Below are 72089 nucleotides of genomic sequence, written 5' to 3'. Positions count from 1 at the left end.
ATGGTGATGCATAGCAACGAGAGGGGAGAGTGTTGTCCACGTACCCTGGTAGACCGAAAGCGGAAGCGTTAGCACAACGCGGTTGATGTAGTCGTACGTCTTCACGATCCGACCGATCCAAGTACCGAACATACGGCACCTCCGAGTTCAGCACACGTTCAGCTTGATGACGTCCCTCGAACTCCGATCCAGCCGAGCTTTGAGGGAGAGTTCCGTCAGCACGACGGCGTGGTGATGATGATGATGTTCTACCGACGCAGGGCTTCGCCTAAGCACCGCTATGATATTATCGAGGTGGATTATAGTGGAGGGGGCACCGCACACGGCTAAGAGATCAATAGATCAATTGTTGTGTTTGGGGTGCCCCCCTGCCCCCATATATAAAGGAGCAAGGGGGGAGGCGACCGGCCTAGGAGGAGGGCGCGCCAAGGGGGGAGTCCTACTCCCACCGGGAGTAGGACTCCTCCTTTCCTTGTTGGAGTAGGAGAAGGGAAGGGAGAAGGAGAAGGAAGGAAGGGGGAGCCCCCTCCCTAGTCCAATTCGGACTAGTCCATGGGGAGGGGTGCGGCCACCCTTTCGGGCCTTTCTCTCCTTTCCCGTATGGCCGGCCCAATATGAATTCCCGTAACTCTCCCGTACTCCGAAAATACCCAAATCACTCGGAAACCTTTCCGATGTCCGAATATAGTCGTCCAATATATCGATCTTTACATCTCGACCATTTCGAGACTCCTCGTCATGTCCCTGATCTCATCCGGGACTCCTAACTCCTTCGGTGCATCAAAACACATAAACTCATAATATAACCGTCATCTAACTTTAAGCGTGCGGACCCTACGGGTTCGAGAACTATGTAGACATGACCGAGACACGTCTCCAGTCAATAACCAATAGCGGAACCTGGATGCTCATATTGGCTCCCACATATTCTACGAAGATCTTTATCGGTCAAACCGCATAACAACATACGTTGTTCCCTTTGTCATCGGTATGTTACTTGCCCGAGATTCGATCGTCGGTATCTCAATACCTAGTTCAATCTCGTTACCGGCAAGTCTCTTTACTCATTCTGTAATACATCATCCCGCAACTAACTCATTAGTTACAATGCTTGCAAGGCTTATAGTGATGTGCATTACCGAGTGGGCCCAGAGATACCTCTCCGACAATCGGAGTGAAAAATCCTAATCTCGAAATACGCCAACCCAACAAGTACCTTCGGAGAAACCTGTAGAGCACCTTTATAATCACCCAGTTACGTTGTGATCTTTGGTAGCACACAAAGTGTTCCTCCGGTAAACGGGAGTTACATAATCTCATAGTCATAGGAACATGTATAAGTCATGAAGAAAGCATTAGCAACATACTAAACGATCGTGTTCTAAGCTAACAGAATGGGTCAAGTCAATCACATCATTCTCCTAATGATGTGATCCTGTTAATCAAATGAAAACTCATGTCAATGGCTAGGAAACATAACCATCTTTGATCAATGAGCTAGTCAAGTAGAGGCATACTAGTGACACTCTTTGTCTATGTATTCACACATGTATCATGTTTCCAGTTAATACAATTCTAGCATGAATAATAAACATTTATCATGATATAAGGAAATAAATAATAACTTTATTATTGCCTCTAGGGCATATTTCCTTCAGGTATTGCCCCCGTTCCTCCTCTCTTTTTGTCTAGATTTCAGATCTAGTGTCTTAGGGGCAATAGTGGTTGCATCTCTCGATTTTTGGCTAAATCTAGGCTTGAGTAGGTTGGAGAAGGCGACTAGACTGTTTGGATTGATTATTGGTAGGAGTATTTTTGAATTTGGCAGTCCGGTAGTGCCGGATTTGACCATGGCAGTAGGGAACCGCCGTTTCCCCGTCTTGAGCGGTACTGCCGCTTATGGATCGCGGTACTACCGCTGTTTGCCCAATTCCATCCTCTTCCTGCCATTTTTTGATCTCTTTTGTTGTGTTTGGTGGCTTATGCTCGTTCTTTCTGGTTGTTTCATGTGTCCGTGTGTTTGGTTCCAGGTGATGGTCCTTCTGAGCAGCATGCGCGCCGTGTCAACCCCGGACGTGCAACTTCCAAGCGCTACCGCACCTCTGAGACAACGGCGGCCTCATCCAGTGTTCCGCCTCCTCCTCAAATGAAGAAGATGAGTGCGTCCAAGCCCAAGCCAAGGACCAAGTCTGTGACAGAGATGTCTACCAAGGAATTCTGGGAGAAGCGTCGGCGCAACCCCTATGAGGTCGATCTAGAACCCACCTTGGTCAACTGCCCGTTCTGGAACCATTTTCAGTATGCCATCTACTTTGATGTGATCAAATCCAAGAAGAATCTTTTTGTTGTTGTTCGCTCCATCGACGTTGACTTTATGGAGAAGGATCCTGTCTACTTTGGGGAGGCTCTTCAGATGTGCACTCAGTTGAACATTCTCAGGATCATGCGGTTCAACAAGGACTTTGATGCTAATTTGGTGGCTCAGTTTTATGCCACCGTCCATCTTGGCACAGATGAGGACAGGACTCTGACTTGGATGACAAATGGCAGGCTGCTCTCTGTCAAGTGGAAGGCCTTCATGGAGCTTCTTCAAGTTGAGGATCAAGGTCTTGAGAACCTAGTTGGCTTACGTCCTCACCGCAATGCAACTTCCACTCACAAGCAATCTCTCTGGCCATACTGTACCTTGAAGATTCACCCAGTGACTCAGAAGGAGACCTATGAGCTGCCTGCATTTCTAGACATTCTCCATCGCATCTTCAGGGAGACTCTCTTCCCTTGCATTGGCAACTTGGATATGGTACACTCTTTCCTTGTGGATATGCTTCTTTTCTGTCAGCATGAGAAGGAAGAAAACACTGGAGAATCCTTGGATATCTCTCATGTCATGTGGTCTGAGTTGGTTTCCGCCATCTCTGAGTGCAAATGCCCTATCTATGGACTGTTTATCATGTTGCTCATTGAGAAGGCCTGGGAGCGTGTTTATCCTAAGGTATTGTTGCAGACTAGGGATCTAGTTTCTCATGAGATCAAGCGTCTGAGGAAGAAGGAGAACTGGGGCACCGCAGCTCCGAGTTCTGGCATTCCGTCTGGAGCTGCTGACATGGAGACCGAGGCTGATGCTGATGATGACGATGACTATGAGCCTTCTGGAGCAGAGCCCTCTTGGGCAAAGAAGCTCAAGCGCAAGATGAAGAAGCTCTTCTGCATGGAGTCTCATGGTTAGTACATGACTCATGTGGCTGAGAAGCAGGGCAGGGGTCGTCACAAGGAGCTCATGCGTCAGTTGGGTGCGATCGTTGCCAGCGGTTCTGAGGGCCAGATCACTGAGCAGGAGGAGTGGATTCAGCAGCACTGTCCGTGGACCGATTCAGACACCGAGAAGTTTCCGACTGACGATGGCAGTGCAGACGATCCCGCGTGGATGTGATGATAGAGCCCCTCAGTTTGCTATCACCTGGAGTCTTAGCAGCGCTCTTTGCCTTTTTGGTGTCTCGATGCCAAAGGGGGAGAGAGCTTAGGGATTTGTTGTTGTCGAGTTGCGAGCGTGTGTTTGTGTGGCGTTTCTTGTGTTTGTGTGGCGTGTTTGCCTTGCCTGTCTTTCTCGCAAACTCTTTTCTCGTGTTGAACCTTGTTTGGTTTGTGCTCGTGAGACTTTTCTTTCATATGGTGTAAGACATATGCACTCTATCGCATCTTATTAAGCTTATGTTATCTTGTGTTATTTATATTATGCTCATATTTAATATCTTGCTTAGTGTTAGCCTTATTGTTGCAAGATATGCATTGTCTATGAAATATAGGGGGAGTGTTGATCCTAGTATGTGTGCCGTGCAGTCCAAAGCACCTATCTAGATAGCACACATCTAGGGGGAGCCCGTCTATATTTTAGAGATGTGGGGTTTGCTTATGTCCTATATTTTTCCCATTTGTGCAAATCCCGTATTGTCATCAATCCATCAAAAAGGGGGAGATTGTAAGGGCATATTTATCCCTAAAGTGTTTTGGTGATTGATGACAATGCTTTTGCGGACTAATCATGTGCGTTAAATATTTCAGAGATTCATCCTTTGGCACGAGACGATTCTCTCCCCTCAGAGTTTGAAGCGAAGACGGTGTAGCCCTTTCGATTCAATTTTGGTGGACTTGTGTCATAGGAGTCACCGTACTATCAAGAGGGGGTCCGCATTGGTTAGGCTTGGGTGGAATCAACACGTACACATTCCCTTTGCACCCTCTGAGCCTTTCCGCTTCGTTGAGGGCTCCCTTGCTGCCTCCTCCCTGAGGTCTGGTCCCAGCGGTAGTACCGCGGACCACAGCGTAGTACCGCCCGAGTGCTACAAGCGGCAGTACCGCTCCACAGCGGTAGTACCGCTTGGAGCCCTCAGCTGTAGCACCGATGCGGCTCCGTGCTCCTACCGCCTCGACTCGAGGGCTCTCTTCTCGTGTCGGGTTTTGCGGCACTAGTTGCGGCAGTAGAAGCGGTAGTACCGCCCTTACCACCACGGTAGTACCGCTCTGGGTCCAAGTCCTGCTCTGCTTCTCGCTCTCTTCTTACTGCGCGGCAGTACCGCGAGGTGGGACGGTAGTACCGCTGGCCACAGCTGCAGTACCGCCCACCCCAGCGGTAGTACCGCCCTGTGCGGGGCTGAGCGGGGGTAACGGTTGGATTGTCACTCCCCTTATAAAAGGGAGTGTTCTTCTCCAAGTTGACTTACCTCTTTTCCCCCAAGCTCCATTGTTGCTCCAAAGCTCATTTTCGCCCGATCTCTCTCCCTACCCAATCAAACTTGTTGATTTTGTAGGGATTGATTGAGAAGGCCCAGATCTACACTTCCACCAAGAGAAATTTGATTCCCCCCACTCATCCCTTGTGGATCTTGTTACTCTTGGGTGTTTGAGCACCCTAGACGGTTGAGGTCACCTCGGAGCCATATTCCATTGTGGTGAAGCTCCGTGGTTTCGTTGGGATCCTCCAATTCGGTTGTGGGGAGAGCCCCAACCTTATTTGTAAAAGTCCGGTCGCCGCCTTCAAGGGCACCGATAGTGGAATCACGGCATCTCACATTGTGTGAGGGCGTGAGAAGAATACGGTGGCCCTAGTGGCTTCTTGGGGAGCATTGTGCCTCCACACCGCTCCAACGGAGACGTACTTTCCCTCGAAAGGAAGGAACTTCGGTAACACTTCCTCGTCTTCACCGGCTCCACTCTTGGTTATCTTGTGCCTTTACTTGTGCAAGCTTATTTATATTATATCCATTGCTTGTTTGTGTGTTTATTGTTGCATCATATAGGTTGCTCACCTAGTTGCATATCTAGACAACCTACTTTGATGCAAAGTTTAATTTGGTAAAGAAAAGCTAAAAATTGTTAGTTGCCTATTCAACCCCCCCCCCCTCTCTAGTCAACCTACGGGCGAGGGCTTTCTGTCGATGGGATGGAAGAGAATAGCCAATGAGCCACCAACTGGCGGGCCATGGGGAGTAGGCATGCGTCGCGCATGTCCATTTCGTGTCCGCGCCGACGCAAACGGGACCCAAATTTGTGCCAGAAATGGGTCGTCAGGCGGATAAAGTGACGCGCGTCCGTTTGAGTCGGCGCGTTGGGCCGATTTTTGTTGTCCGCCGCTATCTAAATGGACACGCGCGGACGAAATTGGTTGGCACGTTGGAGTTTGCTCTTACGTGACATCTTAAGGAAAAACTGAAATACTACTGCACTGACACTGTCTTTTCTTTTTTGGCGGGGAAAAAATGCTGCCGATGACGTATTGTTCCAACCGGATCAATCATCAGCTCGTTGATCTGAATGCCTAAAATGACGCATAGAAAAAAAGATCCACTAAGAGTAGCAATAGTCAGTTCGTGACCATGCATTGTCATTATGGTTTATGTCAATTTTGGGGAGCTTTAGACCACTTGGGACAAAGCACAACCACCATGCTATAAACTCCACTTACCACATCGCCATCCAAGAGTTAGGCGGCCGCACCAAAGGATTTGTGCAAGACGATTCTAGCTCATCAGAGCGGCCTTGACGAACTGCAGGCAGGCACCGGTGGCCCGTCGATCTTTTTGGTCTGGTCTGGTCTGCTTTGCTAGCTAAACAGGTGGGCTCTTTTCTTAGGAAATACAGCGGGTAAAAAGGCAGCCTTAAGCAGGTGGATTCATCGTCAGAATCCAAATTGATCTGCTACCAAGATACCGTAGGGTTGATGTATTCATTGAGAATCATGTGACGGGTCACCAGAGTCCACAGCTTGTCAGTGAGCATGGGCGCGTTTGCCCCTGTAATGACCAATGCACCAAGCGCATCTACAACGCAGAGACTCAAAACGCGTGCAAACGTCATGGCAGAACACGAACGGTATTTGTCCACAGACGCTTGTCCGTAAACCAGGAGGACTTTGCAGGAGTTCAAATAGGACTCCGATACCTCTAACCTCTGCCTACACAAAATCAGGCAGAGCTCGCGCATTTGAAATGACCCACACTGCCCCCCCTTCCCCCCTCCCCAACACACACACACACACTCTCTCTCTCTCTCTCTCTTTCCTTATCTTCATCTCTCCGCTCCGATTGCCGCCGCCGTCCACCTCAATTCCCCCGTTTTTTGCTTCTGACGTCACATGGACCCATACGAACAGTTGTCCGAGGTGGAGGATCCGGAGATGGTGGTCGTCTGAAAGATCAACTCGGCGACAAGCAAGCCCATCGCCTCAAAGCGAAGGCAAAGGATGGGCTGGCCGGCAAAAAGAAGGGCGGCGGGCAGAGCGAGGATGGGATGCATGGGTCAGGCGCGACCGGGGACGTGGGGCACCCTAGGGAAAGAAGTGAGAGGGGGAGAAGGTGAAGCGAGAAGAGGCGGCGGCAAAGATGACGGAGATGTTAGAGGGCATCTTTATGAAGGAGGAGGCATGTCTCATGAGCTCCAATGAGAAGGGGGAAATAAGACGGAGGGGTTTAACATCTTGGTGGCGGCGATTGAGAAGAAGATTAATCCCGAAGAGAAGAAGAGCAAGCTCGAAGAGAAGAGGGTTGAGCTTGCGACCGCTTTAGAGGATACCAAAATATTGACCATGAGAATGGATGAGTTGAATGATGATGCATCAATGATCATGCGCGTTGTTCGTGTCAAGATGTTAAAGCGTTTGGCTGCCAAGATGAAGACGGCGGAGGAGGCGGATGGTGAGAATGAGCCAGTGGCAGAGTGAGCGAGGAGGCCTACACAACCGGTCTGGCAGGACAAACATGCCTTTTTTGTATGGACCGTCGAACTAAAACTTCTGCGATCCAATGCATGTAAAAACTATAAACGCAAGCCTATTTTTATTGTGATCGGGCCCTATGAACACCATACTTTAATGTACTTATATATTGTTATTCATTTGAAGTGAAATTGGCCGGACCCGAATAGACGTTTAGGAAGTACATTTGGTTGACAGACTCCCGCATTTGTGTCCGCACACTGGTCCAGACCAGTCCAAAAACAAATAACGTGTGTGTTATAAAGAACGTCGTCCGAGATGCCCTAAGAGCACCTTCACCATGGACCCTCAACTTGTACAAACGTTCAAGGCAAGGTATCTGGTTGTAGTTTGCTATCCAATGCACACCCGTATTTATCCACGGACGTGTCCGTGCGTCCGTTTCTCGCAAATCGGGTGCCTATCACGGGAGGTTTTGCGGACGTCCGGGTCGTCGCCACGGACGCGTCCGACACCCTCATCCACCCAAAAACCTTTTTCATGTCCGCGTCCTCTCCCGCAGGACCGCACCTCCGCTCTCCGCGTCGCAATTATGCCGGTCCAGAGCAGATGCGACTGGTCACTGGAGTCGGCACTGAAGCGACGCGTCGATCGAGAGCGCCTGTCCCGCGTCCCAGTCTCCATGCCTATTCAATGCTAAAGAGACGTGATCAAACAGGGCGACGAGACGACTATCTACCGCACTGAAGCCGGATGTCCATCCGTCCATCTGTCGGCATTAAATAGGCGCGGCGGCCGAGAAATCCACTCCGGCTTCAGTGACCGGCCAACCGCATCCGTTATTTTCAAAAATTATTCACAAATTCAAAAAAGTTATGTTTTCGAAAAAAAATATCCACGTTCCAAAAGTATTCCGATTTTCATTTTTTGCTCCTGTTTTATAAAATGTCCAAGAGATTCAAAAATTGTTTTTTTTAAAACAGCCAGTGATTTCAAAACAGTTTGTGTTTTTACATAAAAGATTCATGTTTTAAAATACCTCATGTTTTTCCATTGTTCTCAAAATTTTAAATAATGTTCGCTGCAGTGTCGTGGTCTGCTATGGTAGGGTTCGCTATAGTATATTTTTTTAAAATAACCACATATATTTGATTAAACAAACGGATTACAAATAGTACACATGTAGTCATTACAAGAGACATACATAGTTGTTTTACAATATCGCATCAAAGATTCTGCAAGAATCAAAACTAAAATTTCACTGCAACAGAATCTTGTGCCACACCGAAATTTCGTTATACGTATCTTTGGGCTCGCTGCAGTGCATTTGCTATGGTATGGTTTCTACAGTACCTTTTTTTTAGGAACAGTTTCTACAGTACCTTGGGTTCGTTATAGTGCCGGTTTTGTTTTTCAAAACCGCTGGACAGAGGGAAAAATGGAAACCCGGGTGGATTCGTTGGCACAGTGGGCCGGCCGATTACCGGTCCATGTGTGCGTCAGGGTGCTATTGGAGCTCCCCTGACGTACTACCATGAATAGCGTGGATTTCCTGCCCAAACCATATTTTGTGCCTTAAACATCAGTTAAAGTCCACATTTGGCAACTGGCGCACCCCCTCCCCCCTCCACGTTGGCCCCGCGAATCTTTTTGTTTCCTTTTTTATATTAGTGTAAAATTTGAACGTTCCGACGAATTTTTCCAGCACTTTTTCTCATTTTTCCTTTTTTTGCGGGGTTCTCATTTTTCTTTTACCTTTTTTTGTTTCTGTTTTCTTTTTCTTCCTTTTTATTTTTTTAATCTCGCATTTTTCCCAAATTTACAAACTTCTTTCATTTTTTGTGATAATTTTTTAAAACACATGTTTTCTTTTCAATCATGAACTTTTTTAATACGCAAATTTTTTATTCTGCAAAGTTTTTCAAATTTTTTTGTTAACCATTTTTCAAATTCATATTTTTTGAAATTAAAATATTTTTTCAAAACACGCAAACTTTTTTTTGGAATCTATAAACTTTTTTCAAAGGCATAAACATTTGTAATTTCGTGTTTTTTTCAAAACCTGGGAACTTTTTCAAATCCATGTGTTTTCAAAATCAATGGCCATTTTGAAAATTTATATTGTTTCTCAAAATTGATGAACTTATTTCAAAATTTTGAACTTTTATGAAAATTTGCACTTTTCCAATCCACCACTTTTCCAAAATTTTGAATTGTTCAAACATTTTTTTAAAGTCAACGGCCACCCTGACACCTGTGAAACCAGGCATAGCTTTGGCAGTCCCACCACGCGTGTGCGTGGCTGCCGGTTGGCCTAACTTAAGAGCTCTCCATTTCCTAGATCCTGCCTTAAGCTGGAGAGCTCCTTTTTTTAGAGTAAATGTTGCCGCTTTATTTATTAGGGGTAAACAGGAATTTCAATCTCTAGAATGCAAGAACTGAAAGCCAAACATTGCAAAGCTCATCACCCATCCCAAGCTTACCTAATCTATCAGCGGCATCATTTGCGCTACGACAAACCCACGTTACTCTATAATGTTGGAAGCTCTTTAGAATTCCTTTAATCTTCTCCACGAGCGGCCGTACAGCTGAGAGGTTCTTCACTGGGCTGTTAAGCATGGCCACCACACTGGAGCTATCACTCTCCAGATGTTGCTTATGTGTATTTATCTCCATAACAAGCTGGATGGCCCTCTTGCAAGCCTGGATCTCCACCTTCTCTAGGTCTAAAGACGTATAAAAGAAGTGGCACACTGCTACCCCTGAAGCGCCTCCATGATCACGAAGCACAGTGCCCCCTCCTCCTTTTTCGCTATGCTTTGACACTGTCCCATCGGAGTTTGCTTTGATCCATCCCTCCTCCGGTGCCTCCCACGCCTTCTGAATCTTAGGGTTGCTAGTTTCGACCGCCTTCGCATGTATATCGTCCCACTCCTTCACATATGTAGCAGCAGACTACGATATTTCATGCGGTTCAACTATCTTACATCCATCACGCGCAAGCCAGAGGCAATACACTGCATGTACCATCACTGATCTCTCGTTTCCTGGAGCATCTGTGAACCAGCCAAGGAGCAGCTCGTAAGCTTACTCTATTGCACGGTGGGATCGCCATCGAAATTCCCATCTCTGTGCTGCACCGTCGGCATATTAAGGCAGGATTGTTTTGTGTGGCGTGTGGTCAAGGACACTAGTTATCATAGATTCTAGGAGTGCCCACACTCTGTATGTTTTTGGAAAAAGCTGGAGAGCTCCTAATTAATGTTTTAAGTGCATATTGCTCCCGCAGCAAACATGATGCGGTGGATGTGCAGTGCCCAATAAGCCTTTTGCCTGCGCTCGCTCGTCTCACTACTCGATCGCTAATTTTTTTGTCGTAGCTGCTAGTCTTTGTCCCAGGTAAAAATGCTCGTTTTTTGTTAATTTCAAAAAAGTAACAAATTGAAAAAAAAAGGTTTATGGATTTGACTTTTCAGGGATTTGAAAACAATTCATGCATTTAATAAAGTCTGTGAATTTGGAAAAGGTTCATGAATTTGAATAATGTCCGGAATTTGAAAAAAATGTTCAAAGATTTGAAATGGTTCACAAAGATTCAAATTTTTACGCATTTGAAAAAGGAAATAAAGAAAATAAAAAAGGAAATAGAAATGAGAAGAAAAATGAAAACACGAACATTACATGTCCTAGAAAAGATAAACAAACCGGTAGATAAAAAATAGAGAAAAAAATAAACCAAACGAAGGAACATTCTAGAATGTTCCTAAAACCAAAAAGACCAACCGACGTTTGCCCCGTCACATGGGCCGCTTGTTATCAGTTTAAGGTTGTGTGGCCGAGAAAATGAGAAGGTGATATAAATGGGCCGAAAAGGTGATATAAATGGGCCTGGCTGTCATTTTTATTACCTCTAGTGTTCTTTGTATTGCCATGATTGATGAATATATTGACTGTGACGCCCCCGATTCAATCATACACTAATCATGCACGCAAATGTGTACGATCAAGACCAGGGACTCACGGGAAGATATCACAACACAACTCTACAACATAAATAAGTCATACAAGCATCATAATACAAGCCAGGGGCCTCGAGGGCTCGAATACAAGTGCTCGATCATAGACGAGTCAGCGGAAGCAACAATATCTGAGTACAGACATAAGTTAAACAAGTTTGCCTTAAGAAGGCTAGCACAAAAGTAGCAACGATCGAAAAGGCAAGGCCTCCTGCCTGGGACCTCCTAACTACTCCTCGAAGCCGAACTCCATGTAGAATCATCTTCGGGATCTCTAGCTCCTGGACTCCAGCATCTGGTTGCGACAACCAGGTATAGAAAGGGGAAAAGAGGGAGAAAAGCAACCGTGAGTACTCATCCAAAGTACTCGCAAGCAAGGAGCTACACTACATATGCATGGGTATATGTGTAAAGGGCCATATCGGTGGACTGAACTGCAGAATGCCAGAATAAGAGGGGGATAGCTAATCCTGTCGAAGACTACGCTTCTGGCAGCCTCCATCTTGCAGCATGTAGAAGAGAGTAGATGGTAAGTTCACCAAGTAACATCGCATAGCATAAACCTACCCGGCGATCCCCTCCACGTCGCCCTGTTAGAGAGCGATCACCGGGTTATATCTGGCACTTGGAAGGGTGTGTTTTATTAAGTATCCAGTTCTAGTTGTCATAAGGTCAAGGTACGACTCCGGGTCGTCCTTTTACCGAGGGACACGGCTATTCGAATAGATAAACTTCCCTGCAGGGGTGCACCACATAACCCAACACGCTCGATCCCATTTGGCCGGACACACTTTCCTGGGTCATGCCCGGCCTCGTAAGATCAACACGTCGCAACCCCACCTAGGTACAACAGAGAGGTCAGCACGCCGGTCTAAATCCTATGGCGCAGGGGTCTGGGCCCATCGCCCATTGCACACCTGCACATTGCGAACGCGGCCGGAAGCAGACCTAGCCTAGCAGGCGTTCGAGTCCAATCCGGCGCGCGCCACTCAGTCGCTGATGTCACGAAGGCTTCGGCTGATACCACGACGTCGAGTGCCCATAACTGTTCCCGCGTAGTTGGTTAGTGCGTATAGACCAAATGGCCAGACTCAGATCAAATACCAAGATCTCATTAAGCGTGTTAAGTATCCGCGAACGCCGACCAGGGCCAGGCCCACCTCTCTCCTAGGTGGTCTCAACCTGCCCTGTCGCTCCGCCACAAAGTAACAGTCGGGGGCCATCAGAAACCCAGGCCCACCTCTACCGGGATGGAGCCACCTGTCCTTTCAGTCCCCTCATCAGAATCACTTGCGGGTACTCAACGAGCCGACCCGACTTTAGTCACCACATGTGTCATGTATATAAAGTATATAGTATATACCCGTGATCACCTCCCGAAGTGATCACGACCCAGTAGTATAGCATGGCAGACGGACAAGAGTGTAGGGTCACTGATGGAACACTAGCATCCTATACTAAGCAGTAGGATAGCAGGTAAGGGTAACAACTGTAGCAACAATGACAGGCTATGCATCAGAATAGGATTAACGGAAAGCGGTAACATGCTACACTACTCTAATGCAAGCAGTATAGAGAAGAATAGGCGATATCTGGTGACCAAGGGGGGGCTTGCCTGGTTGCTCTGGCAAGGAGGGGTCGTCAATAGCGTAGTCGGTCGGGGCACCAGCAGCGGCGTCGGTCTCGTAGTCTACCGGAGAGAAGAGGGGGAAGAAACAATGAATACAATGCAAACAGATGCATAACGATGCATGACATGACAAAGCGTGATGCTAGGTGTGCCCAAACGCGGTAGTAGGTGATACCGGCGAAGGGGGAAAACATCCGGGAAAGTATTCCCGGTGTTTCGCGTTTTCGGACAGATGAACCGGAGGGGGAAAGTTGCGAGTTCGATATGTTAGGGATGTGTGGCGGACGAACAGGCTGTGTATCCGGATTCGTCTCGTCATTCTGAGCAACTTTTATGTTCAAAGTTTTTCGATCCGAGTTACGGTTAATTTACTATGATTTTTATAAGTTTAAATGATTTTCTAAATTTCCAGGATTTATTTTAATTCGAAAATAAAAGAGAAATTGCTAAATGTACCCAGCCCTGTGTACACAGTAGTTTACACAGGGGCTGACATGTGGGCCAGGGGGACCCAGTTTACCAGTCAAGGTTTGACTGGTCAACAGGGGGTGGGGCCCCGTGTCATTGACAGATTAGGCTAAATAGGGTTTAATTAAGTTAACTAGTGATTAGGTTATTCTAATTATGATTAATTAAGTTAATTAATTCTTTAATTAATTAGTTAATTAATATTTTTATTATTGTTATTATATTTTTCTAATTTTTTTATAAAAACGTTCTGGGCAGTGGGCCCCCTTTGGCAGTAGCCTAGAGGCCTATGCGGGTTCGGCCCAACGGGTGCGGGCGCACCGGAGCGAGCACTCGCCCGCAGGGCGGGACGAGGCCGCCAGGGCACCGACGGTGGGGCACGCCAGCGCGGCCAGCCGGGGACACGGCGGGCGGAGGCGAGGGGTGTCGCCGGTGCGGCCATTGGCGCGCGGGCGGCGCGGTGGCGCAGCCACGGGAGGAGGAGAGGGCGGAGACGAGGCGCGCCGAGGCACGGGGCCATGGGCCGCCGGCCGGAGCGGGACGCGGTTAGGAGGCCGGAGTGGTGGTGGCGGTAGCGCCGCAACACAGCAGCAGCTGTTGCAGCCCGCGACGGGGCAAGGCCAGGGGCGGCAAGGGGGCGTCGGCGTGGCCGACGCGATGGTGCACGTGCGACAGAGGAGGAGAGGAGGAGTCGGGGCATGGGGTCTCATCCCTGTTGTAGGGGAGTGGCAGTGGGGCGCGGGGAGGAGGTCGTGGACGACGGCGACGACGGAGTGGAGAAGAGGACGACGGGGCGACGGCGATTCGGGGAAGACGGTGAGGGGCTCCGGCGGTGCGGTCCTCGTGCGGCGGGGTCGAGGTAGCTCCGGGCGGGGTCCCGTGACAGCGTGGTCGTGGACGGGCGGCAGGGCGCCGGTGGGGCGACGGGAGGGGCCGGCTCCGTGAGGGGGTTGGCGGCGACGTCGAGGCGGCGATGGGGCGATGGGATCGGGGGGGTTGCCCCGATCCAGATCGGGGAAGGGCGAGAGAGATCGAGAGGGAGTGGGGGGAGTGGGTGCGGGTCACGGGTTAGGGTTTGACCGGGGTGGGGGTTATGGTGGAGTGAGGGGGCGGCCTGGGCCGGTTTGGGCCGGCCTGGCTAGTAGCTGGGCCGACTGGCCCAGTGGGGAGGGGGGTTTTCCTTTTTCCTGTTTTGTTTTGTATTTTCTTTTCTTTTTATTTATTTTCCCTTTACTGTTTTCATTTAAAGTTTCTTTTATTTTAGTTTTATAAAATACCCAGTGAACACCTAAATTAGTATTGCTAATCAGTCCACTGCCACAATTATTTTGGCACACTACTAATTTAGTTTTATTATTATAACTTTATAAAAGGCGTCTAATTAATTGTTTTTACTGTCATTTCTATTACTTTAGTGCATTTAAATATTTTATTAAAAGATAATTTATCCACCAACATTTACTAAGGATTATTTGACACATTAGGAACAATTTAGTTTTGACTTTTGAAAACTTTAATTATTTAACTTCAATTCAATTTTTGAATATGAATCGTTTCGAACTAACGCGAGATTATCAACAGTAATCTGAGGTGACGTGGCATCGTTAACGTGGGGTTACTGCAGCCTAATTATCCGGGCGTCACAATTCTCCTCCACTACAAGAAATCTCGTCCCGAGATTTAAGAGGGAAGTAAGGGGGAAGGGATTGGGTTACGAAAAATCTAACGGATCTTCTCGGTCTTGGTTGCTCTTCTCGAAGAGGTCGATCCATTACTTGAGGTCTTCATTTCTAGTGCTTCAGGCCATCATTATGAAGTTGTCGTCCTTTCTGCGGGAACTCCATCGTACTTACGAAAGAATAGAGGGTGGGTATTCCGAGAAAACGGACCTCTGCAAGGTTGACTATCTGGTCGATAACATCGGGGAAGGTGGCGAAAAGTACTCTTGAATTGAAACTTAAGAAAATATCGAGAGCAAAGCAAGGGGGTATTCATGGGAAGTTTTGAGCGGGCAGGCAATCGTTCGATGCCTGAATCAGGGCGTGAAAGGGGTTCAAAGCAATGGGAATAAGTATTGTGTCTGATATCAGAATTGATGAACTCTCAGACGGTGGCTCGTGAATTACATATGAGGCCACACGCGAGGAATAACTTCGGGAACAGGGGTGTCCAGGAGAGTCAGTTTTCGATCCTGTGGAACTGTGGGTTATGGGCCCACCATGTGGGTTAAAAGTAGGAAGAGGGGTGACGTCTTGCACGATCATGTAAGCAAGGCATGTCAGAGAATAACCAGTCAGTTATGTTGGCAGCATCGTTGGTACCAAGGGCGAGGGACGAAGAGAACCATTTTCCTGCTCGTTGAAACGAGGCGGACCAATAGGCAAAGTTCCCGTCCATCGGTGGTTACCGAAATGTCATCAACAATAGTAACACGGTCTTACTGACAGAGTTGTACATCGAGGTGTTTACATAAGCAGTAATTTATTACTGCTTAGATCATATAGATCACAAGAAAGGTTAAACAAAACAATGGAAAGGAAAATGTGTTTAAATACACATTTCAGGGGTATATCCTTCCCAAGGACAAGCAGAGCATCATATCCATGATAGGATATAATGTAGAAAACCCTTTAGGTAAGGGAGAGAAATTTCATGACATTACCCATGCAACGGTGTTTGGATAATTGATAAAGATAATTTGGCATTGTGCTTCAAATGCCCTTATTGAAGATCGGAGTAGCACAGACATGCTTCGAGATAGCATTGACATGGTCATTAGGTAAGATCAGGCTATGGATACACAAAGGATCCATCAGGAACAACTTATAGAGTAAGTCTTACAATTTCCTCATGGAAGAATAGCTAACCTTGCTAAAAAGGAAAACTTATAACAATAGGTCCTCCGGCCAGGTGTGTTAGGCATGACATCACCTTACCGGGTCATAAATAGACCAATGTTATAACTCTTGGAAATATGTTCCAACCATCATATCTGACCGAGATTCAGATCTGATTGGTGTGAGGATAACTCAGACTCAGGATGCCTGAGAAGAAAGGTGCAACACAAATTGTCGAAACGACATCGAAGATTCTCGGGAGATGAACTATGGAAGCGAGTTCCGAACAAGGGTTCATCATTAAATCAAGGAGAGGTGAGGAGGTGACTGATTGACTCAGCGACAATCCATTGAGATTTCCAAAAGATGTATTTCCACAACTATGTGAACAAGGAGATAACATTGACTAGATCGAATGACTTAATGATGTATGCTCGAGGAAAACATACACAGTTAAACATTGGTTGAAATGTGCACCCGAAATATGGGCTAGGTAGCACGATCAATGTTCGAATGATGATTCATTAAGCCATAGACGTAGAATGAAACTATAGACCAATAACTTCAAAGCAATAGGGTTGCTCGAAGTTTAGAATTTACACATCACAGACCATTTGTCGGTGTTTCGTTTAGAAACAACACGGGGACCAAGAAAGAATGGTGATGGCGAGAAGTATCACTGTACCAAGAATTCTTAAGAGGTGGAGTAATGCTCACGACATTCTTGACATCAAAGATGGTAATACTCCACGGTAGAACATAACATAAGTTGGATAGCAGGGAAATCAAGATACAACACAAAATATGAACAAGTTTGTGTTGGGGGAGGCAAGAATGTTGTCGATGATAACACAATTCATCGAGGGGCAAGGATGGTATTTCTCATACTGAATTTCAACACACAACTTGGAAGAAGTCAAATTGTTGACAATGATCACGACAAATTTGTCGAGAGGTTTTCAAGAAGATGTAATTGATCGACGATGACATCAAGTCAAAGGAATGATGAAAGCGAAAGGTTATTGGAACCACGGTTAGGACACAAACTCGAAATCAAGTTTGCTGTTCAAGGAGAAGTGATATGACGAGGAAGATCGACGCAAGATTAGCTCACTGACGAAATTTGTGCGCTGGGAAGGTCCAGGTAGCACAGTTAAAATTCAGCACGATAATGATGTAGCCAATCAGGCTAGGAATGACGTGATCGGGTACAAACTCATAAGTAAAGAAGATTACTAAGAGTTGTTTAATCGCAGTGCGGCTCGATTCAGTTATCGGTGGTTTTGAGTGTTTAAAAACTCGAAGCCCGTGAAAAATTGGAATCAATGAGAATGTAGCACTTGATGGAGAACTCATAATAAGTTATGCAGTTCCGTGATAATCTCGAGATACCGGGGGTAATACTCGACGACAAACCAAAGTAGAGGTTGGACTGGGGTATTGCTCTGCAGAAGACAAGTGCTTAACTTGTACGAGAAATGGTATTTAAAGGAGAACATGGTCGGAACCACGATTGCAAAAGGCCAGATCCCAGATATAAGATGAACTTATACCAAGGGAATAATTAATTTAAGAGAAGCTTTAATGATAAGAGCTACATCATGTCCATGGGCATGAACGCAAAGTTCAAGGTCGACTCCCACTTCTTCAATGCATAACCTTTCATTCACTTCTCGTGTTTGATGAAGTTGCAGTGTTGAAAATTTTATCTGGCAAAATACCAGAAGAGTATGACTCATGAAATCTTTCGAGTTCACACATATTATGGAAGGCATAGGTTCAACCCATCGGGGCATCATGGAAACATATATCACAAGCTTCAATAGTAAATATCACCAGCTCGAAAGCAGAGCATGGTTGGCCAAATCAAGGAATAGGATTTACCAAAGGCATTATGTATCAGGGAAAGAACTTCCAAAGTGATTGAATACGAAGGACGTTGTCGGATAAAATCCAACAAGGTTCTGATGGCCCATAAAGGATCTGAGGTGAGTATCGGCACACAACCCGAGGAAGAATCAATGCAAAGACCTTGGATTATAGAAACAACTAAGTAACTTAGAGCTCAATTGCAAAGGAATTATGATTTACAAAGTGAAGGATCAGAAACAGACGCTCTGATCAAGGATGGATAAGTTCAATAGACATAGGGGCACAATCGACGACAATTTGATTGGCGAGAACCAACTCACGTTTCAAATGACGTCTAAGCCGGAAGGATGAATTCTGGGATCTGATTGAGGATTGCGAGCATTCGCAACAAATTGAATCAACGGACTCAAAATGATAATGTCAAGAGATGCCAATAAGATTATGAGACTTAAGATTAATCATTATGCAAGTAAGCAAGAATTTCAAGAGAAAAAAAGGCTCCTGAGGATTTTCGGAAGATCGAATGGTATTTTGAACACTTTTGTGAAATACTTGAATCAACTGGGGATGAGGGGATACTCGGTAAGTGCGAGAATTATCCATAGGGGTATTCAGGTGACAAAGAACAGCAAGGCAGTAAGCTCAAAGGATTCTCGGAACAACAGAGAGAATTTCGGGGTATCTTGTAATAACAAGACCAACTGGGAAACATTGTATGAATGGCGAGTATACGTGGTTATCCATAGGAGTTTATCGATGAAAGGGAATTGCAAAAGCGATGAACACAAGTTCTCGGGTTATCAGCGGAGAGTATCTTCAGGGTCTTCACGTGCAGCAGACGATCATCAGTAATAAGGGGCTCTCCGGGTGAAAGTGATAACGAGATCCTAATGTTAGATTTAGCAAAATTCACTTAACCCGAATAGAAGAGAGATCAGAGTCCCAGAGTATAGACAAGGAGTAAAAGATCCTAATACCACCCAATGGCGACGTGGGCCCGTAAGCCACACAGCCATGTTAGTAAAAGTTTTTCAATGACTAGACTCAACTTCGACCAAGGAGTTGGAAAGGGGGATTCCTACAGGTAGTCGGCTCTGATACCAACTTGTGACGCCCCCGATTCAATCGTACACTAATCATGCACGCAAATGTGTACGATCAAGATCAGGGACTCACGGGAAGATATCACAACACAACTCTACAACATAAATAAGTCATACAAGCATCATAATACAAGCCAGGGGCCTCGAGGGCTCGAATACAAGTGCTCGATCATAGACGAGTCAGCGGAAGCAACAATATCTGAGTATAGACATAAGTTAAACAAGTTTGCCTTAAGAAGGCTAGCACAAAAGTAGCAACGATCGAAAAGGCAAGGCCTCCTGCCTGGGACCTCCTAACTACTCCTCGAAGCCAAACTCCATGTAGAATCATCCTCGGGATCTCTAGCTCCTGGACTCCAGCATCTAGTTGCGACAACCAGGTATAGAAAGGGGAAAAGAGGGAGAAAAGCAACCGTGAGTACTCATCCAAAGTACTCGCAAGCAAGGAGCTACACTACATATGCATGGGTATATGTGTAAAGGGCCATATCGGTGGACTGAACTGCAGAATGCCAGAATAAGAGGGGGATAGCTAATCCTGTCGAAGACTACGCTTCTGGCAGCCTCCATCTTGCAGCATGTAGAAGAGAGTAGATGGTAAGTTCACCAAGTAACATTGCATAGCATAAACCTACCCGGCGACCCCCTCCACGTCGCCCTGTTAGAGAGCGATCACCGAGTTATATCTGGCACTTGGAAGGGTGTGTTTTATTAAGTATCCAGTTCTAGTTGTCATAAGGTCAAGGTACGACTCCGGGTCGTCCTTTTACCGAGGGACACGACTATTCGAATAGATAAACTTCCCTGCAGGGGTGCACCACATAACCCAACACGCTCGATCCCATTTGGCCGGACACACTTTCCTGGGTCATGCCCGGCCTCGTAAGATCAACACGTCGCAGCCCCACCTAGGTACAACAGAGAGGTCAGCACGCCGGTCTAAATCCTATGGCGCAGGGGTCTGGGCCCATCGCCCATTGCACACCTGCAGATTGCGAACGCGGCCGGAAGCAGACCTAGCCTAGCAGGCGTTCGAGTCCAATCCGGCGCGCGCCACTCAGTCGCTGATGTCACGAAGGCTTCGGCTGATACCACGACATCGAGTGCCCATAACTGTTCCCGCGTAGTTGGTTAGTGCGTATAGACCAAATGGCCAGACTCAGATCAAATACCAAGATCTCGTTAAGCGTGTTAAGTATCCGCGAACGCCGACCAGGGCCAGGCCCACCTCTCTCCTAGGTGGTCTCAACCTGCCCTGTCGCTCCGCCACAAAGTAACAGTCGGGGGCCATCAGAAACCCAGGCCCACCTCTACCGGGATGGAGCCACCTGTCCTTTCAGTCCCCTCATCAGAATCACTTGCGGGTACTCAACGAGCCGACTCGACTTTAGTCACCACATGTGTCATGTATATAAAGTATATAGTATATACCCGTGATCACCTCCCGAAGTGATCACGACCCAGTAGTATAGCATGGCAGACGGACAAGAGTCTAGGGTCACTGATGGAACACTAGCATCCTATACTAAGCAGTAGGATAGCAGGTAAGGGTAACAACTGTAGCAACAATGACAGGCTATGCATCAGAATAGGATTAACGGAAAGCAGTAACATGCTACACTACTCTAATGCAAGCAGTATAGAGAAGAATAGGTGATATCTGGTGACCAAGGGGGAGCTTGCCTGGTTGCTCTGGCAAGGAGGGGTCGTCAATAGCGTAGTCGGTCGGGGCACCAGCAGCGGCGTCGGTCTCATAGTCTACCGGAGAGAAGAGGGGGAAGAAACAATGAATACAATGCAAACAGATGCATGACATGACAAAGCGTGATGCTAGGTGTGCCCAAACGCGGTAGTAGGTGATACCGGCGAAGGGGGAAAACATCCGGGAAAGTATTCCCGGTGTTTCGCGTTTGCGGACAGATGAACCGGAGGGGGAAAGTTGCGAGTTCGATATGTTAGGGATGTGTGGCGGACGAACGGGTTGTGTATCCGGATTCGTCTCGTCGTTCTGAGCAACTTTCATGTACAAAGTTTTTCGATCCGAGTTACGGTTAATTTACTATGATTTTTATAAGTTTAAATGATTTTCTAAATTTCCAGGATTTATTTTAATTCGAAAATAAAAGAGAAATTGCTAAATGTACCCAGCCCTGTGTACACAGCAGTTTACACAGGGGCTGACATGTGGGCCAGGGGGACCCAGTTGACCAGTCAAGGTTTGACTGGTCAACAGGGGGTGGGGCCCCCGTGTCATTGACAGATTAGGCTAAACAGGGTTTAATTAAGTTAACTAGTAATTAGGTTATTCTAATTATGATTAATTAATTTAATTAATATTTTTATTATTGTTATTATATTTTTCTTATTTTTTTATAAAAACGTTCTGGGCAGTGGGCCCCGTTCGGCAGTGGCCCAGAGGCCTATGCGGGTTCGGCCCAGCGGGTGCGGGCGCACCGGAGCGAGCACTCGCCCGCAGGGCGGGACGAGGCCGCCAGGGCACCGACGGCGGGGCACGCCGGTGCGGCCAGCCGGGGACACGGCGGGCGGAGGCGAGGGGTGGCACCGGTGCGGCCATTGGCACGCGGGCGGCGCGGTGGCGCGGCCACGGGAGGAGGAGAGGGCGGAGACGAGGCGCGCCGAGGCACGGGGCCATGGGGCCCGGCCGGAGCGGGACGCGGGTAGGAGGCCGGAGTGGTGGTGGCGGTAGCGCCGCAGCACAGCAGCAGCTGTTGCAGCCCGCGACGGGGCAAGGCCAGGAGCGGCAAGGGGGCGTCGGCGTGGCCGACGCGGTGGTACACGTGCGACAGAGGAGGAGAGGAGGAGTCGGGGCACGGGGTCTCACCCCCGATGTAGGGGAGTGGCGGTGGGGCGCGGGGAGGAGGTCGTGGACGACGGCGACGACGGAGTGGAGAAGAGGACGACGGGGTGACGGCGATTCGGGGAAGACGGTGAGGGGCTCCGGCGGTGCGGTCCTCGTGCGGCGGGGTCGAGGTAGCTCCGAGCGGGGTCCCGTGACAGCGTGGTCGTGGACGGGCGGCAGGGCGCCGATGGGGCGACGGGAGGGGCCGGCTCCGCGAGGGGGGTGGCGGCGACGTCGAGGCGGCGATGGGGCGATGGGATCGGGGGGGTTGCCCCGATCCAGATCGGGGAAGGGCGAGAGAGATCAAGAGGGAGTGGGGGAGTGGGTGTGGGTCACGGGTTAGGGTTTGACCGGGGTGGGGGTTATGGTGGGGTGAGGGGGCGGCCTGGGCCGGTTTGGGCCGGCCTGGCTAGTAGCTGGGCCGACTGGCCCAGTGGGGAGGGGGTTTTCCTTTTTTCTGTTTTGTTTTGTATTTTCTTTTCTTTTTATTTAGTTTTCCTTTACTGTTTTCATTTAAAGTTTCTTTTATTTTAGTTTTATAAAATACCCAGTGAACACCTAAATTAGTATTGCTAATCAGTCCACTGCCACAATTATTTTGGCACACTACTAATTTAGTTTTATTATTATAACTTTATAAAAGGCGTCTAATTAATTGTTTTTGCTGTCATTTCTATTACTTTAGTGCATTTAAATATTTTATTAAAAGATAATTTATCCACCAACATTTACTAAGGATTATTTGACACATTAGGAACAATTTAGTTTTGACTTTTGAAAACTTTAATTGTTTAACTTAAATTCAATTTTTGAATATGAATCGTTTCGAACTAACGCGAGATTATCAACAGTAATCTGAGGTGACGTGACATCGTTAACGTGGGTTTACTGCAGCCTAATTATCCGGGCGTCACATTGACCCCCCCCCCCCCCCCCCCCCCCCCCGCCCCCTCCCCCGATAAAAGGGGTCGAGCCCAAAGGTCGACGGGGGTGTGCGCCAGCTGGGAGAAATGACTTTTTTTGAGTTGGAGTTGAAAGAAATAACGTTTTTTTAACCTCACAAAGCTTTGTTACGGCGACTCAATGTTTAAAGGGATAAAGCCCTTACAAATGCAAGTGCATCTCTTTCGTTGAAAGACTCGTGAACTTACATACAAAGTGCATAGTGTTTGAGAATTAACTTTACAGTTTTATGGATGTTCACATTATCTGACACGAAAATACGACCCTGTTACCACTGCAAATATTATGCTTAAGAGAATATCACATGTGCATGTAACATATTTATCTTCTTTTTTGGCAAATTATTATTATACTTTTTCAAGAGAACTATATTAGTGAACATATGTGCCACTTGTACATGTTTTTAGATCCAACACAATTCTAAGAGCTAGCCTGCCATCTTTATGTGGCACTAGCCTGATATGCGAACACTCATATCGTCGGTCAATGGTATTATATGTGTCTATGTTTTGTGATTGAAATAATAATAGAGAGTCCAACGAAGCAATTGTCATATGATGTTATGAGTCCTTTAATTATTTTCACATTAATAGATTGGACAATCGAAAATCAGATTTTTATTTCCATTACCTCTTTTAGATATTTCCTCTTAATCTCTCGTCCACGAACTGGCCTAAATATTAGCTGCCTGGAGTATGGTTTAATTCCATGCATTGATATGATATTATGCACAACCAATATGTTGCCTTAGTACAAATGGCCGAACATATTCCTTTGATCGTAAATTAACACCAAATATCTCGTATGCACATATATTCATGTCATTTTCTAAAAGCATAGTACATTCATGTCATTTTTCTAAAAGCATAGTACATTCATGTTAATCTAAAATTATTTGATAGACATAATTGGACCAGTTCCATATTTGCTTCATTTTGCATATATACCCGATGCGTACACATGGGACTGGCAATATTTAAATGCTATTTTGTGAAGCTATCGTGCATCCTCACCATTATATAAAAGAAGAAAGTATGATATAGTTCAGTTATTATTTAAAGGGTGTGCCTGTTTTTTTTTTTGAGGGAAATGCCATCATGGCGGTTTATATTTCATGTGAGAATAAAGATACATCGTTTGTTAAAACATCCACTAAGAAACCCGGGGGCTCCGATTTCCAAACAATTGTTCGAGACACCTCCGAGTTCTTAGCTAGCAGATCCGCCGCCATATTGGCTTCCCGAGGGCAATGGCTAAAAACTATAGAGATAAAATTGCTAGATAAGAAAGTGCATTCTTCATATGTTGCCGCTGCTAGTCCTAATGAATTCCCGCCACTCAGCATGATCTCGATTACCTCCAGACAGTCCGCTTCGACATAGATTTTGTTGCAACCAACTTCATTCGCTAGTAGGAGGCCATCTCGTAGTCCTCTAGCCTCTGCCGTCGCTGCGTCTTCCACAAAGGGTATATCACTGCAGGAAGCAGCGACAAAGAAACCGGCCTCATCACGCAGCACTGCTCCCATACCCCCGTACCAGTCTCCCGATCAAAAGTTGCATCGACATTAAGTTTGATGACGCCCTCAGGTGGCTTGGACCAACCATGTCTTTTAATTTTAGTTTGCTTCAACCTTGCTCGTGAAAAGTTCTGCGCTAAAGTTGATATAGCTTGGGCCGACCTTGCTGCTGACTCATAGATGTTCTCACCGTGTGTGTATTTGCGTCGTTCCCACCATACATACCAGATTGTTGTGGCCACTAGATCATTGCGCTGGACATCGGCCACTAGTGGACATATGGTACTTTTGGATAATAGGAGATCGGCCAGCACCGAACCTCCATCTCTCTCTATTGTGCAGATTTCATTCACCAGCTCCTGTAGTCCAAGAATATGCCAAATTTCCTGCACCCTCGGGCACAGAAACATAGCATGCCTAATGCTTTCACAGTCCGAACTACAAAGGGGACACTGGGAACTTGTAGTCATATGTCTGTTCGCTAAAACACCACGGCAAGGAATAGCTCCAAGCAAAGTCCTCCAAACATGGATTTTGATTTTTGATGGCACACGCAATTTCCAAGTGGTACGCCAGACTGGACTAGTACTTGAGGCTTGTAATGAGTTTGTCGTCCTCAACTTTCGTCCATGCTGGTGCTCCCACTCTTCATGGTAAGCCGATCTTACTGAGAAAATTCCACTTCTATTGAAGTGCCATGATACAAAATCTTCCATCATTCCCAAAGCTAGAGGAATATTCATAATACGTTGCACATCAATTGGCCAAAAAAGATCGTTTAGCAATTGTTCATCCCACACTCTGTTTTCCGAATCAATGAGTTCAGAAACTCTTGTGATCACTATATTTCCCCTTGGTGTAAAAACTTTGCGGGTCGGGCTGCTGGGAATCCAAGGGTCCTCCCAGATATTAATATGTGATCCATCTCCTACTCTCCAAATGTGTCCTCTCTTAAAGGACTGAATTCCACTCCAGAGACTCTGCCAGGTATATGAACTACCCTTCTTCAACGTACAGTTCAGAAGGTCACCATTGGGGAAATACTTTGCTTTCAATACTCTGGCACATAATGATTCCGGTTCACACAAAAGCCTCCAACACTGTTTTGCCAAAAGAGCCAAATTAAAGCAATGCAAGTCCCGGAAGCCCATACCACCCTTCTCCTTCGGGACGCACATCTTCCACCAGGCAAACCAATGCATATGTTTTTTCAAATCCTCATCTCCCCACCAATATTTCAGACATGGTGGTGGTTATACTGTTGCACACTTGTTTTGGAAGTTTGAAAACTGACATTGCGTATGAGGGAATAGCTTGTACTACAGCCTTTAGTAAGACCTCTCTCCCACCAACAGATAGTAGTTTCTCCTTCCACCCTCTAATTCTGCTTAAAACTCTATCTATGAGATGTTGAAAGCAATCTGATCTGTTCACTCCCACAATTGGGGGCAACCCCAAATATTTATCCGTGAGCGCTTCTGCCATTATATTAAGTGAGGTGCACACTTCCACTCTTGTATCAACAGGAGTGCATGGACTGAAAAAAATACTGGATTTGACCTCACTCACCATCTGGCCAGAAGCAGCGCAGTAATCGTCAAGCGCCCTTCGGAGGCTGGTTGAATTGGTGGCATCGGCTCGCATGAGGATTAGCGAGTCATCCGCAAAAATGAGGTGAGAGACCGAGGGGGCATCACGACACACTTTGACTCCCAATAAATTTCCAACCTCCTCCTCGTGCATAATTAGACTTGATAAACCCTCAGCACATAGCAAGAATAAGTACGGTGAAAGAGGATCGCCCTGCCTTAGGCCCCTGGAAGGAACAAAAAAGTCAGTTAACTCGTTATTCACCCGTACCTGGTATTTTACCGATTTAACACACTCCATGATGAGGGCCACCCAATGTTCCATAAATCCCAATTGTAATAGAATCGCCTCCAAGAAAGTCCACTCCACCCGGTCATATGCCTTGTGCATATCGAGTTTCACCGCACAAGTGCCATATTTACCAGTTGTTTTCCTCTTGATCGCATGATATGACTCAAAAGCTACCAGAAAGTTATAAGTGATAAGCCGTCCAGGGACGAAGGCACTTTGATTGGGGGAGATGATCTCAGAAAGAAAAAGTTTCAGTCGGTTTGCAAGGAGTTTTGAAATCACTTTATAGACCACATTACATAGGCTAATCGGACGGAATTGGGTTATAACTTCTGGGTTGTCTATCTTCGGGATGAGCACAATAGTTGTGTTGTTCCACCCATCAGGAATCTTACGAGAATTGACAGCAAGTAACACTTCATCAATCAAGTCCTCTCCAATTATGTGCCAAAACCTCTTGTAAAACACAGCATGAAGGCCGTCAGGGCCAGGGGCCTTGAGGTCGCCGATGTTGAACATAGCGTTCTTAACTTCCTCTCGTGTGTATGGTTTATTCAGCTCCTGGTTCATTGCATCAGACACACGAGGCTTTACCTTGTCAATTACATTCATATCCGGTACCTGCACCTCAGAAGAAAACAGTGACGTAAAGTACGCTGCTGCATGGGACCTTATCTCCCCCTGGTCTTCAATCCATGTGCCATTCTCTCTTTGTAAACGCTTGATAAAGTTTCTCTTACGCCGACCATTTGCTACCCTATGAAAGAAATCAGAGTTTTTGTCACCACGGGTAAGCCAATCAGCTCGTCCTCGCTGCATCCAGTAGAGCTCCTCCTGCTCTAGTAGTTTCTCAATTTGCATGTGTAGTTCATGTTGCCTTATAACCGTGTCATCAGTTAAAGGCCCAGATAGCACTTCATTCAGTTTCTTTTGGAGCTCCCGAAGCTTTGTACGAGGTCCTTTGAGTACCTTCTTGTCCCAACTATGCAGCGCTTGATGTACATCAGCTGTGAGTTCAGCAAAGGGTGCTACCCCCAGAGCTTTGCGCGCCTCCCAGGATGTCTGGATGATAGTCTCGACGTCCTCCTCTGCTAACCAACGTGCCTCAAACCTGCACGGTCCAGGTGCACCTCGCGGCAGCATGCCGATCTGAAAATTGGTATTGATCAGGACCGGCCTATGGTCTGATTTGTTAAACTCTTCATTGGATACTCCAAAACTAGGGAACAAATCAGCCCACTGCATATTACCAACAGCTCGATCTAAGCGTTCCCGAATATGTCCTCGGCGCCAAGAAAATTTATCTCCTATGTAACCCAAATCGTCCAATGCACAGTCGCTTAGAGCATCGCTAAAAGCCTGCATGCATCGCTGCAATCTTGCAATACCTCCCTCCTTCTCATGTGTATGAAGGATTTCATTAAAATCGCCCGCCACCAGCCATGGTAAGTTTAACATTGCATGTAGTTGTCTCAAATAATCCCAGGATAAGTGTTTCCTCTCACCACTTGGTTCACCATAGAACCCTGTAAATCGTCAACCCCCACTACTTGACTCATTTATCCGGATATCAATACAGTTGGGTTGTACTTCCGTTGACGTAACGCCAAGATTGTCAAACCATAGCATTACTAAACCTCCACTTCTACCATCACTCTCCGACACAGCCATTGCATCGAAACCGAGCCTTCTTCTTAGTTTTTCTGCCTTAGCTTTGTTCAGATGGGCTTCAGACATGAAAAGCACATCAGGGCGAACCCGCCCTTGGATCCCCAATAGCGCTCGAACCGCCGCGGGTTTCCGCATCCCGCGGCAATTCCAACACCGAATTTTCATTGTGATCAGTCTGAACGAAACGAACAAGTCGATTGAGCGGACAAATCTTAATCAAGAAACCTACCGTAGTCAAAACGACACGGAGGGACAAAAAACCGATCGCAACTCCTTGCAGAACAATGGTGCTGCGCCGGGATAGAACACCGGCTATGCCGGACACACGCCGGGGTGTGAACTTTGCAATCGTCTGATTCTTTGAAACAGCCGAGTATACAGACCACAGGAACAGCAAACAGGCTAGGGCATGTACGACGGGGGCGCTTACAATCGGCGCCAGGGTTCGATTCCCGTTCGATTTGGTCAAATCCCCCCCGATCCCAGGATTTGGGCTGGCATCGATGCCGAGCCAGTCGCCGAGCGCTTAGCCTATTTTTTTTTTCACGCGACCCTTTTTCTCCGTTCGGATCTGGCAGCGGGCGCTACCTACAGCGCTACAAATCGGCAACCGCTCAACTAACTCAGTTGGTCGTTGTACTAAAAACCAGCTCTACTCAACTAACTTAGATGATTTCGTTTTGCAGCTGGACAAATAATTTTTTTCTTTCCTCTTCACGCACAACAATAATCTAGAATAAACTATAGAGCTTGTCAATCTATTATAAATCTACATGAAACCTGAATACTTACAATAAAAATTGAATTGATACAAAACAAATGTGTAAAAATGAAATGCTTGTGGTTGCCAAGCTGGCCCAACAGGGACAAAGATCCCAATCTTAAAACCTGAAAGCACGGTGAGATAAAGTTAGAAAAATATATGCCAAGTTACTTCAACCGTTCTTTCAGTCATACACGGTTAAATCGGCCTAACTAAATCATGCATGCAGTGCTGACTAAATCATGCATGCAGTAAAGCTATCTCGTTATATATAGTCCTAATTGCAGGTTCCAGTTCCACGCCCATCCCAAAAATTTCTGCTCATACACAAGCACAATCCTACTCAAATCTGGTACAAGTTTTTGTTCATACACATCACATCTTTCAATGGATATCGGCCATGCCAACATCGGAGACATACACTTACAATGGACCGAAGAGGATAATCTATGCCTGGTAAGTCATTTGTTTAATTATTAGTAGTTACTATATCATGAAAAGCTTGGCCTAACAACATTTTCTGAATTGAGTAGGTAAATGCTTGGTTAAATGTTCCCACTGATTTTGTTATTGGCAATGAAAACACTGCACGGGATTTTTGGAATCAAGTCGCTGAAGAATATAACGCAAATACCGCCGATAATCGAAGAAGACAACCTATCCAAATCAAACGCCGTTGGAGTAAGATGAGCTCAGAAATTCTGCTATTCGATGGCATGTGGCGCAGGGTTGACGATGCATTCACAGCTACTGGACAATATAACCAGGACTTGGTTTCCAAATCTCTAGAGATGTATAGGTTAGAACAAAATCAATCATTCAAATTTCTCAACATGTGGATGTTCATACGAAACTATCCCCAGTGGAATGCAATGTACTGTCGAGTCAAAAAGCCATGATTTAGATAATAAATTGTTGTTCTCATTCCAAGTTGTACTCCCCAAATTTGTTTTTTTTTGCGAGTTTTTTTGGCGATTCCCCAAATTTCTTTTTAGGACTATGTAAATCAAAGATCAGTCAGTTTGAAATATGCCAAAAGTTTAGATCAACAAATATTGTTCTCATATGATAATTAAAATTTCCTTCATGCAAGTATTGTTCTATCCAGAAAGAACATGGCGCCTACAGATCCCCATATATAGTTTCATATGTGCATCTCAGCACCAACCAAATCAATAATTCAGGGATTAGTACAGCGAGGGGTACGGAGATTACCTCGACGCCGTACGTGATGGCGCTGCCGGGTGAGCTTGGTCGTCCTGTACGCCTCGTGCTCGAGTGCCGCTCCCTCCTCCCACCTTCCAGTCCGCCAGCCTCACCGCGAGCTCCCCCGGCCTCGTCTGAGTCGTCTCCATGCCGGAAGGCGCGGCTGCTGCCTGCTCTGCTCTACTGCTTCCTCCCCCCTCCTGACCATCAGCCTCGACGCGAGCTCGTCCGGCCTCGTCCTCATGCGGCGCGGCTGCTTCCTCCTCCGTGCACACGGCGCCCTCTTCCTATCCGCCAGCCTCGCCGCCATCCCATCCGGCCTCGTCTCCATGGAGGAAGAGGCGGGCTGCTGCCTCCTCCGGCCGCGCGCCGCCGTTCGCCGTGGCTGCCATCTAAGGGTGGGGGAGGTCGGCCTGCAGGTCTTGTCCCACTCGCTGGATCTGACGAGAGATGGTCTTGTGCAGAAGGGTGTGGAGAGTTTGAGAGGAGAGAGCTAGCTGAATGAGGACTGAGCTGAGTGGGTAGCAGGCTGGCAGAGCTGGTTCGTTGTTCGGTCAGACGGTGGCGTCGACGCTTCGGTTTGTGCATTGGAGGGACGGGCGCTTCACACGTTCGTCCAGAAGAAAAGAAAATCAAATAAGCGCTCAAATAGCGCTCGTGCGTTGCAAGCCCAGTCGCTTACACCAGTGCTTCCCCCTAAATTAATTTTCTTTTTAACGCAAGCGCCCAAATAAGCGCCCGTGCATTGGAGATGCCCTAACTCATCTCTTCTCCTCCCCACGTCAGAGCATCAAGCTAGTTACCCAAGAGGGCCGCATGGCACCTGCCAGGGTAGACACCGGGTAGCCGGCCGCCGCCGGCGGCGGCCGCGGTCAGAACCCTAGATCGCTTCTAATCGCCTTACGGAAACGTACCGTGACGCAAGTACGGCCGCCCGCGGGTTGACGAGCAGTTTGCAGGGGGCGTGCCTGTTAGGATCGCTAGCATGCCCACCATTTAAAGACTTGTAGCATGATCTACCATCTCTTAGGTCATGCATATAACATATGAAAGTATGGATTTAATTATGTCAATGATAAGCATGCCAATTTAAATTTGTTGCAAATCTATAACGCAAGGAAATGTACTAAAAAAGGAAATAGGAATACTCTATTTTGTTTGATAAGAGATGTTTTAATTTGGGCCTGAGCATAATCGGCAAGTTCATTTTTCCAAAGAAATAATAATATACATAAGAACTTGAACCCCCAGACTTGGACCGGGCACCCAATAGGATTGCGCTTTAAGCTGGCCCAGTGACCTGTTTATATGGGTCTACGTCCATAGCTTTCTTCTTTCTTTTAATTTTTTGTCCCTATTATCTATTTGATTTTATTTTTTCTTTTGTCTCGTTTGATATTATTTATCTATTTATTACTAGTATTTCACTTTTTGTGACCATGTTATTCTATTTAAATAACCCAGCATTACTTTTCTTATATTTTGATTTTATGTGTGTTCAATACATGCACATTTCACGCTAATACAAACTCATTTCTTTGGAAGTCATGAACATATTTTTAAAATATATGAGTATTTGTTTTGAAACACATTAACAATTTCACCCGCAAAAAAAGGAACACATTAACATTTTTATTTTAATAATTTATTATTAAAATAATTGTATAAATATTTTATATACTACACTATTTCCATGTGTTTACAAGAACATTGTCCAAGAATAGCATGGAAATATTGTGGAAAACATGTGAAATTTTTATTTCTCCATATATATACGAATAGATTTAACATCTCAATCCTATTTGTTTGAGCTATGGAGATGTTTTAATGATACTTTCAAATATAAAAATATTTTCAGAATGTTGAGTTGCTCACTGGTAAATCCTATTTGACACTGATGCAACGGATTGTTGATGAAACGTGCACCATGTGCCCTCCTGGTCTTGGCCCATTCCATTTTTCATTCTTTCTTGGTTCCTTTTTCTGAAAATAATCTTTCATTTTATGTTCTTTTTTCTTTCAACTTTTCTTTTTTTTGTTTTCATTTTCATTGACTTATGATTGTTTTCATTTCTTTTGGACGCGAACGTTATTTCAACAAATACGAACGTACATTCACATTTATGAATAATTTTTTAAAAGATATGACTTTCTTTAAAAGATTCATGAATAATTTTTTGTGCACATTTTTGTAAAAAAATGAGCATGTATATCTACTTACGTGGACATTTTTTCAAGTTTCTGGAACACACATTTTTATTAAACATACCTTTTGACAATACTTTTCTTAAAATTTGTTGAACGTAAAACATTTTTTTTAAACATCAACAAGCTAAAGGTGTCACCCGATGGGCGTCCCATTTACGAGGCATCATGCGATCACCCAACATTCCCTTCACACATCGGACAAGACCCGCGAGTCCAATTGGGATGGATTTTAATGTATACCATATGTGCATTATGCGTGGGTTTTTTCGCTATTATTTCTCACGCCCTCTGTATGTATCTTCAAATTTTCATGAATTTAAAGATTCTATATTTCTGTTGCACCCATTGGGATTTGTTTAGTGTTAAGGAGGCGGGGAGGGGAGGCTCCTCACATGAACATTTTTATTTTATAAAAATGCTAACCTTGTGGCTTGGAAAAGAGTTTGTACGGTTTTAACGAGGTGAAAGTTGGTCACGTCACAGATCTGTCTGGCCCCTAAGTTCGGAAGATCTCAAGTGATTTGACCAAAGCGTGAGATCATCCCTAATATTCAGACATGCTATTGGGGTGGGTACATTTTGCTACCTAGACACCTTTGCATTTCTAGCATCCCATATTTTCCACATAGTGGTGAGCACAACGAAGGTGGCGATTGTGCCTGGAAAACCATGTGGTGGATCTGTTGTCTAGATGTTATCGAAGGGGCTGGCCGAGGGGGCGATGTTGATAGCTCGATAAACATTCCTTGCAGTGGTGCAAGTGAAGAAGAAATGAAGTTATGTACTTAATCATGGTATTGCATGTAGGACAGTCCATGGATCATGGATGTAATGACTTTCTTTTTCTTGTGCAGGTTTTGGCGTGTGTTGAGTCGGTCGAGGTAAAGGAGCCAACCAAAAATCTTAACCTTTGAAGAAACTTTGGAGGCCTAGATGGCCTCCTGCTTGGGGTTTGTAATCTGTTGCATGATAGCTTTGTAAGCTCACTTGGTGGTGAAGTTGGAGCCGTCAAGCAACGTTCTCCTATCGCTAATTTGCTGCCACCGGGATTAGCAGATTACGCAAGCCAAGTTCGATGCCATCATGTAGCATGATACTACCTAGCCTAGCATGCTAGTTGGTGTGGTGATTGAATAGAGCTGGAACTTAGTTGCTAGTAGTTCATGCAGAAGTCAATCCTCAAATTACTCTAAGCCAAGCACGTTTAACTTTGAGGTTTCTCGCAGACGGGCTTTTGAAAAAGGAAGAAATTCCTTGTTAATGTGAATAGTCTATCGTTCCTATTAAGACATGATGTCACAGCTTGTTGGTAGAGTTTTTTTTCCCTAAAAAAATGTTGGTAGAGTTTTTGTTTGTTTTTGTTTTTGTTTTGACAGAGAGACTTGTTGCTTGAATCGGGTGCGAGCTTAAAAGCGTAATACAAGATTGTTGTGTCAAATCAGACGACTGAGACCGACTTTTTAAAATAAGAGGAATCGAAGCATCCCCTAACCACCTCCTCTAGTTTTGTTTATTTAACAATTTTTGACTAGTGCACGCATATTTACTTTTATAAGACGTTTCTAGTGACCTAATACGTCTAATAAAAATTCACACAGGGAATATCACAGTGGGAAGGAATAAAGCGGCCAAAATGCTATATTCCTCCAGGTAAACGAAAATGAAGGGAGTTACAGGCAGCAAAATGTCCCATAGCTTTCGAGCAGGAGGCCGATTCCCGTGCCACGAGCTAACAATAATATGCATAAAATGGTTACATTTCCCATCGGGAAATAGTAGTTTCTGGATCTTCCCCGACATTGTGTGGACGCCGGCCACTACTTTCCAAGCCCGGCCTCACGAGCATCACCGCGTCGACGTCCGATTTCCCCCCGGTCCAAAACCTTCTCCCATTTCGCGCAGCGGCCCGCGCCCGGACGGCGACGTCCGCCCGACCCCGTCCCGTCCTCTCCTCTCGTCTCCTTCCCCAAACTCTATCATCAGCAATCGCAGCGGCCTATCCTCCCCCGCGCGCGTCTCCGCCACCCAAATCCCTCCGCTCCCACCCATAAACTTATCCAAAACCGCCCGCCCCATCCCGCTCCAGCCCAGCCCCGCGCCCAACGCGATCGCCCCAGGCTCCCCGCGCTGCTGCAGCAATGCCGGCCCTCGGGACGCTCTCCGCAGGCGGCGCCGCCGCCGGCGTCGCCGGCCTGCTCCGCCTCCGCCGCGGCCCCGCCCTCGCCTCGCCCCTGCCGGCCGCCGCCCGAGCCGGCGCGGTGCACGACGGCGCCCAGCTCGTCTGGGGCCGCCAGCTCCGCCCGGCCCTCGTCCTCCCCGCCGGCCTGCTCCCGCTCCAGGCCTCCAAGAGGCTCACGCTCCGCCCGCCCGCCGCCTCCGCCGAGCCCGCCGGGTGAGTGATCGTTCTCTAACGCCACGTCTCGACGCTGGAAGCTTCTAGAAACGCCTCTGGCCGGCCGTTTTGTTTAGTTGCACACAGTTTGGTTTCCTCGCTCCCACGCGCCGCGCAGAAAAAAATTCAGCCACATTTTGCGCCGCTGCACATGCGAGCGGCACGACTTCAAATATTCTGGTCCCACCTGCAGCCACACTGATCGCTGATCGGTGGGGCTCACAGCCACAAAATCCGTGCTCTGTGCGTGATACTGGACGTGGAAGTGCGCTTTCAACAATTTTATTACTTTCTGATGACTGTGGTTGCAACAGGGAGGCCAAGTCGCCAGGGTTGCTGGAGAAGTACCCGGCAATCACCACCGGCTTCTTCTTCTTCATGTGGTACGTTCTCGCTGCCTCACTCAACAGCAACACGGCCACCCTTTGGCTTTCACGTTGAAGCGGATCGATCTTGCAGTCATTTTATTCAGCTAATTTGTGCATTCTGGTGCAAGTGATCCTGCAGGTACTTCCTGAACGTGATATTCAACATCCTCAACAAGAAGATCTACAACTACTTCCCCTACCCATAGTAAGTGTGTCATATGCTGATATGCATCCTTGCCTTTGTTTTGAAACGATGAAGATCAGCGACTGTGACTGGGTTGCAACTTACACTGGAAAATGGCACTGCTGATTGCAGCTTTGTTTCGGTGATCCATCTACTTGTGGGAGTTGTGTACTGCCTCCTCAGCTGGGCCGTTGGTCTCCCGAAGCGTGCGGTAATTCGAACCATCTTGCTGTAGCGTTGTGTTTTCTTTGAGAATTCACACAGTGGTTGGAATGGTCCTCAGTTGATGGGTCTCCTGTAAATTCATAAAAGTTCAGCGGCCTCACTGAGACTGTAGGAAGAAAGATTTCATAAAAGTTTATGAATATTGTTCAACTGATAGGCTTCCTGTAAATTTCATTATAATGTTGCACTCATGGATCATATGCCACTGCCATGTTTAAGCCTCTGCATAAAATGTAGGAAATCTTACAATTTCTGGTTTTAAAAATGAATTGCAGTTGTTAAGTAAATTGTACATGACCCTTTATTTAAAAAGCAAATCTGTTGTTGTTTGTGTGGTCAGTAAACTTAAACTAAACTTGATCCACACCCTTCATCTTTTCATACATTAGAAAAGTATGCGTCCATTAGAATAGCATGCCTATATTGACAACATATTAGAAGAATTTATCATATCAATAGCTGCTTCTTATCAAGGCCATGTTTCTTATCTTGAAATTTGCATAAAAATTAACGCAAATTATCGCCCTCTTTCGTAGCCTATCAATGCAACGCTCCTGAAGCTGCTCTTTCCGGTGGCATTGTGCCATGCTCTTGGTCATGTCACAAGCAACGTGTCCTTTGCTACTGTTGCAGTCTCGTTTGCCCACACTATTAAAGGTGCCTCTTTCATGTGCAGATTTCATTTTGGATTTCTCTTGTCCCTTTTCTGTTTTATATGCTAATTCCTCTCTGTGTTACATAATTGCTATGCAGCTTTGGAGCCCTTCTTCAATGCAGCTGCTACCCAGTTTGTCCTTGGACAGACAGTTCCCTTGTCTCTGTGGTTGTCTCTTGCCCCTGTTGTGCTTGGTAATTTCTCAATTAAGCCTTCTGTTACCAGTTCGCTAGTAAAGCTGTAGAAATTAATTTTTAGTATAAGAAACCAGTTAAAATTATTGGATACAGTGATTAAAAGACCGATAATATCTTGATCAGACAAGTTTCTCTAGTGGCACAATTCCTTTTCTGTCATTGTTATCATTTTTCACTTGATAGCCTGAGCTAAATAGTAACTTCTTTGGTCCATGACTTTTTCTTCTTCAACCTATTTAACTACTTGAACATGACCAGGTGTTTCAATGGCATCCCTCACTGAACTGTCGTTTAGCTGGAAGGGTTTCATCAATGCTATGATCTCTAACATCTCGTTCACTTACCGGAGTATTTATTCCAAGAAAGCCATGGTTTGTGCCTGTTTTCTTCTTATCGCTTGACTCCTCATATCTTTTGTTGCGTTTTGGGCTCTTTGTGGTTCAATTCCTTTGTTTTTACTAACCATTTCTGTCGTTGCAGACTGATATGGATAGCACCAACGTGTATGCTTACATCTCAATAATTGCTCTAGTTGTCTGCATACCACCTGCACTTATTGTAAGTGTGATAAATATAGCCCAAATAAAAAAGGTTTCGTGTGTTATGCTTCTCGTTCACGTTTCTTTTTTGGAATGACCAACCTTGCAGATTGAAGGACCACAACTAATGCAGTATGGATTAAACGATGCAATTGCAAAAGTAGGAATGACAAAATTTGTATCAGATCTTTTCCTGGTGGGATTGTTCTACCATCTCTATAATCAGGTAACCAGTTGCATATGCTCTTGTTGGAATAGTTAGGTGTAGCATTTGAGCTTTCTCATGGCATTACGCCATACCATTTGTAATAACATGAGCCATGCATTGACTGTACCAGCATTTGTTTCTTATGCAATGTAGAGATCAACATTTAGCAGCAGTTGATCGTGATGTTGCCAAACTAGCACATTCCATTTTGATGGTTTCATCTGTTATAATCCATTACATGGCTCATGGCAGATTGCTACAAACACTTTGGAGCGGGTGGCCCCTCTAACACATGCTGTTGGCAATGTGTTGAAAAGGGTTTTCGTCATTGGTTTCTCGATCATCATTTTTGGTAAATAAAATGTCCCATTATTTGTTATGACTATATTATTCGCCCAATTGTCCTTTTTTCTATGGAATGGGTTTATGCCTAGTTTTAACCCTTTTAAATCTTGTGTGAGCAGGCAACAAAATTACCACACAGACTGGAATCGGAACTTGCATTGCAATAGCTGGTGTTGCCCTGTACTCGTACATCAAAGCTAAAATCGAGGAGGAAAAAAGGGTAAGCTTCCCCTCCATTATTCCAGTATCTCCTAATCTGAATACATGTAAAGAGGAACCAATATGAGCTGTTTCTAACTGGAATATGGAACGACCAAATAAATTGAAAGTTTTCTTGATTAACCCAAGCAACATAACATATTTTTCTGTTCTTGGTTACCCCAGGGAAGATAATTTACTAAAAATAATTCTTCCTCTAGGTTACCCCAAGAACATATCACATATTTTTCTAATCAACCAAGACCCTCGAAAGGTCAAAATCAGCTAGTCAAAGAGTATAAGTAACAAGATGAAAACCTTTCAACAATTGAATTGGTATGGTCAATGCTAACCATGGTTGTAGAGAAGACAAATATGGAGTTATAAACATTTTTTCCTTCTATGATCCAAGAGCCATGTTAATGACGCAATCTTATATATCTTGCTCAAATCTTTGCAGGCGAAGGCCGCGTGATGAGGCGACTGATGTGAATATGGTCTGATGGTTTCCGGCGCTCGAGTTGCATTGCCTCGGAGACGACATGGACGAATCTCTTCTTCGTTATTTGTTATTTGTTTTTCAGTTATCTGCTAAAGTGTTCCCTTGTGAGGTCGAACAGCTACATTGCAGATGGTAAGACTGGTTGTTTCCATCAGATGAGAGAGCTCAGATGTGCAGTAATAAACGCTCGTACTTGTAAAGGCTTTTCGTTTTGTGTGTGAGGACTGAGTTATCTTCTTTGTACCCTTCCTTTCGTTAGTTCGTCTGCTATGCAATGTTGGACTCTCAGAGACCATCAAGTCTTCTGTGCTGTGTCTCTAGCTCTACTGTTTTTTACTTTCTGACGCGCCTCATCAGTTACTCCCTTCGTTTCAAAATATAAAGTTAGTATAAAGTTGGGTCATCTATTTTGGAACGGAGGAAGTAGATCATATACACTCATCCTCCATACACACGTTTTATACGTAAGTTTAGCAGAAGAATAGTGTCAGGGCATCTCCAATGCCGAACCTCAAAATGAACCAGCGGACTAGTCCGGACCACGAGAGCCGGGCCATCCAACCTTCTCCCTATTATTTTTTCTAAGTCTGCAACACTTAAAATAATTATAAAAAAATAGCATAGTTCATCAATAAATAACATGCAAATATCCCATAATACAACAATAGTGCAAATATAAATATTACTTCCTCCGTCCCAAATTCTTGTCTTAGATTTGTCTAGATACGGATGTATCTAATACTAAAACGTGACTTGATACATCCGTATCTACACAAATCTAAGACAAGATTTTTGGAACGGAGGGAGTACATTTGAGATAACCAGATGTTTAACAAGGTTTTCGAATTCATCGATTCCAAATTCAATAATACTCGAGTCAGAATCCGCACATGCCGTCCCATACACTATGCCCCTTGAGCTTCATTCAACAATGTATGAACGTAAATGGTCGGCCATCAGTTCTGTGGTACATCACGACAACATGTCTGAGTTATTCAACCTGATGATTATCAAGTTGGAACATTGAGTGAATGTATGACCAATACGTAGAGCAACAAAAAACTAAAAACTAAAATTTTCAAGGTTGACAAGCCCGGTGGCCACCTTCTCCCTCACTTATGTAATTGCACCACAAAACTTCATGATGAAATTGACGATTATGTACCACCAATGGCCAAGCGATTTCACATTGTGTTCATGGATCACCAGCAACTTGTAGGGCACAAGGTGCCTTTGCTCATGAAACAAGGCGTGCACATTTTGCCGAAGGCCAAGTCCCCTTGCCTCATGCCTACAAAGTCCGCATATACAACCTTCCACACATAACACAACAACTCATCCTCTCCTTCATCAGCGAGTACCCCGCCATCGTGTTTACTGTAGAAAACAAAAAGGTCAACAACCGGCAGGTGTCCGCCATGGACGTTGGCAGGGGGCAGAGGGTATATGCCTGAGCTGCGGTGGAAGAGGTACAACAAAGACGTCCAACGAGGAGGGTGCAAATGAAGAGCAACGGATAGGGTGTTGGAGACTTTCCTCATGCTCTATCTAATAGCAATGGTCCAGCTGACGACAAGCTCATGTATAGCATAAATTGGTTCTGAGAATGCACCAGAGTTCCCATGTCATTTGTACTAAATTGGTACTGAGAATACACCAGAGTTCCTATGTCATTTGTACACAGGACAATATAGCTAGTTCAAATATATAACAAAGCCGAATTATCCCGACATGACAGGGAACAAAATCTGTATAACCTTCCTGCGATCCCGAGGAAGAACAGATTAAAACATTGACAAACAACCAGCCTGGTCACATATGTGAAAAAGCCTCTACCAAGTTATGGGGAAAAACAACACATAGAATGGCCACATCATTTCTACAGGTATGTAAACGGAATAACCAAGACCAATTCCGCTCATTGTCCCATCCGGACAGATAGAAATCTACCTAGCCACATGCTGGAGATATTCACAGTCGCTTTCATCAGTCTATAGAAAATGGCACACAGGGCTAAGAACCCAACAGCCTTTTGATCCCAGCTTTCTGGTCAGATGTCAGCCTGGAAGGGAACTTGATGATGAACTTAACGCGCAGATTTCCCTTCTTACCGGGCTCCTTGGGTATTGGCATCCCCTCTCCAGGGATCACCTCTTCATAGCTAGGGTTGATTACCGAGTTAACTTGTATGGACAGGCTCCGCCCGTCGAGCGTTGTGAGTTGCACGGTATAGCCAGTCAGTGCTTCCACCAAGGAGATCTTCTGTGTCATGACAAGATCGTTTCCTTCCCTGGTGAAAACATCATGGGGCTTCTCTTCAATGATGAAGACAATATCAGCAGGCATCATGCTTGGAGATTCATTTCCCTTTTCAGGGAAGGTGATCTTTGTCCCCTTCTTCCAACCGGGCTTCACATCTATCGTCAGAATTTCTTCTACCTGTGAAACTCTCCTGAAAATGTAAGTAAAATTAGCAAGCGGGCACCAATAAAAGCATGGTCCTGAAACAATACATTGATATCTTTATGTCAAAGCATAACACAAGGTATTCACAAGAACATAGCCACACAGCTAAATATATTTAAACACCATCCATAAAAATATTGCCTTACATTAGCAAACATCAACACAATGCACACACCCTTAGGGTGGAAATGACAACCATGAAGACAAAACAATTTCAGAAGTGTCTCTTAAAGACACATCAAAACTAGACCACCTGATGCCTATGCAGCCTGCGCTGTAGAACGACCTATGCAGGGCTTCACTATCACATGAAAAAATGGTTAACAAGAATACCCACCTGGGCACTGACTACAGAAAATTAGGCAACAATTAATATGCATATACATGAACCTAATAAAAGCTGTATAGCCCTTTTTCGAATGTTCTCTACGTGTTAGCAAAGCAGACCAACTGGAAAAAGATCAGAAGGCATTCACAAGGGAAAGATGAAAAGCTATCCTAAAAGGAAACATGTAACGGCCATCTCTTCAGAGAAAACGTGTCAGAAAACAGGTGTTATTTGGCATGTCCAGATTTTTTAACAAACTGTACACCAGAATCCGAGTCGGGTTCTGACACTCACGTCCACATCCAAGTAACGCCCATGCAGAACATACTATAACAACGGCACTTGCATTTTTTTGGCAAGTTAATCTGTTGTTACATAATTTACAACATACATAAGTGTTAACTATTGTCACCACTTGCACTAAAATTAGATTAGTTGTCCGTTTTCCCAACTATTGTTACATAATTTACAACATACATAAGTGTTAACTATTGTTACCACTTGCACTAAAATTAGATTAGTTATCCGTTTTCCCAACTATTTGTTACATAATTTACAACATACATAAGTGTTAACTATTGTCACCACTTGCACTAAAATTAGATAGTTATCCGTTATCCGTTTTCCCAACTTGGATAGCCGAATCCGAGTCGGATTCGGACATGTATCAGTGTACAAGTAAAACTCATGTAAAACATGCTATTCATACTGCATAGCTATAAGATTGAATAGAAAGAGTGAGCAATGAAGAGAGTGGTTTCTTGTGGTCAGCAAGGAAATAAGAAAATCAAAAGGACTGCTGCAGTTATTAATAGCTATCATAGGTATCATCCCTGTGCTACAAGAACTATACAAACCAGATAATCTATGGCTCAAAACAAATTCTCAATTCTATCCAGAAAGTATAAAGCCAGCCGCTAAACAACAAAATGCAACTTAGCTTCACAAGGCCATCTTGATAAGTTGACTACTATGAAAAAATTACACTGCTATTTCTAATAGTTGAGTGGAAACTAAATTAATTTGTCACAACAATAGTGGACACGCACAGGCCATAGAAACTAAATTAATTTGTCACAACAATAGTGGACACGTACAGCCCATAGAAGAACAATATGCTTGCTCCAAATAAAAGTTTCTAATGCAATTAATTCACCACCGATAATCCGTTGAATCCCTATAGCCTATAGGAGGTTACACACCGCGATATCTCACAGCGACATGCTTAGATGAAAAGTTCAGGAAATTCAAGGAAGCTTACCCACTGGTCTCTGTGACCTCTCTTGAGATTTTCATCTTTTTGGCTACACCCTTATACAAATCCGCAAGGGTCACTGGAAGCCGATTCTCAATGGGTGCTGGTTTGTGTGATGGGCGCGGCATATTGCCGGCAGAACCCTCTGCAAATCGCGAAGCGAGATACTCGTTGCTAAACACGCCCCCACCATAAGATCTTGGTTCCCCTCTCATGCTGCCACCCGGCATGCCACCCACGAAGGAAGGCCCAGAAAATCCAAAAAACTCAGCAAATATATCATCCGCACTCCTCGGATTGAAGTGAAATGAGGTTGACTGGCCACCACCAGGGTAGAAAGAAGATGCACCAGGACCTCCTGCCCCTGGAGGCGGCTGTCCCTTGAGCCCTTCTTCCCCTAGTTGGTCATATATTGTGCGTTTCTGGGAGTCGCTAAGGACCTGAAAGGTCATAAGGCAACACATAGCATCAATGCACATTTATAGTAAATGGCTGGAAGTAGAGTCTTAACTAATTATTCAAAGTTAAACTTGCTAAAAAAATGGCAGGATCCGGTCCAAAATATCGTTTCTAAACTGCACAACAGAAAATACCAACCGATGAACAATGTAGTAATTGTCAATTTAACCATGCCAGATGCTTGCACTAAAAGATGCCAAAGGAGTGGATTAAAGTTTTCATCAACAGAGAAGTGTCTTTGAACTTGCAACAGTTGTTTAGGGTCCCTACTTAACATTATTTCTAAATCTTCGATTCTAAACAAAGATGCAATGCAATTCTACCTATCTCCAGCGTACACAATTAAAAGTATAAAGGATAGCAGATCATATCGCTGGGTGCAGTAAGACCTACAGGAACAACAAAGGGCATACAACATTATGTCAAAACTTGCACTTGAAGGAAATCTTTCCATCAGCACACATAATAGCAAGGACTATCGATCTGAATTGATCGCATACACAGATACACAAGGATCAAAACGTGAACTTTCATGATTGGCGATGAACAGATTTGGCTGACTGTTCAAGAGCGGAAGGAAAAGGAAATCTAATCTTGGCAAGAGGAGACCAAAAAAGAAAAAGCAACCTCGTACGCCTCGGAGATCTGCTTGAACTTGGCCTCCGCCTCCTTCTTGGTGGTGGGGTTCTTGTCCGGGTGCCACCGCATGGCGAGCTTGCGGTAGGCCTTCTTGAGGTCGTCGTCGCTGGCGCCACGGTTGACGCCGAGAACCTTGTAGTAGTCGACCCCCATCTCCTTGGGCGCCGGAGCTGCCGGCTCCGTTCGCCGGCGGCCGCCCCGCGTGGACGACGACTCTGCTGCCTTCCGCTTGGTTCCGCCGGCCCCTCGAATCTTGCCGGCCTTGTCGTCCCCGTCCCCTCACCGGAGAGGTTCGCTCGCTCGCTCGCTCGGTCGGTCTCCCTTATCGCACGCCGCTGCGCCGAGCCGTGGGTGGCCTCGGTGCCCGGTTCCGTTTCGTGCTCGTGACGGGAAAGGCGGCTCGCACCGGGTTGCGAGGAAATTAGTAAGGGGTGGAAGCTTCCAGAAGCATGCCATACGTGTACAGGTAGATAGAATTCGGTCGCGGTTGGGCTCTGCGGCGCGGGCCGTCCGGTGGGACCTGTCAGCCCATCTATCTTTTGATGCCCTTGTGGTGAGAATGTGCCCAGCAAAAAAGCCCGAGTGATCCCGAAAGTGCCTTTCTGCTCCCGAGCTCATTTGAGCTCGGTGAACAGTAAAATCAAAAAAAATTTAAAAAATTCAAAATGTTTCAATTTTTTTTGAGAGAAACATTGACAAAAGTTCTAAGTGCCTGCAAAAATTCATCATGAAATCACATTCCTGTAAGGCGTGGCCGAAAAAACAAATTCAGTGCTTCAAAATGCTTTTGAAAGTAGCTTTTTCAGAGTACTGTTTTTTTTTTGCCATGCCTTTTAGGAATGTGATTTCATGACGAATTTTTGCAAGCACTTAGAACTTTTGTCAATGTTTCTCCCAAAAAATTGGATTTTTTTTTGATTTAGTTTTGATTTTACTGTTCACCCGAGCTCATTTGAGCTCGGGTGCAGAAACTCCGCGTCCGAGTGATCCTAGGAATGTGCCCAGTAACAAAGGGCAAGCTGTTGGTGACATCAACAGGGGAGCTAAATGAGACTACGGAGCAATCATCAAAGGGATAGAACTTAATGCGTCTTCATTTACTTGTACTTTTTATTCATGAAGGTCGTGTTGTCAATCGTGAAGCACATAGTTTAGCCAAATTCTCTCTTAGTCTCAGTCAGGGGCGCCATGTTTGGTATGGTCAACCTCATGATCCGATTTGTATCCCACATTTTATAGCTTTCGATGAATAAAATTCGGCTAAACCCTAAAAAAAAGCAAAAAAGCCCGAGTGATCCTAGGAAAGAAAAGAGCCCGACTCAGGGCCCCTTTTGTTTGATTTGTATATAAGTTGAAGATACTTGCCTCGAAGAAAAAAAATAAGTTGAAGATACCGAAGACGTGGAAGACGCTACCTCCACCGACGTAACCGAGGGCATAGGGATATACCGATTTCAATTTTAAATGAGTTGCGCTCGGGAAGCTGCTCACCATTAGCTTCTCCCAAACGTGAAGGGACTGGCTGTGTGTAAGGGCATATTTCTCCTTATGTGGTTTTGATGATTGATGACAGTGCATTTGCGGACTAATCATGTGTGTTGAGCATTTCAGATATCTCATGTCTAGGCATAAGACGATTCGGTGTCCCTCGGAACCTATCGAAGACGGCGGTTCTCTACTTTCTTTTGGTGGATTTGAGTCGTAGGAAAGTCGTACTATTAAGAGGGGGCCCGCTTCGGAAAGGTTAGGGTGGAATCAACACGTACACATCTGTTCCTTTGCACCACCTTTCCTTCGCTTCGATGGAACACCATCCGGTTATTCTTGTCTCTGCCATATGAAGGCTGTCAAGTGCTATAGTTTCTGTGGCGTGCGGTAGTACTGCTCAAGAGAGCAATAGTATCGCAGGGGTCTGATGTCTACTACGCAACTTTATCCTTCTAGACATTGTTGGGCCTCCAAGTGCAGAGTTTTGTAGGACAGTAGCAAATTTCCCTCAAGTGGATGACCTAAGGTTTATCAATCCGTGGGAGGCGTAGGATGAAGATGGTCTCTCTCAAACAACCCTGCAACCAAACAACAAAGAGTCTTTTGTGTCCCCAACACACCCAATACAATGGTAAATTGTATAGGTGCACTAGTTCGGCGAAGAGATGGTGATACAAGTGCAATATGGATGGTAGATATAGGTTTTTGTAATTTGAAAATATAAAAACAACAAGGTAGCAAGTAAACAAAAGTGAGCGAAAACGGTACTGCAATGCTTCGAAACAAGGCCTAGGGTTCATACTTTCACTAGTTCTCTCAACAATGATAACATAATTAGATCATATAATAATCCCTCAACATGCAACAAAGAGTCATTCCAAAGTCACTAATAGCGGAGAACAAACGAAGAGATTATTGTAGGGTACAAAACCACCTCAAAGTTATTCTTTCTGATCGATCTATTGGGCTATTCCTATAAGTGTCACAAACAGCCCTAGAGTTTGTACTAAAATAACACCTTAAGATACACATCAACCAAAACCCTAATGTCACCTAGATACTCCAATGTCACCACAAGTATCCGCGGGTTTGATTATACGATATGCATCACACAATCTCAGATTCAAACCAACACAAAGAACTTCAAAGAATGCCCCAAAGTTTCTACCGGAGAGTCAAGACGAAAACGTGTGCCAACCCCTATGCATAAGTTCACAAGGTCACAGAACCCGCAAGTTGATCACCAAAACATATATCAAGTAGATCACGTGAACATCCCATTATCACCACAGATAAGCACATGCAAGACATACATCAAGTGTTCTCAAATCCTTAAAGACTCAATCCGATAAGATAACTTCAAAAGAAAAACTCAATCCATTACAAGAAGGGAGAGGGGGAGAAACATCATAAGATGCAACTATAATAGCAAAGCTCGCGGTACATCAAGATCGTGCCAAATCAAGAACACGAGAGAGAGATCAAACACATAGCTACTGGTACATACCCTCAGCCCCGAGGGTGAACTACTCCCTCCTCGTCATGGAGAGCGCCGGGATGATGAAGATGACCACCGATGATGATTACCCGCCTCCGGCAGGGTGCCGGAACAGGGTCCCGATTGGTTTTTGGTGGCTACAGAGGCTTGCGGCGGCGGAACTCCCGATCTAGGTTTATTTTCGGGGGTTTATGTATTTATAGGAATTTTTGGCGTCGATTTCACGTCAGGGGGTCCACGAGTCAACCACAAGGACGGAGCACCCTCCCGGGGGTAGGGCGCGCCACCCACCCTTGTGGTTGGCTCGGGACTCTTCTGGCCCTCTTTTGCTTCGGGGGCTTCTTCTGGTCCATAAAAAATCACCGTAAATATTCAGGTCAATTGGAGTCCGTTTGATATTCCTTTTCTGCGAAACTCAAAAACAAGGAAAAACAAAAACTGGCACTGGGCTCTAGGTTAATAGGTTAGTCTCAAAAATCATATAAAATAGCATATAAAACATCCAAGATGGATAATATAATAGCATGGAACAATAAAAAATTATAGATATGTCAGAGACGTATCAAGCATCCCCAAGCTTAATTCCTGCTCGTCCTCGAGTAGGTAAATGATAAAAACATAATTTTTGATGTGGAATGCTACCTAACATACTCATCCATGTAATTTTCCATGAATGTTCAGATACATAAGATTCAAAACAAAAGTATAATATTGACATAAAAACAATAATACTTCAAGCATACTAATAAAGCAATCATGTCTTCTCAAAATAACGTAGCCAAGGAAAGTTATCCCTACAAAATCATATAGTCTGGCTATGCTCCATCTTCATCACACAAAGTATTAAATCATGCACAACCCGGATGAATAGCCAAGCATTTGTTTCATACTTTTGATGTTCTCAAACCTTTTCAACTTTCACGCAATACATGAGCGTGAGCCATGGATATAGCACTATAGGTGAAATAGAATATGATGGTTGTGGAGAAGACAGAAAGGAGATAGTTTCACATCAACTAGGCGTATCAACGAGCTATGGAGATGCCCATCAATAGATATCAATGTGAGTGAGTAGGGATTGCCATGCAACGGATGCACTAGAGCTATAAGTTTATGAAAGCTAAAAAAGAAACTAAGTGGGTGTGCATCCAACTCGCTTGCTCACGAAGACCTAGGGCAATTTGAGGAAGCCCATCATTGGAATATACAAGCCAAGTTCTATAATGAAAAATTCCCACTAGTATATGAAAGTGACAACATAGGAGACTCTCTATCATGAAGATCATGGTGCTACTTTGAAGCACAAGTGTGGTAAAAGGATAGTAGCATTGCCCCTTCTCTCTTTTTCTCTCATGTTTTTTTGCCCTCTTTTTTTCCCTCTCTTTTTTCGTTCGGAGTCTCATCCTGACTTGTGGGGGAATCATAGTCTCCATCATCCTTTCCTCACCGGGACAATACTCTAATAATGATGATCATCACACATTTATTTACTTACAACTCAAGAATTACAACTCGATACTAGAACAAATATATGACTCTATATGAATGCCTTCGGCGGTGTACCAGGATGTGCAATGACTCAAGAGTGACATGTATGAAAGAATTATGAAAGGTGGCTTTGCCACAAATACGATGTCAACTACATGATCATGCAAAGCAAACGACAATGATGAAGCATGTCATAATAAACGGAACGGTGGAAAGTTGCATGGAAATAGATCTCAGAATGGCTATGGAAATGCCATAATAGGTAGGCTGTTTTGAGGGAGGTATATGGTGGGTGTATGGTACCGGCGAAAGTTGCGCGGTACTAGAGATGCTAGCAAAGGTGGAAGGGTGAGAGTGCATATAATCCATGGACTCAATATTAGTCATAAAGAACTCACATACTTATTGCAAAAATCTATTAGTCATTGAAACAAAGTACTACGAGCATGCTCCTAGGGGGATAGATTGGTAGGAAAATACCATCGCTTGTCCCCGACCGCCACTCATAAGGAAGACAATCAATAAATAAATCATGCTCCGACTTCGTTACATAACGGTTCACCATACGTGCATGCTACGGGAATCACAAACTTTAACACAAGTATTTCTCAAATTCACAACTACTCACTAGCATGACTGTAATATCACCATCTTCATATCTCAAAACAATCATAAGGAATCAAACTTCTCATAGTATTCAATGCACTTTATATGAATTTTTTTATTATATCCCTCTTGGATGCCCATCATATTAGGACTAAATTCATAACCAAAGCAAATTACCATGTTGTTTCAAGACTCTCAAAATAATATAAGTGAAGCATGAGAGTTCATAAATTTCTTCAAAATAAAACTACCGCCATGCTCTAAAAGGATATAAGTGAATCACTAGAGCAAATGACAAACTACTCCAAAAGATATAAGTGAATATCAATGAGTAGTCGAATAATTATGTAACTATGTGAAGACTCTCTAACATTTAAGAATTTCAGATCTTGGGATATTATTCAAACAGCAAGAAAAATAAAATAAAATAAAATTACGCTCCAAGCAAAACACATATCATGTGGCGAATAAAAATATAGCCCCAAGTAAAGTTACCGATGAACGAAGACGAAAGAGGGGATGCCATTCGGGGCATCCCCAAGCTTAGGCTCTTGGTTGTCCTTGGATATTACCTTGGGGTGCCTTGGGCATCCCCGAGCTTAGGCTCTTGCCACTGCTTATTCCGTAGTCCATCGAAACTTTACCCAAAACTTGAAAACTTCACAACACAAAACTCAACAGAAAACTCGTAAGCTCCATTAGTATAATAAAGCAAATCACCACTTAGGTACTGTCAAGACAAGATTCATAAATTTTCTCACATGATGCCTACTGTACCCTATCATTTCTACAATTTATATTAAGCAATATAAGCCATAGAAACTAGAAAACAAGCAAACTATGCATCGAAAACAGAATCTATCAAAAATAGAACAGTTTGTAGTAATATGTAACTCTTGAATACTTCTGTACTCCAAAAATTCTGAAAAATTAGCGGCAACCTCAACAATTTGTTTATTAATCTTCTGCAAAAAGAATCAGTATTTTATCACGCTTCTGTTAAGAATAAGAATTGTTTTCCTGAGCGCAAAAGTTCTGTTTTTCAACAAGATCAAATCAACTATCACCGTAAGCCATCCCAAAGGCTTTACTTGGCACTTTATTGAAACAAAAGCTATAAAACATGATTACTACAGTAGCATAATCATGTGAACACACAAAAACAGTAGGTAAAGGTGTTGGGTTGTCTCCCAACAACCGCTTTTCTTTAATGCCTTTCTAGCTAGGCATCGTGATTTCAATGATGCTCACATAAAAGATAAGAATTGAAACATAATGGGAGCATCATGAAGCATATGACAAGCACATTTAAGTCTAACCCACTTCCTATGCATAGGGATTTTGTGAGCAAACAACTTATGGGAATAAGAATCAACTAGCATAGGAAGGTAAGACAAGCAAAAGTTCAAGATTTTAAGCACATAGAGAGGAAACTTGATATTATTGCAATTCCTACAAGCATATACTCCTCCCTCATAATAATTTTCAGTAGCATCATGAATGAATTCAACAATATAACCATCACATAAAGTAGTACTTTCATGATCCATAAGCATAGAAATTTTACTACTCTCCACATAAGCAAAACTCTTCTCATTCGGAATAGTGGGAGTATCATAAGAAACTCGAATAATGTTCAGAAAAAGGGTAATCATAAAAATGACAAGCTTTATAAATATAATCATCACTACTTTTTGTAACATAAGTGTCATCACAATAATCATCATGAGTAGCAACTTTGTTCTCATCATAATCGATTAAAACCTCTTCCAAGATAGTGGAATCATTACTAAATAAAGTCATGACCTCTCCAAATCCACTTTTATCATTATAATAAGATTCAACACCCTCCAAGATAGTGGGATCATTACTTCCTAAAGTTGACACTCTTCCAAACCCACTTTTACCAATATAATCATCGCAAATAGGAGGCATGCTATCATCATAATAAATTTGCTCATCAAAACTTGGGGGACTAAAAATATCATCTCCATCAAACATAGCATCCCCAAGCTTGTAGCTTTGCATATCATTAGCGTCATGGATATTCAAAGAATTCATACTAACAACATCCTCATCATTCAAAGATTTAGTGCCAAACATTTTATAGACTTTTTCTTCTAACACTTGAGCACAATTTCCCTTTCCATCATTTTCATGAAAGAGATTAAAAAGATGAAGCATATGAGGCAACCTCAATTCATTGGTATGCATCGGTGCTATACAAACGATTTTTAACCCCTTTCTGTGACGACATTTGGAACCGTCGCCAAGTGAGTGTGGGCGATAGGGGGGTCCTTCCCACACGACCCAGAAACCGTCGGGGATAGGCCCTCCTAGGACACAGGCTGGGGCAAAATGAGCTCGTGCGCGATCGGGCGTGGCATCGAAACCCAATCATTTCTGTTCGTATGTACATCCCACACGGTGAATCCCAGAAAAACATTTCCGTTCATATGTATATCACACACACTCAATCCAATGAATACGTTTCCGTTCTTATGTACATCCCACACAGTCAATCCAGGGAAAACGTTTCCGTTCATATGTATATCACACACAGTCATTCCAAGGAATACGTTTCCGTTCTTATGTACATCCCACATAGTCAATCCAGGGAAAACGTTTCGGTTCGGATGTACATCCCACACAGTTTTGTGTGTAGGCTTGTGTGTGAAAGGTGTAACTATCACACACGCTCTGCCTTGGTTAACTGATTGCTTTTATCAACTACATCACACATGATTTGATGAAGAAAACTGTGTGGCATTGGGCTATCCATCACAAGCACTTTTACTGCTAGAACCGTTTGCAAAGTTCCATGACACATTCAGTAGGTTTATTAGTTTACACTTAATAATTCCAGTATTACGCAAATTCACATTTCATATCAAACAGCTGTTTGCCAATTTCATACCAGGGACATAGATATATTATAACATCACAGTACGATAGCTACATGAAAACAGCACAGTACAACATATGGCTAGTTCAACTTCATAAGAACAATATTAGAACAATATATTCATTTCCCTAATCGCGATCGTCCAGGCTTGTCTTATCCACCTCTGCTTTCAGTTTAGTAAGAACCTGTTTTGCACTGGCCAACTGGGAAAGTGCCTCCTCCTTCGCCAACACCATCTTAGCAAAGTCTGATTTAAAAAATCTGAGCTCATTATCCGCCTTCCTCTTTTTATTCCGCATCTTCAAATATTCTTCAGCATTGACAACACTTTCTCTAAGCCTACCTCTGTTCTCTTCCTCATACATGCTCCAGAGCTTTGCTAGGCACATCTTCAAAGACTGTGGCCACTCTTGATGAACCCACTCCAAGTAAGCACACTTCAGTTCATCCTATAATATTTAAAAATAGACCAGTAACTATTGTAGGGGAAATGGGTTTATAGCAACACAGAAAATCACCAACGCTTATTTTGAAAAACTGAAGAAACATGTTAATTATGACATGTCTTCTCAAATAGATCAATGTGCAAATGAATTAATTGCTACTGAGACAACAACCAAATTCTGAAACATCAGAAGCTATAATTAACTACAACAACGCTACAAGTTCTTACTCATGTACAATAAATAACAAATTGAACATTTTATGAGGAAGGTAAATATAACTGCAACAGCATAGCGACAGTGTTTGCATGACAACAAATTGATACTAACAGGTGTGTACATGCACAAATTTAGTAACATAGAACTAATAGCACTAAGACCGTCCACTATGTATGCCAAAACTGGTGTAAAGACAACTATTGCTACATCTCGCATCGGTGCCCTGCACTGGCGAGCCGATGCAGCGGAAAATAATCAGGGACCCGGACTCCGGAGCTCCTAGTTGCTCCGATGACCAGTTCCTTCGTGCCATAAAGATTTAGTATTTTACTGCTTGGCTGCTCGGATGTGTGGACCAAAGTTGGCTGCACAAACTGCTGAAGCGGTGCCAAATAATTTTCTAATGGCACCGCTGATGAGATGGCAACAATTTTAGATACTAGAGCCCTGTTTGGATACTCTAACTCAGTTAGAGGTTAGAGTTAGATTCTAACCCTGAACTAACCCTGAATTAACTCTAGCCAAAGAGGTGTTTGGATGGCAGGGTTAGATGGAGCGCGGATACGGCGAGGCGCCTTCATGGGCGTTGTGAGAGGGATGGGGGAGAGGACGAGAAGCTTCGAGGAAGTGGGGAGGGATCTGCTGTGGGGAGAGCGAGAGAAAAATGTGTTTTTAGTGGTCCCGAAAAGAACTAACCCTAATAAGCACCTCTTGGGTGAGTTAGATTTTTTGGATGGGTTAGATGCATCTAACCCAAACTAACCCTCCTGTTTGGATATTTTTGGGTTAGTTGAGTCCAAACTAACCCAAACTAACTCTAACCTATGGATCCAAACAGGGCCTAGGTATGAACTGTGACACTGTCTTAGGATGCGTTTGGTTGAAGGTGTGGTATGAATGGGTTGGGACCGTGACAGTGTCTGAATCACATCTAACAAATGATTTGTAACAATGAAAGAGGGTCTAACCTTCTCTGCACATGCCAGAAACTTCCTTCCACCGTCCACAGATTCAAACGCAACTAGCTTCACGCATGGAGATTGATGGTGACAACGAGCAGATAGCTAGATCTTCAGCCACCTCGCTCCATTCGTTGCCACTGATGGTCCTAGGGGGCTACAAGAGGAAGAAATGACTCAAATCGACCGCCGGGTAAAAATCCTTCATTCCAAGTCATAGCCCGAGAGAGAGAAGAGAGGCATACCCGGGTGGTGAAGGAGTCATTGCCGGAGGAGGAACCGCTGGAGAGGTCTTTGAAGAAGACCATGGCGACCCTAGCGGTAGTATGCGAGATGGCGAGAGCGAGGAAGCAAGCGAGGAAGCGGCTATAGCTTAGGAAGGAAGGAAGGAAGGAAGCAAGGAGGAAACAGGATAAAATGTGACTTGTGGTCGGGAAGAAAAGGGGGTGGGGAAGGGGGAGGGGGCGGCGGGGGTAGATATTTTGGCGGTAGGCCAAAATTTTGGAAATGTGGAGGGAAACTTTGCGCCCGGTGCCGCCGGACCATTCACTTTGAACGATTGTGTGCATCGCAAATGATTCTTCTGCTTTACGCGCATGGGATGAGTTTGATAATTCAAATTTTAGTGAAAATTTCCCCGGGTACGTCATTGCATAATTTAACATCGCTTGCTAATTTGGGCACACAAAAGAGCGTACAGCAGACATACCACACTTACTGAATCGAGCAATTTTAGTAATTAAACAGAGCCAGTTGACCTAAACATTGCTATAACAAAAGACCAGCATTAAAAACAAAGCCTAAGTACGCATAATTTTAACAAATCTGCCGCCGCGTCGGCCTATGCATAGCCGGTGTGAAATGAGACGTCGATGCCTTGTCCTGGCAACATGCCGCCGTTGGTGGACTCCGCGCCCCCCTGCTGAAGTCGACCGCGTCCTCGTCCTCGTCCTCGGCGCCGCCCTCAAGGTTGTAGTACTCATAGTAGTGGCTACGCCAGAGCTCGTGTTGGTACCCCACCGCCGATTCCTCGACGGACAGACTCTTCTCTACCTTGACCTCGGCCACGAGCAACTCCTCCTCCTGGCGCTCCTTGATCTCCGTCGCCTCCTGCATCTCCAGCTCCCGCTCGGCGACCTCATGAGGAAGCAGGTGCTCCATGGCCATTGCCGCCTTTTCAGACGTGGGTTGCATGCTGGATTTCGAGGTGGCCTAAAATATCTTGGCGTGTGCATCCTCGATCTTGGCGTGGATGGCCTCGACCCGGGCCAGGGCGACATCGGTGGCACGGACGACAGCTCGAGCGCTCTCGGCATTTGCGGTCGCCGTCGCAGCAGCAGCTGTAGCCGTCTCGGCTATTGCAGCTGCCCTGTCGGCTGCCGCAGATGCCCTCTCGGCGGAAGCGGCCACGCTCAATGCGGATGCGGCGACACTCTAGGCGTAGGCGGCTGCACTCTTGGCGCAGGCGGCGGTGCTCGAGGGGACACGACCATCGTACGAGCCTTCATGAAGCGTTTCCACGGCGTCATCTTTGCAAGAAGGGGGTGCGGGAATGGGGATCGGGATTCGTGGATTCGGGGGTTCCCGGCACTGGAGCAGACGAGCCGGCGAAGCTTAAGGAGGAAGACTTAAATAGACCCAGATATTTTCATCGCAAACGGTTCCTACAAAACAATTGTGTGCGATGTTGTAGATATTTCTTATTAGCTGTAAAAGACGAATTTGGAGTAAAGTGGCAACGGATGGTGTTTTAAATGTACGAGAAAATTTGTAGTACTAATACAACTATCATGGCAATTTTTGGAAAATTTCAGGGGTCATTTGACCTTTTAAGTCATTGAAGTGATTTTCTAGCCATTTAATGATCGTAATTGAAATTTGAACTACATGTACATGCAACAACTAACCATAATGGTTTGAAGAGTCATATTTTGTGTACTTATGTGCGATTTAATTCCATGTGCAGTAAATTGGAAGGAATTTTCAAACATATTGGTCTAACAGCTATGGCACAATTAAGCATGGAGTGCCATGGCATTTAAATTCCAAAAAAAATATCATAAACGCATGAAACCTTGGTTGATGTAATGTCATGCCACCAAGATGATGTGGTAAAAAATTTGGCATGTGTGACGAAAGTTTGGACACACACCCCTCACAAACTGGAGCCACTCACTAGAAGGCTCGTGGTTCCGAGAGGGAACAATGCATGTTTGCTGACGAATGGGAGATAGCTTCCTCTTACGGCCTTCAAATTTTTTCTACGTGTAACGTGCACTAATACAACTGTCATGTGAAAATTTGGAAAATTTCAAGGGTCATTTGACCTTTTGACGACATTTAAGTGATTTTCTAGCCATTTAATGACCGTAATTCAAATTTGAACTACATCTACATGCAACGGCTAACCATAACGGTTTGAAAAATCATATTTGTGTACTTGTGTGCGAGTTAATTCCATGTGCAGTAGAAGGAATTTTCAAACATATTGGTCTCACGACATGGACACATGCATATGTATGCATGGAGTGCCATGGCATTTTAATTCAAAAAAAATAAAAAATGATCAGAAAAACATGAAACCTTGCTTGATGTAATGTCATGCCACCAAGATGATGTGGTAAAAAATTGGCATGTTTGAAAAAAGTTTGGACACACACCCCTCACAAATCGAAGCAACTCACTAGAAGGCTCGTGGTTCCGAGAGGGAACAATGCATGTTTGATGACGAACAGGAGATAGCTTCCTCTTACAGCCTTCAATTTTTTTTCTACATTTAACGTGCAGCACTACAACTGTCATGTGAAAATTTGGAAAATTCTAGGGGTCATTTGACCTTTTAAAGACATTTAAGTGATTTTCTAGCCATTTAATGACCGTAATTCAAATTTGAACTACATCTACCTGCAACGACTAACCATAACGGTTTGAAAAATTATATTTGTGTACTTGTGTGCGAGTTAATTCCATGTGCAGTAAATTAGAAGGAATTTTCAAACATATTGGTCTCACGGCATGGACACATGCATGGAGTGCCATGTCATTTTAATTCCAAAAAAATTAAAAAATGATGAGAAAAACATGAAACCTTGCTTGATGTAATGTCATGCCACCAAGATGATGTGGTAATTTTTTTTGCCTGTTTGACGAAATTTTGGACACACCCCCTCACAAACCGGAGCAACTCACTAGAAGGCTGGTGGTTCTGAGAGGGAACAATGCATGTTTGATGACGAACGGGAGATAGCTTCTTCTTACGGCCTTCAAATGTTTTTCTACATTTAATGTGCACTGATACAACTGTCATGTGAAATTTGGAAACTTTCAGGGGTCATTTGACATTTTAAAGACATTTAAGTAATTTTCTAGCCATTTAATGATCGTAATTCAAATTTAAACTACATCTACATGCAATGGCTAACCATAACGATTTGAAAAATCATATTTGTGTACTTGTGTGCGAGTTAATTCCATGTGCAGTAAATTAGAAGGAATTTTCAAACATATTGGTGTCACGGCATGGACACATGCATGGAGTGCCATGACATTTTAATTCCAAAAAAATGGAAAATTATCAGAAAAACATGAAACCTTGCTTGATGTAATGTCATGCCACCAAGATGATGTGGTAAAAAAATTGGCCTGTTTGACGAAAGTTTGGACACCCCCCTCACAAACCGGAGCAATTCACTAGAAGGCTCGTGGTTCCGAGAGGGAACAATGCATGTTTGAGGACGAGCGGGAGATAACTTCCTCTTGCGGCCTATTTTTCTACATTTAACGTGCACTAATACAACTGTCATGTGAAAATTTGGAAAATTTCAGGGGTCATTTGACCTTTTAAAGACATTTAAGTGATTTTCTAGCCATTTAATGACCGTAATTCAAATTTGAACTACATCTACATGCAACGGCTAACCATAACGGTTTGAAAAATCATATTTGTGTACTTGTGTGCGAGTTAATTCCATGTGCAGTAAATTAGAAGGAATTTCAAACATATTGGTCTCACGGCATGGACACATGGATGGAGTGCCATGGCATTTTAATTCCAAAAAATTAAAAAAATGATCAGAAAAACATGAAACCTTGCTTGATGTAATGTCATGCCACCAAGATGATGTGGTAAAAAAATTGGCCTGTTTGACGAAAGTTTGGACACACCCCCTCACAAACCGGAGCAACTCACTAGAAGGCTGGTGGTTCCGAGAGGGAACAATGCACGTTTGATGACGAACGGGACATAGCTTCCACTTAAGGCCTTCAATTTTTTTCTAAATTTAGAGTGCACTAATACAACTATCATGTGAAAATTTGGAAAATTTTAGGGGTTATTTGACCTTTTAAAGACATTTAAGTGATTTTCTAGCCATTTAATGACCGTAATTCAAATTTGAACTACATCTACATGCAACAGCTAACCATAACGGTTCGAAAAATCATATTTGTATACTTGAGTGCGAGTTAATTCCATGTGCAGTAAATTAGAAGGAATTTTCAAACATATTGGTCTCACGGCATGGACACATGCATGGAGTGCCATGGCATTTTAATTCCAAAAAATTAAAAAATGATCAGAAAAACATGAAACCTTGCTTGATGTAATGTCATGCCACCAAGATGATGTGGTAAAAAAATTGGCCTGCTTGAAGAAAGTTTGGACACGCACCCCTCACAAACAGGAGCAACTCACTAGAAGGCTCGTGGTTCAGAGAGGGAACAATGCATGTTTGATGACGAATAGGAGATAGCTTCCTCTTACGGCCTTCAAATTTTTTCTAAACGTTTATCGTGCACTACTACAACTGTCATGTGAAAATTTGGAAAATTCTAGGGGTCATTTGACCTTTTCAAGACATTTAAGTGATTTTCTAGCCATTTAATGATCGTAATTCAAATTTGAACTACATCTACATGCAACGGCTAACCATAACGGTTTGAAAAATCATATTTTTGTGTACTTGTGTGCGAGTTAAAAAATCATCAGACGATGTAAAAATCTGGTGTTCAAAAAAGAAAATGTAAAGATCTGGCAAGACAACCGCCCCCACACGGTTGGCACTCTATCTTGCGGCTCGAGGTTTGGTAGGTGAGTGGCTGGGGTCATTAATTAGACACGGTTCTGTATTGGAAACCGTCAGCTATCATATTCACACACGGATTTTGCTGCGGGAATCATGTGTAATTCAAACTACAATACTCATAAATTCCGGTGACCGGCGTTTGTAATGTTCCCGTCGATCTAGATTCCGGCCACCAATAAATACTACCTTGCTCATGTCGTCCCGCCTGCATTCTCATCTACATCCTCCCCTCGCCCTCTCTCTCTCTCTCTCTCTCAAATCTCTGCCATGGCGCCGATGGTCTGCCCACGCGCCGGCGAGGAGTCGTCGCCCCCCGAGGACGCTCACTCAAATAGCAGCGACGAGGACCCCTACGCGCCATCGGACGAGGTTGCGCCGGACCCCCCAACTTTGGATTGGTTTTGGGGACAGTACAATCTTTGTCTGTGGAAGTCGATGCCACCGGCTGAGAAAGCCAGGCAAGTGGCGTTCAAGAAGGAGATGGCGGAGGAGGAAGCCAAGTACTAGGTGGCATGTGAAGCCCGTGATGCCGCCTAGAAAAAGGAGGCGGCGGAGCTTTGGGGGCGGGCGTGTCATCGTGCGGAGGAGGTGTACGAAGATGGGTACTTCAGAGGAAGGTCAAAGGCGCTGGGCGCCTCGTCGCTGCGTGGAGGTGGGCCGATAAGCTCCAATGTGCCACCGACGAGGAGCTCCGGTGGGCACCCAACGAAATGGCAAGATCGTTCGTGCTCGTCCGCCAGCAAGAGGCAGATCGATACGTCAAGCGCTGCGAGGCGGAGGAGGCGGAGTACTGCCTCCGTACTGGGAAGACGCCGTGCACTGATACGTCTCCAACGTATCTATAATTTTTTATTGTTCCATGCTATATTATATTCTGTTTTGGACATTAATGGGCTTTATTATACACTTTTATATTATTTTTGGGACTAACCTATTAACCGGAGGCCCAACCCAGAATTGTTGTTTTTTGCCTATTTCAGAGTTTCGCAAAAAAGAATATCAAACGGAGTCCAAACGGAATGAAACCTTCGGGAACATGATTTTCGGAACGAACGTGATCCAGAGGACTTGGACCCTACGTCAAGACATCAACCAGGAAGGCACGAGGTAGGGGGCACGCCTACCCCCTGGGCGCGCCCACCACCCTCGTGGGCCCCACGTTGCTCCACCGACGAACTTCTTCCTCCTATATATACCTACGTACCCCCAAACTACCAGAAACGGAGCCAAAAACCTAATTCCACCGCCGCAACCTTCTGTACCCGTGAGATCCCATCTTGGGGCCTTTTCCGGAGCTCCGCCGGAGGGGGCATCGATCACGGAGGGCTTCTACATCAACACTATAGCCTCTCCGATGATGTGTGAGTAGTTTACCTCAGACCTTCGGGTCCATAGTTATTAGCTAGATGGCTTCTTCTCTCTCTTTGGATCTCAATACAAAGTTCTCCACGATTCTCGTGGAGATCTATTCGATGTAATCTTCTTTTGAGGTGTGTTTGTTGAGACCGATGAATTGTGGGTTTATGATCAAGTTTATCTATGAATAATATTTGAATCTTCTCTGAATTCTATTATGTATGATTGGTTATCTTTGCAAGTATCTTCGAATTATCAGTTTGGTTTGGCCTACTAGATTGATCTTTCTTGCAATGGGAGAAGTGCTTAGCTTTGGGTTCAATCTTGCGGTGTCCTTTCCTAGTGACAGTAGGGGCAGCAAGACACGTATTGTATTGTTGCCATCGAGGATAACAAGATGGGGTTTATATCATATTGCATGAGTTTATCCGTCTACATCATGTCATCTTACTTAAAGCGTTACTCTATTCTTATGAACTTAATACTCTAGATGCATGCTGGATAGCGGTCGATGTTGTGGAGTAATAGTAGTAGATGCAGGCAGGAGTCGGTCTACTTGTCGCGGACGTGATGCCTATATACATGATCATACCTAGATATTCTCATAACTATGCTCAATTTTGTCAATTGCTCAACAGTAATTTGTTTACCCACCGTAATACTTATGCTCTCGAGAGAAGCCACTAGTGAAACCTATGGCCCCCGGGTCTATTTTCCATCATATTTAATCTCCCAACAACAAGCTATTTCTATTGCCGTTTTTATTTTGCTTTCTTTACTTTGCATCTTTATCATAAAAATACCAAAAATATTATCTTATCATATCTACCAAATCTCACTCTCGTAAGTGACTGTGAAGGGATTGACAACCCCTTTATTGCGTTGGTTGCGAGGATTTATTTGTTTGTGTAGGTGCGAGGGACTCATGCGTGGCCTCCTACTGGATTGATACCTTGGTTCCCAAAAACTGAGGGAAATACTTACGCTGCTTTACTGCATCACCCTTTCCTCTTCAAGGGAAAACCAACGCAGTGCTCAAGAGGTAGCAAGAAGGATTTCTGGCGCCGTTGTCGGGGAGTCTACGCAAAAGTCAGCATACCAAGTACCCATCACAAAACCTTATCTCCCGCATTACATTATTTGCCTTTTGCCTCTCATTTTCCTCTCCCCCACTTCACCCTTGCCGTTTTATTCGCCATCTCTTTTCCGTTTGTCTCTTTTTCGCTTGCTTGTCACTATGGCTCTACCTAGATCTGGTGATCTTTACCTTAAAAGGTTAGAAGAGATCGAAAGCAACGTCAGGAGTTTTATGGTTTTACAATTTGAGCATAATAATCTCTTTAGGAACGAGCTTAAAGAACAAAAAAGTTTGATGGGTTACATGAATAAAGAGCTCGATGATATGTCTAAAGATTTTTACGGTTTGAAATCTCAGATTGCTCATCTAGAGAAGTTAATAGCTGAAGTTTCGAATAAGCAGGCCACCTTAGTTAATAAGATGGCCGCTAAGCCGAAAAATTTCTATGAAAATAGAGATGAAGATCTAAAAGTTATTGATGTGTCCCCTATTAAATCTTTGTTTTGCAATATGAATCTTGATAATGATGGGACTGAATATGATCCACCTTTACCTAGAAGGCGTTCCAAAAATTCGGAGTTTTTAGATCTTGATGCAAAAATTGGTAAAAGTAGGATTGAAGAGATCAAAACTCTAGATATTAATGAACCCACTATTTTGGATTTCAAGGAATTTAATTATGATAATTGCTCTTTGATAGATTGTATTTCCTTGTTGCAATCCGTGCTAAATTCTCCACATGCTTATAGTCAACATAAAGCTTTTACTAAACATATCATTGATGCTTTGATGCAATCTTATGAAGAAAAACTTGAGTTGGAAGTTTCTATCCCTAGAAAACTTTATGATGAGTGGGAACCTACTATTAAAATTAAAATTAAAGATCATGAATGCTATGCTTTGTGTGACTTGGGTACTAGTGTTTCCACGATTCCAAAAACTTTGTGTGATTTGCTAGGTTTTCGTGATTTTGATGATTGCTCTCTAAACTTGCACCTTGCGGATTCCACCATTAAGAAATCTATGGGAAGAATTAATGATGTTCTTATTATTGCAAATAGGAATTATGTGCCCGTAGATTTTATTGTTCTTGATATAGATTGCAATCCTTCATGTCCTATTATTCTTGGTAGACCTTTCCTTAGAACGATTGGTGCAATTATTGATATGAAGGAAGGGAATATTAGATTCCAATTTCCGTTAAGGAAAGGCATGAAACACTTCCCTATAAAGAAAATAAAATTACCTTATGAATCTATTATGAGAGCCACTTATGGATTGCCTACCAAAGATGGCAATACCTAGATCTATCCTTGCTATTATGCCTAGCTAGGGGCGTTAAACGATAGCGCTTGTTGGGAGGCAACCCAATTTTATTTTTAGTTTTTTGCTTTTTTCTTCTGTTGAGGAATAAATATTTGATCTAGCCTCTGGTTAGATGTGTTTTTATGTTTTAATTAGTGTTTGTGCCAAGTTAAACCTATAGGATCTTCTTGGATGATAGTTATTTGATCTTGCTGAAAATTCCAGAAACTTTCTGTTCATGAAAATAATTGTTAAAAATCACCAGAACGTGATAAAATATTGATTCCAATTTATTCTGATCAATAAACAAATTATCTAGGTCGTCCTATTTTGGCTGAATTTTTGGAGTTCCAGAAGTTTGCGTTAGTTACAGATTACTACAGACTATTCTGTTTTTGACAGATTCTGTTTTTCGTGTGTTGTTTGATTATTTTGATGAATCTATGGCTAGTAAAATAGTTTATAAACCATATAGAAGTTGGAATACAGTAGGTTTAACACCAATATAAATAAAGAATGAGTTCATTACAGTACCTTGAAGTGGTGTTTTGTTTTCTTTCGCTAACGGAGCTCACGAGATTTTTTGTTAAGTTTTGTGTTGTGAAGTTTTCAAGTTTTGGGTAGAAGATTTGATGGATTATGGAACAAGGAGTGGTAAGATCCTAAGCTTGGGGATGCCCATGGCACCCCAAGATAATCTAAGGACACCAAAAATCCAAAGCTTGGGGATGCCCCGGAAGGCATCCCCTCTTTCGTCTACTTCCATCAGTAACTTTACTTGGAGCTATATTTTTATTCACCACATGATATGTGTTTTGCTTGGAGCGTCTTGTATTATTTGAGTCTTTGCTTTTTAGTTTAACACAATCATCTTTGCTGTACATACCTTTTGAGAGAGACACACATGATTCGGAATTTATTAGAATACTCTATGCGCTTCACTTATATCTTTTGAGCTATATAGTTTTTGCTCTAGTGCTTCACTTATATCTTTTAGAGCATGGCAGTGGTTTTGTTTTATAGAAACTATTATTCTCTCATGCTTCACTTATATTATTTTGAGAGTCTTAAACAGCATGGTAATTTGCTTAAATTGGGAAATTGATCCTAATATGTTAGATATTCAAGACTAGTAAAAAACTTTCTTATGAGTGTGCTGAATGCTAAGAGAAGTTTGATGCTTGATGATTGTTTTGAGATATGGAGGTAGTGATATTAAAGTTGTGCTAGTTGGGTAGTTGTGAATTTGAGAAATACTTGTGTTGAAGTTTGCAAGTCCCGTAGCATGCACGTATGGTAAACGTTATGTAACAAATTTGAAACATGAGGTGTTCTTTGATTGTCCTCCTTATGAGTGGCGGTCGGGGACGAGCGATGGTATTTTCCTACCAATCTATCACCCTAGGAGCATGCGCGTAGTGCTTGGTTTTTGATGGCTTGTAGATTTTTGCAATAAGTATGTGAGTTCTTTATGACTAATGTTGAGTCCATGGATTATACGCACTCTCACCCTTCCATCATTGCTAGCCTCTTCGGTACCGTGCATTGCCCTTTCTCACATTGAGAGTTGGTGCAAACTTCGCCGGTGCATCCAAACCCCGTGATATGATACGCTCTTTCACACATAAACCTCCTTATATCCTCCTCAAAACAGCCACCATACCTACCTATTATGGCATTTCCATAGCCATTCCGAGATATATTGCCATGCAACTTTCCACCGTTCCGTTTATCATGACACGTTCATCATTGTCATATTGCTTTGCATGATCATGTAGGTGACATCGTATTTGTGGCAAAGCCACCGTTCATAATTTTTTCATACATGTCACTCTTGATTCATTGCTATCCCGGTATACCGCCGGAGGCATTCATATAGAGTCATACTTTGTTCTAGTATCGAGTTGTAATCATTGAGTTGTAAATAAATAGAAGTGTGATGATCATCATTCATAGAGCATTGTCCCAAATAAAAATAAATAAATAAAGAAAGGCCAAATAAAAAAGGGAGGCCTAAAAAAAAGAAAATAAAAAGGGACAATGCTACTATCCTTTTTTTCCACACTTGTGCTTCAAAGTAGCACCATGATCTTCATGATAGAGAGTCTCTTGTTTTGTCACTTTCATATACTAGTGGGAATTTTTCATTATAGAACTTGGCTTGTATATTCCAACAATGGGCTTCCTCAAATGCCCCAGGTCTTCGTGAGCAAGCAAGTTGGATGCACACCCACTTAGTTTCTTTTGTTGAGCTTTTATGCATTTATAGCTCTAGTGCATATGTTGCATGGCAATCCCTACTCCTTGCATTAACATCAGTCGATGGGCATCTCCATAGCTCATTGATTAGCCGCGTTGATGTGAGACTTTCTCCTTCTTTGTCTTCTCCACATAACCCCCATCATTATATTCGATTCCACCCATAGTGCTATATCCATGGCTCATGCTCATGTATTGCGTGAAGGTTGAAAAAGTTTGAGATTACTAAAGTATGAAACAATTTCTTGGCTTGTCATCAGGGTTGTGCATGATGAGAGCATTCTTGTGTGACGAAAACGGAGCATGACTAAACTATATGATTTTGTAGGGATGAACTTTCTTTGGCCATGTTATTTTGAGAGGACATAATTGCTTAGTTAGTATGCCTGAAGTATTATTACTTTTATGTCAATATTAAACTTTTATCTTGAATCTTTCGGATCTGAATATTCATACCACAATTAAGAGAATTACATTGAAATTATGCCAAATAGCATTCCACATCAAAAATTCTGTTTTTATCATTTACCTACTCGAGGACGAGCAGGAATTAAGCTTGGGGATGCTTGATACGTCTCCAACGTATCTATAATTTTTGATTGTTCCATGCTATATTATATTCTGTTTTGGACATTAATGGGCTTTATTATAGACTTTTATATTATTTTTGGGACTAACCTATTAACCGGAGGCCCATCCCAGAATTGCTATTTTTGCCTATTTCAGAGTTCCGCAGAAAATGAATATCAAACGGAGTCCAAACGGAATGAAACCTTCGGGAACGTGATTTTCGGAACGAACGTGATCCAGAGGACTTGGACCCTACGTGAAGACATCAATGATAAAAACAGAATTTTTGATGTGGAATGCTACTTGGCATAATTTCAATATAATTCTTCTTATTGTGGCATGAATGTTCATATTTGATATGATTCAAGATAAAAGTTTAATGTTGACATAAAAACAATAATACTTCAAGCATACTAACTAAGCAATTATGTCTTATCAAAATAACATAGCCAAAGCAAGTTATCCCTACAAAATCATATAGTCTGGCTATGCTCCATCTTCCCCACACAAAATATTCATATCATGTACGACCCCGGTTTTGGCCAAGCAATTGGTTCATACTTTTAATGCGCTTCAGCCTTTTCAACTCTTACGCAATAGATGAGCGCAAGCCATGGATATAGCACTATGGTGGAATAAGGTATAATGGTAGGGGTTATGTGAGAAGACAAAAAAGAAGAAAGTCTCACATCAACGAGGCTAATCAACGGGCTATGGAGATGCACATCAATTGATGTTAATGCGAGGAGTAGGGATTGCCATGCAACGGATGCACTAGAGCTATAAGTGTATGAAAGCTCAAAAAGAAACTAAGTGGGTGTGCATCCAACTTGCTTGCTCACGAAGACCTCGAGCATTTGAGGAAGCCCATCATTGGAATATACAAGCCAAGTTCTATAATGAAATTTCCCACTAGTATATGAAAGTGACAAAATGAGAGACTCTCTCTATTATGAAGATCACGGTGCTACTTTGAAGCACAAGTGTGGTAAAAGGATAGTAACATTGTCCCTTCTCTCTTTTTCTCTCATCATTTTTTTTATTTTTTTTATTTGGGCCTTTTCTCTTTTCTTATGGCCTCTTTTTTTTAGTCCGAAGTCTCATCCCGACTTGTGGGGGAATCATAGTCTCCATCATCCTTTCCTCACTTGGGACAATGCTCTAATAATGATGATCATCACACTTTTATTTACTTACAACTCATGAATTACAACTCAATACTTAGAACAAAATATGACTCTATATGAATGCCTCCAGCGGTGTACCGGGATATGCAATGAATCAAAAGCGACATGTATGAAAGAATTATGAACGGTGGCTTTGCCACAAATACAATGTCAACTACATGATCATGCAAAGCAATATGACAATAATGGAGTATGTCATGATAAATGAAACGGTGGAAAGTTGCATGGCAATGTATCTCGGAATGGCTATGGAAATTCCATAATAGGTAGGTATGGTGGCTGTTTTGAGGAAGGTATAAGGAGGTTTATGTGTGATAGAGCATATCATATCATGGGGTTTGGATGCACCGGCGAAGTTTGCACCAACTCTCAAGGTGAGAAAGGGCAATGCGCAGTACCGAAGAGGCTAGAAAATTGTGGAAAGGTAAGTGTGCGTATAATCCATGGACTCACATTAGTCATAAAGAACTCATATACTTATTGCAAAAATTTATTAGCCCTCGAAGCAAAGTACTACTACGCATGCTCCTAGGGGAAGGGTTGGTAGGAGTTAACCATTGCGTGATCCCGACCGCCACACAAAGGAAGACAATCAACAAATACTTCATGCTCCGACTTCGTTACATAACGGTTCACCATACGTGCATGCTACGGGAATCACAAACTCCAACACATGTATTTTTCAATTCCACAATTACTCAACTAGCACAACTATGATATTACTACCTTTATATCTCAAAACAATTATCAAGCATCAAATTTATCATGATATTAATTAAAGCAAATTGCCATGCTATTTTAAGACTCTCAAAATAATATAAGTGAAGCATGAGAGATCAATAGTTTCTATAAAACAAATACACCACCGTGCTCTAAAAGATATAAGTGAAGCACTAGAGCAAAAACTATATAGCTCAAAAAATATAAGTGAAGCACATAGAATATTCTAATAAATTCCGAATCAAGTGTGACTCTCTCAAAAGGTGTGTACAGCAAGGATGATTGTGGTAAAATAACAAATAAAGACTCAAATAATACAAGACGCTCCAAGCAAAACACATATCATGTGGTCAATAAAAATATAGCTCCAAGTAAAGTTACCGATGGAAGTAGACGAAAGAGGGGATGCCTTCCGGGGCATCCCCAAGCTTTGGCTTTTAGGTGTCCTTATATTATCTTGGGGTGCCATGGGCATCCCCAAGATTAGGCTCCTGCCACTCCTTGTTCCATAATCCATCAAAACTTTCACCCAAAACTTGAAAACTTCACAACACAAAACTCAGCAGAAAATATCATAAGCTCCGTTAGCGAAAGAAAACAAAAGACCACTTCAAGGTACTTTAATGAACTCATTCTTTATTTATATTGGTGTTAAACCTACTGTATTACAACTTCTCTATGGTTTATAAACTATTTTACTAGCCATAGATTCATCAAAATAAGCAAACAACACACGAAAAACAGAATCTGTCAAAAACAGAACAGTCTGTAGTAATCTGTAACTAACGCAAACTTCTGGAACTCCAAAAATTCAGCCAATATAGGAAGACCTATAAAATTTGTTTATTGATCAGCAGCAGTTGGAATAAATATTTTATCACTTTCTGGTGATTTTTAACAATTATTTTCGTGAACAGAAAGTTTCTGGAAGTTACATCAAGATCAAATAACTATCATCCAAGAAGATCCTATAGGTTTAACTTGGCACAAACACTAATTAAAACATAAAAACACATCTAACCAGAGGCTAGATCAAATATTTCTTCCTAAACAGAAGCAAAAAGCAAAAAACTAAAAATAAAATTGGGTTGCCTCCCAACAAGCGCTATCGTTTAACGCCCCTAGCTAGGCATTGAGATTTCAATGATGCTCACAAGAAAGACAAGAATTGAAGCACAAAGAGAGCATCATAAAACATGTGATAAAAACATATAAGTCTAACATACTTCCTATGCATAGGCATCTTATAGGCAAACAAATTATCATAGCAAGCAAAAACTAGCATATGCAAGGAAGTGGAAAGAAACAATAGCAATCTCAACATAACGAGAGGTAATTTATTATCATGAAAATTTCTACGACCATATTTTCCTCTCTCATAATAATTACATGTGGGATCATAAGCAAATTCAACAAAATAGCTATCACATAAAATATTTTCAACATGATCCACATGCATGCAAAGTTGACACTCTTCCAAAATAGTGGGATTAACATTAACTAAAGTCATGACCTCTCCAAACCCACTTTTATCAAAAAATTCATAAGATTGAATATTATCCAAATATGTGGGATCTAAAGTTGACACTCTTCCAAACCCACTTTCAATATTATTGCAAACAATATTATCAATCTCATATTCATCATGGGGATTAAATAAATTTTCAAGATCATAAGAAGAATCACCCCAATCATGATCATTGCAACAAGTAGTAGACATAGAAAAACTAGCATCCCCAAGCTTAGGGTTTTGCATATTATTAGTACAATTGACATCAAGAGAATTTATAGTAAAATTATTGAAATCATGCTTTTCATCGAGGGAACTATCAAGCATGGGTGCAATAGCAACAATCTCATTTTTAACATAAGGAACTATAGCAAATTCGTCTTCATAAATATTGGCATCATGGCCACAAGAATGGCAAGCATCATGTTCATCAAGGGATATTTCAATCAAATCATCGGAATCATCATTATCTATAGATTCATGCATATCATTATTTTCTTCCAAAGCAACGGTCATTCTTTCAATAAATTCTTGGACATAGACATTATGAGCAAGGTTTTCATTGCAATATTTAAGTATGACGGAATTTTTAGATTTGTTGAGAGTAAAATCATACTTTTCAATCAAAGAAGCAACTTCATGAGCACCCTTAAAAACGACAAATTCTTCAATTTGTTCGATGTCATAGTAGCTATAAACACCCTTTGCATAAGAAGATAAGATTTCATTATCATTGAACTCACATAGGTAGGGAAGGTGTTTTTTAGGGTTCTTAGAGCAACAAGTAAAATCACAAATTTCAGAAAGATTCCAAGCATAGCATAGCAAACTATTTATATGATACCATAAGAGCTTCCCTTTTTAAGACAAACGATGACGCACAAAATGAGCATGCTCATCTAAAGATTTCCCATCAACTAGGCTAGTTGGGGTTTCAGCACGAGCGCATAAGGATCGAAGATGATCCAAGTAGAACACTTTAAGTGGATCCATATCAATAGATTTTCAGCAAGCGAAGATGCAAGCATATAGAAGGCACATGGCAACACGAGCAAACAAGAAGCAAGCGAAAAAGAGGCAAACGGAAAAGAGAGGGCGAATAAAACGGCAAGGGTGAAGTGGGGGAGAGGAAAACGAGAGGCAAATGGCAAATAATGTAATGCGGGAGATAAGGGTTTGTGATGGGTACTTGGTATGTTAACTTTTGCGTAGACTCCCCGGCAACGGCGCCAGAAATCCTTCTTGCTACCTCTTGAGCACTGCGTTGGTTTTCCCTTGAAGAGGAAAGGGTGATGCAGCAAAGTAGCGTAAGTATTTCCCTCAATTTTTGAGAACCAAGGTATCAATCCAGTAGGAGGCCACGCACGAGTCCCTCGCACCTACACAAACAAATAAATCCTCGCAACCAACGCGATAAGGGGTTGTCAATCCCTACACGGTCACTTACGAGAGTGAGATCTGATAGATATGATAAGATAGTATTTTGGTATTTTTATGATAAAGATGCAAAGTAAAATAGAAGCAAAATAAAAGGCAACGGAAATAGCTTGTTGATGGGAGATTAATATGATGGAAAATAGACCCGGGGGCCATAGGTTTCACTAGTGGCTTCTCTCAAGAGCATAAGTATTACGGTGGGTGAACAAATTACTGTTGAGCAATTGACAAAATTGAGCATAGTTATGAGAATATCTAGGTATGATCATGTATATAGGCATCACGTCCAAGACAAGTAGACCGACTCCTGCCTACATCTACTACTATTACTCCACACATCGACCGCTATCCAGCATGCATCTAGAGTATTAAGTTCATAAGAACAGAGTAACGCTTTAAGTAAGATGACATGCTGTAGAGGGATAAACTCATGCAATATGATATAAAACCCATCTTGTTATCCTCGATGGCAACAATACAATACGTGCCTTGCTGCCCCTACTGTCACTGGGAAAGGACACCGCAAGATTGAACCTAAAGCTAAGCACTTCTCCCATTGCAAGAAAGATCAATCTAGTAGGCCAAACCAAACTGATAATTCGAAGAGACTTGCAAAGATAACCAATCATACATAAAAGAATTCAGAGAAGATTCAAATATTGTTCATAGATAAACTTGATCATAAACCCACAACTCATCGGTCTCAACAAACACACCGCAAAAGAAGATTACATCGAATAGATCTCCACGAGAGAGGGGGAGAACATTGTATTGAGATCCAAAAAGGGAGAAGAAGCCATCTAGCTAATAACTATGGACCCAAAGGTCTGAGGTAAACTACTCACACATCATCGGAGAGGCTATGGTGTTGATGTAGAAGCCCTCCATGATCGATGCCCCTTCCGGCGGAGCTCCGGAACAGGCCCCAAGATGGGATCTCATGGGTACAGAAGGTTGCGGCGGTGGAATTAGGTTTTTGGCTCCGTATCTGGTAGTTTGGGGGTACGTAGGTATATATAGGAGGAAGGAGTACGTCGGTGGAGCAACAGGGGGCCCACAAGGGTGGAGGGCGCGCCCCCTACCTCGTGCCCTCCTGGTTGATGTCTTGACATAGGGTCCAAGTCCTTTGGATCATGTTCGTTCCGAAAATCACGTTCTCGAAGGTTTCATTCCGTTTGGACTCCGTTTGATATTCTTTTTCTGCAAAACTCTAAAATAGGCAAAAAGCAGCAATTCTGGGCTGGGCCTCCGGTTAATAGGTTAGTCCCAATAATAATATAAAAGTGTATAATAAAGCCCAATAATGTCCAAAACAGAATATAATATAGCATGGAACAATCAAAAATTATAGATACGTTCGAGACGTATCAATCAACCAGGAAGGCACGAGGTAGGGGGCGCGCCTACCCCCCCTGGGCGCACCCTCCACCCTCGTGGGCCCCACAATGCTCCACCGACATACTTCTTCCTCCTATATATACCTACGTACCCCCAAACTACCAGAAACGGAGCCAAAAACCTAATTCCACCGCCGCAACCTTCTGTACCTGTGAGATCCCATCTTGGGGCCTTTTCCGGAGCTCCGCCGGAGGGGGCATCGATCACGGAGGGCTTCTACATCAACACCATAGCCTCTCCGATGATGTGTGAGTAGTTTACCTCAGACCTTCGGGTCCATAGTTATTAGCTAGATGGCTTCTTCTCTCTCTTTGGATCTCAATACAAAGTTCTCCACGATTCTCGTGGAGATCTATTCGATGTAATCTTCTTTTGCGATGTGTTTATTGAGACCGATGAATTGTGGGTTTATGATCAAGTTTATCTATGAACAATATTTGAATCTTCTCTGAATTCTTTTATGTATGATTGGTTATCTTTGCAAGTCTCTTCGAATTATCAGTTTGGTTTGGCCTACTAGATTGATCTTTCTTGCAATGGGAGAAGTGCTTAGCTTTGGGTTCAATCTTGCGGTGTCCTTTCCTAGTGACAGTAGGGGTAGCATGGCACGTATTGTATTGTTGCCATCGAGGATAACAAGATGGGGTTTATATCATATTGCATGAGTTTATCCCTCTACATCATGTCATCTTACTTAAAGCGTTACTCTGTTCTTATGAACTTAATAATCTAGATGCATGCTGGATAGCGGTCGATTTGTGGAGTAATAGTAGTAGATGTAGGCAGGAGTCGGTCTACTTGTCGCGGACGTGATGCCTATATACATGATCATACCTAGATATTCTCATAACTATGCTCAATTCTATCAATTGCTCAATAGTAATTTGTTTACCCACCGTAATACTTATGCTCTCGAGAGAAGCCACTAGTGAAACCTATGGCCCCCGGGTCTATTTTCCATCATATTTAATCTCCCGACAACAAGCTATTTCTATTGCCGTTTTTATTTTGCTTTCTTTACTTTGCATCTTCATCATAAAAATACCAAAAATATTATCTTATCATATCTATCAGATCTCACTCTCGTAAGTGACCGTGAAGGGATTGGCAACCCCTTTATTGCGTTGGTTGCGAGGATTTATTTGTTTGTGTAGGTGCGAGGGACTCGTGCGTGGCCTCCTACTGGATTGGTACCTTGGTTCTCAAAAACCGAGGGAAATACTTACGCTGCTTTACTGCATCACCCTTTCCTCTTCAAGGGAAAACCAACGCAGTGCTCAAGAGGTAGCACGCACCAGGGAGCTGCTGGCGAGGGGCTGCCGAAATACTGGCTCCAGGAGAGATTATTAGTTTTAGTATTGTTCGTTTTCAATTTTATGCATTGTACCTAGTAGTTAAGTATCATCACGTATATG

The 72089-nt window shown here is 43.5% G+C and overlaps 2 protein-coding genes across 2 annotated transcripts; one reads left to right on the top strand and one right to left on the bottom strand.

The window, feature by feature from the left end:
- The first annotated feature begins 33971 nt into the window (after nucleotides 1–33971).
- On the top strand, nucleotides 33972–38322 carry LOC109777746 (triose phosphate/phosphate translocator, chloroplastic). The gene is made up of 12 exons (XM_020336311.4): nucleotides 33972–34596; nucleotides 34911–34979; nucleotides 35104–35169; nucleotides 35281–35359; nucleotides 35910–36030; nucleotides 36127–36222; nucleotides 36484–36596; nucleotides 36706–36783; nucleotides 36874–36990; nucleotides 37225–37324; nucleotides 37437–37537; nucleotides 37976–38322. Exons 1-12 carry the CDS (start codon nucleotides 34343–34345, stop codon nucleotides 37988–37990), a joined length of 1209 nt encoding a protein of 402 aa, XP_020191900.1. The 5' UTR covers nucleotides 33972–34342; the 3' UTR covers nucleotides 37991–38322.
- Nucleotides 38323–39708: 1386 nt separating this feature from the next.
- On the bottom strand, nucleotides 39709–43596 carry LOC109777754 (uncharacterized). The gene is made up of 3 exons (XM_020336318.4): nucleotides 43153–43596; nucleotides 42073–42506; nucleotides 39709–40469 (listed from the first exon to the last, which is right to left on the bottom strand). The coding sequence occupies exons 1-3, from the start codon at nucleotides 43315–43317 to the stop codon at nucleotides 40031–40033; spliced, it is 1038 nt and encodes a 345-aa protein (XP_020191907.1). The 5' UTR covers nucleotides 43318–43596; the 3' UTR covers nucleotides 39709–40030.
- Nucleotides 43597–72089: the final 28493 nt, after the last annotated feature.

Source organism: Aegilops tauschii, chromosome 3 (genome assembly GCF_002575655.3).
Source record: "Aegilops tauschii subsp. strangulata cultivar AL8/78 chromosome 3, Aet v6.0, whole genome shotgun sequence".
In the NCBI taxonomy this organism is placed as follows: Eukaryota; Viridiplantae; Streptophyta; class Magnoliopsida; order Poales; family Poaceae; genus Aegilops; species Aegilops tauschii.
The sequence above is the reverse complement of the archived record's forward strand: the minus strand, read 5'-3'. Positions and strand labels throughout refer to the sequence as shown.

What these genes read in the sequence shown, in the direction of transcription:
- LOC109777754 (XM_020336318.4), bottom strand. Translation starts at nt 43,317, where the DNA reads ATGGGGGTCGACTACTACAAGGTTCTCGGCGTCAACCGTGGCGCCAGC. An exon ending in AGATCTCCGAGGCGTACGAG is followed by an intron (nt 42,507 to 43,152) that starts GTTGCTTTTTCT and finishes ATGACCTTTCAG; the next exon opens with GTCCTTAGCGACTCCCAGAA. An exon ending in GAGGTCACAGAGACCAGTGG is followed by an intron (nt 40,470 to 42,072) that starts GTAAGCTTCCTT and finishes TTACATTTTCAG; the next exon opens with GAGAGTTTCACAGGTAGAAG.
- LOC109777746 (XM_020336311.4), top strand. Translation starts at nt 34,343, where the DNA reads ATGCCGGCCCTCGGGACGCTCTCCGCAGGCGGCGCCGCCGCCGGCGTC. An exon ending in GCCTCCGCCGAGCCCGCCGG is followed by an intron (nt 34,597 to 34,910) that starts GTGAGTGATCGT and finishes TGGTTGCAACAG; the next exon opens with GGAGGCCAAGTCGCCAGGGT. An exon ending in TTTCTCGATCATCATTTTTG is followed by an intron (nt 37,325 to 37,436) that starts GTAAATAAAATG and finishes TTGTGTGAGCAG; the next exon opens with GCAACAAAATTACCACACAG.